Here is a 72,089-nt window from a genome sequence, read left to right on the forward strand (position 1 = left end):
CGATACTTTTGTGGTTCTAATGTGCCAGGCCATCGAATCCACACAGTCCAATAAATCCGGTTATCCCTCTCCTCCTCCTGGCTAGAGGCAGGGCCCCTCTAATTAAAGATTGGATTCGTGCTGCTCACGGGGATTGGACCTTCATTTCCTCTATTCACTCTTGGAAAAAAAGGATTTGAGGCCCATCTACCCTGACTGGAGTCCTGCTCATTGGTAACTGGAGCAGCCATCCTCCTAGAAAAATTCTCTCTGGTATTTCTGTTAGCTTGCAACTCACGTACTCGTGCCTGTAGGGTACTGGTAGGTTGTCCATGCCATCTGTTCATGTCCTCCCCATAATCACGCAGGGTAAACCACAGGATACCTCGTGACGTGTTCCGTTTCCTTTGAGCCGGTCCAGTAGGAGGGCGTTGCCTCCTAAAGGCTGCAACGCGCGCCTGTGTAGGTAGAGAGTCAAGTTTATTCTCGATCCTGGACAGTTTGTCTGACAGTTGTGTCAATGTGTCTTTGTTTTCCTTAGTCAGTTTTTCCACAGCCGAGACACGGGCCTGCAGTGGGGAAGAAATACTATCTTCATACTGTCGCATATAGTTAGCCATTTCGCCCACACTAGGTCGTGCCATAGCATCTTCTCCCCAGACTAATATTGACAATGTAGGGGCATGTGTTGGTGGAGCACTCTTCACAACCTTCCGGAACATGGATCGGTTGCATTCCACTTCATCAGGATTTACAGGATCTACAATGTCCTGAGGGTGTTTATAAATGATCTCTTGCACAGCTAGTTCTCTAAGGTAGTTAATACCTTTTTCTATAGTGGTCCATTTGCTTAGGTGGCTCATAACATCATCTTTATAGGGATACCTGCTCTTTACAGCTGACAAGAGTCGCCTCCAGAGACTGATACTGTTCGACCTTCTTGGAAGCATCTTATCAATACCACCATCTCTGGACAGGGATCCCAACTGTCTGGCTTCTCTGCCATCCAATTCTATGCTATCTGCCCCATTATCCCAGCATCGGAGCAACCAGGTAATTATTGGCTCACCGTCATAACGACTAAAATCTTTTCTTATATTTCGCAGTTCTTTCAGGGATAAGGAGTGGTAGGTTATCTCTACTTCCGAGTCCGAGTCCTCCTGTGATTGTTCTGCTTTAGAAGGACCTTTCTTGTCCTTCTTGTGTAATGGGCCTTCTTTAAAAAGACGATCAAGGAAACCCCCCTCTGTGTCAGGCCCTGACTCTGACTGAGAAGGGCCCTCACCTGGGTCCTGTGCTGGCTCTGCCTTAGAAGCCTCTGAATCATCATCCTTCACTTTACTAGTTGATTTCTTTCGGTGTTTTCTCCTGGTTACAGGGGCAGCATGATACCTCCCGCTGTTGCTGCACCGACATCTAATCACATAGCACACCAGTAACACATACAGGACACCCAAAAATAACAACATGCCCTGTTCGAATTTTGCAGGAATCAGCTTGGCAAAAAAGGAGCAGATACTATCAAAATCAGTTAAAAGACGCCCGGTGTGCGCAGCTACCGATTCGCGATTAAAGCTGCCCATCATTGTATCATAGAGATAAGAGATCGGAATAATGACTGCCCAGTTTATCACGACATAAATCAGTATCACAACCCATACCGAAACGACACATTTTGACCAGCACGCCCTGTTAAACCACACGTAAGCACTAACACACAGCGCATACGGCAAGTAAGGTATCATTACACATAACTGTAAAACAAGCTTTATAAAGAGAAGAGGTAACACAAGGCTCACAAATGACATTACCATCTTAGCTATCTGTTTTAATTTCCAACCCCTCGTAAATCTCAAAGGAAGAAATCTGATACTCTCTTGGCTGAGCTCTCCGGGTCTCCTCCCACTGGAGCTGGGATTCGACTTATCAGAGCAACCTGTCGGAGCTTCTCTCGAGCCCCACGTTGGGCGCCAATAAATCTGTCACGGTTTAAAGCTGGGCTGGCGATTAAACCTGCGGCAGATGCCCTCTGTTATCCCCCCCCCTCCCCCCAGAGGGAAAGGGAAAGGGAAAAGGGAGAGAGACTTCTGGGTTGGAAAATTAAAACAGTTTTAATAAACTATAATAATGAAAAAAAAAAAGTATAATAATAATAATAGAAATAATCAAATATATACAAATATATATACAAAACCAAGATTGAGCTCCCCTGAAGTCAGCCACGTCACCACCGGCACTGCAGGGCAGGCTCCGGGAAGGCCCAGCCTGGGCCTAGCGATGGTCGAGAGCTGGATTCAGGAACGCACGGATCGGGATCGGGGGCAGCAGGAAAACAGACGGAGTCCTCCTTGGACACCGGCCATAGCAGAAAAAGAGCGAGACCCTCGTGATCCCCCCACTTTATACCGAGAATGACGTGTATGGGATGGAATACCCTCGTTGGTCAATTTTGGGTCACCTGCCCTGTCTGCTTCCCACTGCAGCTGCGACCCCCCTTCGGCTCTTCACTCGTAAGCAATGAGGAATTCAGCAGTGACCTTGGTTTCTCTCAAGAATAAGTACAGCAAGAGCCTTTCTGCACAACATCCCTACCGGTGCCTCAGTGATAACTACAAACTTCGAGCGTTATCAGTCCTGGAAGCAGACACTGTCTGCAAAAACATGCAGTTAGTTAGAGGAGACTTAGCTGAAAGTAAAAATCACTGAAAGGAAAATCGGCCTGGTTTAGGCCAAACCAGGACAGGGTGGCAAGTTTCAGAAGCAACCACCATGCAAATAGTTCCCTGGCTTGTCTCCTGTATTCTCCTGCCATAATGCAAATCCCTTACGAGACAGAAAGGTGTAAACACAGCTGCGAGATGCTCCTGCTGGTGGGGAGCGGCAGGAAGGAAAGCGTTAAATGCCGAGGGTAAACAGCACCCGATTTGTTACCTAGTCAGCAGGGCAGAGAGGATCCCACAGATAAACCCAGCCTCCAAGCTTCTCCCCAGCTCAACTGGTTATTGCTCAGCAGCAGCTCTTACTCATCTGAATCTAGGTGGAGCTCCCTCCCTCCATCCCTCCCTCCCTCCCTGCTGTGTGCCTCCGGATTAAAAGCTTTTCTCAAACATCTGCACACACGCTCGCAGGTACGGGCACTCACTTTCCAGCTTTGCAGAATCATCCTTTGCTTTGCATCGTTGAGTCCGTGGCAGAGACAGCCACCCTTGTCCCACCAGCCTCCCCGCGCCCTGGAAGATGGTGAAGTACGGCCTCGACTACACGCGGTGCAGATGGATCCTACCCCTGCTCCTGGGCATAGGCGTCATCTTTGGTATCATTGCGCTGGCGGGCAGGGGCTGGCTGGAGTCGCAGACCTTGCCCTATGTGCACCAAGCGTCGTTATGGGAGAGCTGCAGGAGGCCTGAGCAGGGTGGGGAATGGACCTGCGAGTCCCTCATGGGTTACGGTAAGCACCTGCGAGGGTGGCGGGATGCAGGCTCTGAAGCAGTGAGTTACATCTCCAAGCTCATCTTCCCTCAGCTCTCCTAACCGTATCATCTAATACCTGGCATTTATAGATGAAGATATGGGCAATAGGGACTGTCACTGAAATACATCAAGGCTTTTGAGTAATAGAATGAAGAAGAAAAATGCCCTCACCTCTGTGCAGAAAGAAACCTGGTTGCTTTAGATGGTGAGTTGCATAGTACAAAAAAACACACATGGTGATGTACCAGTGCAGACAATATTACAGCATTTAAGGTTTTCTTCCTCTCTTATAAGAAGCTAGTAACCTCTTCTCACTAATCACTGCTTTCCAAAACTGAACAGCTACTGCTGATCAGATGTCCAAACAGCAAACTGTGTAGGTAAGCCTGGCATTAGTGTGATAAGCCAGTCCTGAGTGCCAGGAAGAAATGGGGAGGTAAAAATGTAAGATGGTAGGAAGATATTCCCAGGGAGTGTCAGGCTGCAGAATGCTGCCCTGAAACTGCTCCAGTAGGTGGGTCGTGTGAAAGACTCTCCTTGTGATTATGAAAGAAAGCTTTAAAAGATGAAAGGATTTCTTGTTTGTACTGAGTTTTGGTTAAGTATGCTATTAAACGTTTTGACCCAGGTGCAACCTTCAGCTTGAAAAGATGAAAGCCACTGAGTCTGGGAGAATAGGCCAAGAGAAGGATCACTCTAGATGTGCCCTGTTTCTTTTTTTTTCTTTTTTTTTTTTTTCTATGTAGCTGCTATAGGCCACAGTCTGAAACAAGTTATTGTGAGTGACGGGGTGTTAGCCTGAGCCAGGAGGAAAGTTCAAGCGTTCTTATAATTTATGCTAATTCAAATTAAAAGGAAGAACATTTTCTCTAAGCCTCAGAATCTCAGCTGCTCTAGTTGAAAATGAATGTAAAAACACTTGCAGAAGCAGTCTCAGGGATCATTTATTAAAGCTTTTCAAAATTATTCCTGAAAGTTTATAATCTATGGTCAAACTATTACCTTCTACACACAAAATTCAGATGTAACGAGTTAATTGTAGCAGGCCTCTGTGAGTTTAGGGCTCCAGGACAAGACTGGCTCCATTCAGCATCATGCCCAGTCCTGCCCCTCAGAGCTCCTGCATCAGCTGTGTGGCTGGGCATAGATCAAGCCAGTTGCTGCCTCTGGTACATGGCACTGGAGAGCAGGAGAGAGACCACGATGCTTAGCAAAGGGCTTCTCAGTCCTGAGTTTCCATGAAAAGTGAGCCCTCCTCCTGATCTCCAGGTTGGGCACTATCTCTGTCATGAATGCCAGCTTTAACTGGACAGAAAATATTTAAAAGCTTCATCTTGCTTCTTTTGATAATACAAGAGAAGTTTCACTTTGCTTTCAGGTCCTACATGGTTGTTTGGCATTTCACTTCCTTCCTTACCCTGCCTCACTCTTACATGCTTAAATTTCACAGTTGTATGCACAGTTTCCCACTGGACAGCATCTGCAGACAAACCAGGGAGGTCATCCTCTACGTCGACTGTCCTGCAACGTCTGGGATTACCATGAATCACATCCACAAAAAGTCCAGCACTTCTAACATGTTAGAAATGTTGGACTTAGTACACATATGCAGAATATTCTCCAGTGCATACACTGGAGAGTCAACTGATGCTTCTGAAAGCCTTAGAAACGCTGTTCATGTGCTGCATGACTGCATTATGCTCTCAATGGGCACACATCTATCGTTTGACCTCTTAAAGCTTACTAAATACCCAGAAAACCTAAGCAGACCCTCAGAATCCTCCTGGACAAAAATTTCCAGATGGAAAAGGAAGATATGCCTGGGACAATGGAGTCATATAACCAACAGGAGAATGTGCAAAGCCTGTATGTAAAAAACGTGTGCATAGGCCAAGTGACAGGGGATTACGCTGTCAGGCTTCTGCCTCTGCAAGATTATGCCATGACAATGTAGATCTCGGCCATGGCAGGGGTGGGTTACCCCTGACCCATAAGAGTGCTGTAGATCTGACCATTAAGGATGCAAACTCATGTCACTGTCCTGATCCTTTCCAGCCCCTTCCTTCAGACACCTTCTCTCCAGAGACGGGATGTGTTCAGATCCAATCCTGTCCTCCGGTTTTCCTATCATTTTCTCCTTGCTCAGTTGGTGCAGGGTTGGGATTTTTCTTCTGGGGGTCCTGCCTTTCCTCACGCAGGGTGCAGGTGCCTGATGCTGGTCTTGGATTCCACACAAAAAAAAAGGCCATGAGACAGCATCTCACTTGTGAGCATCCAGGCCTTGTGTTGAGCCTGATTCTGCCGGCCTCAGTGCTGAAACATAGGGTTTTAATAATAATGGGATTACATTTATCCACACTGCTCCAGAAAGGTCATAGAAAACAAGCATTCAGCATCATGTTCTGTGGGATGTTTAACTTTGCCTTGTGCCAAGCTAAACACAGTGCTCAATAAACAAAGTGTAATTACACGCCTTCCCGAGCACAGAGACAAAAGATGTGATATAAACAGAAAGGACAGAAGTGATGTACATCTTTCCTGAGATGAACTCTTTCTCTCCCTCCTCTGTTCCACAGTTCCCATCTCCTTTCCTCTGGGCTTTACTCTCAGCTTCCCTGCCTAATCTGCCACAGGCTGGGTAGGTTCTGAAATTCAGTCTTCCTGCAGGGATGGTTTCACTAACATACGTGATAACACGTGTGTACCCCAGCAGCTGCCAGCAAATATTTCCAGAGTGACAATGTAGCTGTCTTAATCCACTACAGACATCTTCATCCTATCATAATTAGATATACCTGTAATGTTCTTGCAAGTTGTCTGATATAATGTACAAATTCAAATCAAATTCTCCAATTGCAATGTTACAATGTTTGTAATTCCCCTTGAATCTCTGCTGTTTGGTTTAACATGTGTATGTACACAGACAGTACACAGAAGACAAAAAGACAACATTGTTGAGGGCAGTCAGTTTGGAAGGGAAGAAGGCTGAAATGTTTCATTGGTTGCACCAGTGGAGTTTGGGGTCTCTGAATAGTTGCTTAAGCTGACAGAATTCAAAGCCTCACAGGGAAGGCAAGATGCCTGTATAATTTTTTTTTGGAAAGCCAGGACAATAACTCCACCAGTGCAGTTATCTTCTGTGAAAGCATCTACACACTCTAGGCCTTCTGCAAAGTTTATGAACTCTGTGGAAAGTGAGAATATGAAGAGTTTATACACCCTATAATCTTCTTCAAGGGTTCAGATCTTCTGCTTTAACCATATGACACTGATCTAGACTTTATCAGAAGTCTTTTGCTTTTCAAGCATATTTAGCTCAAATAAATAGAGTTTTCTAGGAAAAAAATATCTCATGCATTAGGACACTTACTAGAAATGAATGGAGTTTACAATGAGGGATTAAGAGATGCAAACTGTGGCTCTGCAATGTTCTGGCACTTGGAACAAATAAAGGTCTCAAGCTTATAACATGCTTGAACCTTTACAAAGACAGAGACAAAAAGGCTTTTTGGATAGATAATGAGCACAATATGAAGTGTATCTGGCTGGGACATGGCTGAGCTTGCAAAGAAAATGCAGAGGTTAAATCTCTTCATGAAGCTAGCACAGCACTCCTTTGTTTTTCTTGATTTTTGGCTGTACAGCCTCTCCTGAACAAGGCGTGTCTTGCAGACCTGAGACACTTTTTCAGTGTGTAATTTATTCCACTGCAGGCTTTGAAGTTGTTTAAACGTGTGTGAATTTGGTTGGGGGAAAATAACTGATTTGATTTTATTAGTCCCAATGTGATGCACAGTCGGATGAAAAACTCATGGCTACACTTGTCCCATCTTATGTTCCACCCAGCCCTGCAGCTCTACCACATGCAGATGCTGGCATCAAAATAACTGCAAGCTTAAAGCTCTAAATTTATGTTGAAGTGGTCGGCTCTTTTGTATGGTGCAAACAGAGATCTTAGGGGAAAAAATCAGGAAAAGGCATTTCCACATGACAAATGGAATCCAGATCTCCAGTTATTTTCACATCGTAGTATTCAATTACAGTCTTTCCTAGGATATGTGGAGGGTTTAGTGGCTGTGGAGATTAGTGGAGGGATGAATGATTTTGCCATCTGGAAAGGATACCTTCCTACATCTTGTCTTCCAGGCAAATAATGGATAGCTATGTTCTAGCTCATTCCAGTTTTATTTTGGTTCATGAATATTAACGCAATACTAAAAGATAGGATGGCTAGTATAGTATGATTATAATGAACAAAAATTACTTCAAATATGGCAGCAGATGAGTATGTCTACAGGATAAGTGAAAGAAAGGAATGTTGCAAAAGATAATATCCTCTTGAGGAAAGAAATATTCTGCTTTAGTATCATAAGAATCCCATTGATGAGCAGATTATCTTCCCTGTTTTGCCTATATCAGGCTCTTGGGTCCGGGGAATCTTTTGCTACAATGAAGAATCATTTATTATTCTGGGGAAATAATAATAGAAATCACTTGCCGAAAATCCCCCGCTAGTGATACAAGAGCAAGGTACACGGTGTGTTCGGGATCAGTCTCTGAGCAGCAAAGGATCTCTCTTGGTACTACACCTACCACTGGCCTTGAACTGCTGGCCCCACAGCTCTCCCTCTGGAAAACTAACTTCTCCAGCAGACCAGTGCCTTATCACACCTGGGGTACAGGACAGACTAGACACCAATCTTCCCGTTGCCATGCTGCCTACGTGAAACTCTTTTGCCTTCCCCCGTGTTCCTATCACGTCTGACAGCCAGCACCTCACTTGCCACAAGCTGAAGCAAGTGCCCTGAGCAGAGTGACATGGGAACATTTCCAGAGGGATGGGCTGGGAGACAGCCCCCTCAGCAGGGCCTGGGAGGAGAAGCAGGCTGTCCCAGTGGCTCTTTGGCATCCCAGGGTGTCTGCACGTAGGAATAGAAATGAAGCAAGCAAGTAACTGCTTTTGAAGCAGGGACCAGCTCAAACCAACCTTTATTGCAGACTTTCCCTGAAGTCAAGGTTCTGCACCTAAAGGCTCTCAGAATTCGATAACATTCAAGTACATTTGGAAAAGTGTCCTTGCAGCTGGGAAACAAAGGCTGGGGAGGTTTCTGACCAGTCCAAGGAAGCCTGTGGGAGAGCCCAGGACAGAGCCCAGCTCAATGCTCTGTGCATTGCCTGGATTACAGGGCAAACCTTGACTGCTTTGGCACAGGGTGAACAAAAAGAAAAACTTGTTGCTGTTCCTGCTGCATCGTAACATGAAACAGTTATATTTATATACGGTGATTGCTGGTAGTTTTAATGACAATGTATAGAGAAGTACATAATTTCCTAAGTCATCAGTCTCCTAAAAGTGTAATGTTACCTGGGACTAACCAGTGATAAATGAGATTACAAGATTAGTTACTAATAACATAGGATATTCAATCATTATTCAAAACTTAGAATGCTAGAAAATACAGGCTCAAATAAATATATATCGTAATGAAAATATCACAACAGTATGTTTAAGAAACTCTGGTGCAAGAAAGAAAGAACAAAGTTGATTTTTCCCCAGCTTGTAGGAGTCATTCCGTTGTTACTAAAGAGGTATAAGAGAAGGGAATCAAGCCCAGAGCATTTAATCACCATGGCAATTTTCATTCCTCATCTGCAATCGCTAACATGCTTTCCCTTGTAATTTTAGGGTTTGTCCTTTATATGTTTAGTGGCAGATTCATTTAATCAGGCTCTTTTCTAAATAATGGTTATGCTCTTCAGCAATTAACTCTACAGAGAGCAATTGCAGATGACATCCCACTGTTTATTATCCAACCTCTCTTTAATAATTACAGTTAAATTGGGTGGAAAAATAGCAGTTGTGTGGAGGGTTCTCATCTCCCCATCAGAAGATATGATCTGCTGGTGTTGAGGACTTTGTGAAGATCCTCAACACTTTGCATCGTCAGGACCTTAAGTCCTTGAGAGGATACCATTCACTCACACATACAGAGGAGGCATCTCTGCTGAAAATGTATGGAAACTTGTGGTTAAACTCTCATTTCTCTTCACCTCATCTCTTCCTCTAGCATATTGAGATAATCTGATACAGCAGGGTTATAATAACCTCCCCATAGTCTGAATGGTGATAAGGACTGCAAGACAGATTTTGAATTCCACTGTAGGGTTAAACAGGTTACTTAAGCAGGAACACAGTTACGCAGGAAAAGAAACAAAACTCTCAAAACACTGCTTTTTTACATTTCCATATCACTTCTCACTGACAGCCTGCATTGTTCTGAGCAACCTTGAACATGTTGAGTCAGTGAGTGTTGTAATGCCATGTTTCTTCTTTGTCAAGCACCATTACAAGATCTCTCATCAGTCAAAAATTCCCAGGAACTCAAGTTGGTTGTGGAGTGAGGATGGTAGCCTACGTTCCAGAGGTTTCTGGCTTCCTTCTACTGGTACCAAATAACACTTCATATCACACACAGTCCTGCTGAAGTGCTAATCTGCAATTGAATACATCTAATGTCACCTATTATGTTGAATGTACACACTGTGCCCAAATCAGGCCCCAAATGTAGGAGGCCTCTGGGCAGTTCATTAATGACTCCATCAGCAATAAGCAGCAAGTGATAAAGACTTTTAAGATGCATTGTAAAAGCTATTTCATTCACAAGAAGAGTAAATAGAGCTTATGACAAATTTTATGAACACAAAGTACCATTTCTGCTTATATGTTGGTGATTGGGGTTTTTTGCAAATGGTAAAATGTTGCTTCTAACAGAAAATTAGATCCAGATTCACAGCTGCTCTCTATCAGAAAGAAATTCCCTAGTGCAAAAAGTGACTTTCAGCAAGGTTTCAGAACAAAATTTGCTCGCAGCATGAGAACTGCGGATCAAGAGTGAGAACAATACTTGGTGCATATGGAAATGAGATGTAAATTCTTTGTTCTTCAGTCTCAAATGGCCCCGGGAATATAAAACTTAAAAGAGCTTCTTGGAAAGATTCCACTCTGCTGTTTTGATCAAAAGTTCTACTTCATAACCTATGTTATCATGGAAGTTGATTCTGTTTAATTCACATCAAATATTTTAACCCATCTTTAACTCAGGGGTAGTTAGGGAGCAGGTACATCTTGTTAGTCTGATTAACTGAGCTTATGTATATGTACTGATTAATCAATACCTTATACCTGTTTTATTTACCTGACCCTCCCAACCCCCATATACATGTCCAAGTGTAAGTAATCCTGATTTAATTTAAAATAAATCAGAAAAAATAGGAGGAAAAAATGTTATAGAATTAAAGTGTATAAAACTGAGCTTTAATCCCAAGATGTTCACAATGTATGCAACTGCTTCTGAAGATAGTATGAGATAGGGGTACTTCCTGACTCTCTCATGAGCAAACCTTTAATTTTGAGGCACTGTGTGCACATTATTTTAATAGCTAACTTACTCCCTTGGTGCTCCCTTTGATGATGGCTCTACGCCCTCTGCCACTTCTGCCTCCCTAGCGCTAAGTAAGCATCAGGGAGCAGCCCTCATTAATACGAGATTTGCAGAAGCCAGCTTCTAAGTCAAGTTTGGACATGCCTGGGCTTATGATGAGATGATTTTGAACCACTCCCTCAAGATGTAACTGCTCCTCCCCTCAAATTCAAGTTGGAATAGTTTCTAAGTTGAATTGCTTACCTCAGTAAGAGAAGAGGTTTGCAGAAGTACGTAAAGCCTTGGAGGCAGGCTTTGTCTGTGTATGTTTGTGAGTGAAGTCAGTGGTGGGGAATTAATAGGGTTTTTGCTTTAAAGGAGTCGAAGCCCACCAAGCCAAAGTAAGTTATCACCTTAGCCCTAAGCTATGGTCAAGACCATATGCTTGTCAAGACCAGACTGCTTTCTGCTAATATGTACTGTATTTTACTGATAGATGGTCTTTGCATAAGGTTCTTTCCCTTACTGTTGTCATCTAAAATCATTATTATGGGGTAATTGGAAGTCCTAATTCTTTCTCATTTATGTGGGACCTGCTACTAATCACCGAGAAAATTTGCAATCACATTATCTGACTGTGAACCTAAATAGGTCATTCTCTGCTTCCATGGTTGTCTCTTAAGTAGTGGCAAGCTAAAAGCTGGTTCCTGCTTGCATAAAAACAGCTTGCATGTTATGAGATAATACTCTGTTATTAAATGAGAAATCCATATTAACTGGCAATTAATTCTAAAGAAGTAATGCTAGGGGAAAAAGAATGGAGTTACGAAAAAGGATGTCCAACAGAAGGACCAAAAATTTTGTCCATTCCAAATGATATAAACTCACACAAAAAAACCTGAAAGAAAAACATTCAGCATTGACTTCCGAAGGGAAAGATGTTAAGAGAATGCAGTTGTTTTAAGAATGTAGAAGCTCAGAGAATGATACACACCCAATCAGGCCCTTGATTTTTTTTCTCATTTTATTCTGTTCATAAATTATCCATGACTAACATGTGATTTTCTTCATCTGTATAGCCTTCCTTTGAAATTATTTTCAGTCAATAGCTTTCAGTCTGCACATACAGTTTATTCATAAGAAGCTGCTTTTAATAGTTTGTGATTTATCTTGACTGTGTACAAACACATGCACACTGGTATTTCAATGTCAGCTCATGTGATCAGGTTTCATTGTTCACTTGTTTTCAAAAAAAAAGCACAGAACTTTCCCATAGTTGACATGTTACAGAATTGTGATTTCCAGAAGACAGGACTTTGCACTGTCCAGTGTTGCACAAGTAAGACTAGGAATTCAGAGTCCTGGATGACAGTGGCTTGCATATACACCAACAGCTCACAACCCTTCAGCTGATAAATTGAGATATGGATTAATGAGTTTGATGGGCCATCTTAAGATTCAAGCTAAGGAGAACACATGTTCTTTTGCAGACATGCTCACTTTCACATGGAAACTTTCTCAAGGAGAACAAACAAAAATGAAATGGAACAGCCAAAGCAGTTCCTTTTCAAAGTAAAGAGTGTGTTCTGCAGAATTCACCACACCCTGATGAAGGACATCAGGTTGAGAAACCTAAGTGAGTTCAGCTTTGTTTCCAAAATAATGCTCTTTCCTTTTAATCAGAGAGATGTAAAACAGGTTGAGCTCTGCAAACTCAGCCTGGAAACATTCTCATTACGTACAACACAGGGATGAATCACCACCACAGCAGATTTCAGTTCTTGTAAGAACTGCTTTGTAAGACTGGAGTTAGAACTGCAGGGTTTATGTTTCTTTCCCTTGGTGGTATGAAGGATAACAGAGTAAAATATTAGTCTGTTACACTTCTTGCCCTCCCCCCCTATCCTTGTTTCTTTTGAATTAAAACTATCCTTCCTAAAATTGCTGCACAATTCACTGCAGTGGCTGATGTGTTAAAATGATCAGTCAGCAAGAACCTGTAGATAATTGTTGGTGTCTGCGAGCTGGCAATAAACATTTGTTTTTCTTTCCAGTGCTAGTTGTGTATTTAGCTTCAAGCCAGGAGGAAAATTTGGAGAAGCATGTTCTTATTGATTTGACCAGGAGAAGTACTTCTGAACTCTCCGGGGCTGCTTTCAGAAAATGTCACCCAAAGAGAGAGACTCAGTAGTTCGTGTGGTTTGAGGGTACCAGATCAAGAAAGACATGAGAATGTCATTGTGAATGTTTTCCCATGTTTTGAACTATATACACCAGAAACACAAAAATTTGTATTTATGATGGGGGAAGTAGACTTCACATGTTATTTTCAAGACATGTCAGTTCTTTTTTAAAGGAACTGTTTGGAGCACGAAACATGGCATGCTAAGGAAAGACTAGATCTTGGCTCAACTTACTGTTAAGCAAGGAATTTTATTTCCTTATGTGTGAAGCACAGTGTTTACACTTTTACAAACTGGAAAACACGTGAAGGATTAAAATCAGGAAGGCAGGAAACTGGAGACACTCTTGGTACCGGATCTCTGATGAAGTCCATCAGCTTCCCTAAGGCTGCAGGTAGCAATAGGATATTCAGAATGTGTTTATATGGTGCAATACAAGAGGTAGTCATGCTGCCTCTAAACTGTATAAGCTTTAATAGCAGAGTAATAAAGCTGCGTTGTTATTGCACACTGTCACAGCTAATTATCTTGCTCATATGCTACAGTGAGCTCTGTACTGGCATGGGTGGACTCTTTCTGGTCTCTAAATCAGCTCAGGGGTTTCCTCACGCAGTAGGGAGTTTTAGAAGACAGGCACTTATTTTCTTTTTCCAGTAGTCACATATCATGGCATTCACTGTGGGTAGTCTGGGCTCTCACAAATTGATGTACAAAACACCGTAACCAGAAGCACTGTCCTTGTTCTGCTTGAGTTAGGCATGAAAACGTGGGTTCCTTTTGCCTGTTTGGGGTAGCAAGGTCTTGTTTTAAGACAAAATTGCTCAGAAAATTGCCAGCTAGAAGGAGTTTTCAAGAGCAGGTGGTGTGTAGCTTCCTACAAACCCTTTCATAGTGTTCATTGGTATTCTTTCAGTTGGTAGAGGAGGTGAAAAGGGGAGAAATAGGACCAACATACAAGCATTACAGAATCCTGCTTGTATTCAACATGTTTTTCAACATACATGTTGTGGTTTTTTTCTAATAAGCACATTTTAACTCTTAAACAGCCAAAACATCACTGCCATTTTAGGGGCTGAGAAAATAGGCCTCACAAATTGCTGAGTGTTTTCACAGACTCAGCCTGATGTCCTACAACCTGCTGCTCCCTCTGTTTCTGTTTTGGATTTTTTGACAGGTGGGCTAGATACTTTCAGCTTTCAACTGCCTTCTCTCTAGAGTCAAGTGTACTTTGAGTTGGTGTTGCACCTATGATCATTCTTCAGCCTGGATTCATATTTTTAGGAAAAAGCTTTGCAGTTAGAACAATTTATTTATGTTTTCGTTTATGTTAAAGCAAAAAACACCCCACTAACCAATATTGTCAGATAAGGAAAGATTTGGGATCAGTTTAGCCACTCAAGCGCTTGTCAGTGTTTTCTGACAAGCATAATCCTTCTAATTCTAGCATTTTTAAGGAACTGTAAGTATTAGTTATATTGGTAAAGACACTAAGCTACTCTAGTGATCCTGGCTAGCACGAGGAAAAATAAGTATCTCAAACATGGAAAGAGTTGCAATTATTCCTACACACAGCTTTTGCTAGCTTTTACCCTGGAACAGTAAGGTGTTTGCACGCTGTGGTCTTAGGCTAGTGATAACTGCTGCTTTTTGTAAAAGACAGATGAAGTCAGGGTACTCTTCCTCAAAAAAAACCCACAGTGACTCTTCCATGCAATCCTATTGCCTTACCTGGAGTTGCGTATTGGTTTTCTTACAACGTTGAGTTAATTTTTTTTCTCTTTTGTAGAAGTGAGGGTCACAAAATTGGCTGTTTGTTAGTTGATTAAGCAATGCCTCCTGAAGTTGTAAGCATGCTGCAACAAGCATGTCTCTTCTTGCCATATAGCCAGTGCCCCGTGGGCTGGGTGTGCACCCAATCAGCTTTCATGCAGTCACAGCATTTATAACACTACTTCAGGAAAAACACCTGGGCGAGCCTGGGAAATGGTGGCATGGGCAAGTGCCACCACACATGGCTGTGGCCACCAGGCACAGCCCCCTGAACCCCCAGCCCAGGCAATGCCCCCACCTCGGGAGACAGTGCTCTGCCATCAGCCTCTCCTCGGAAGCTAGGCTGGGCTTTGGCAGACCGTCTGCTGCCCGCAGCAGTGGCAGTGGGTGAGATGAAACCCCCAGGTCTTGTGGTGCCTCAGCACTCCCCAGGAGGGCAGCTGTGCTCTGAGTCTGCTCTGGGAAAGGACATCACTTTGCCCAGGAGTTTTACACCTAACCACAAGCAGCTCTGCACCTAATAAAAACTGTCACCTCTAGATGTCCTTGTCATTTCACTCTTGTGCCAGAAGTTAGAACACTCTTATCTGAGAGCAGTGAGGTCACTGCTGCTGAGCAACTTCTCTTATGGCCAAGTGCCCTTTTTTCTTGCTCTTTTAGAGGGGTGGCAGAGAGGCTGGAGCAGGAGCATCCTCAACAGAGTAAACTGAGCTGTGGCAGTATGAGAAATTCCTCTTCCTGGCTCTTTCCTTTGATACTCTGCCTGAGGTGCTGCCCTCCCACCTGCACCTTCACATTGTATGCTCTACCTCCAAGCCTCCTGTAAACTCTCCAAGAGAAGAGTTTGGGCTAAAATGCTAGTATAGAAGCTAAGGCGTAGGCACATCTTTGCTGTCCCTTTGAGCCTTCTCAGACAGCTGCCTGTTTATAGGAAAAATAATACAGTTGAAAAGCCCTATAAGAAGACAGAAACTTATGCTGAAGCATAAGGAAGAAAAAGGACATGACATAAACCTGAGAATGTAGTGCAATAGCTAGAATAGAGCAGGGATCATAAAGCAAGGGGAGGAGGTGAAAAGCAAACAAAAAGGGAAATTGATTTTGGTGGGCTGATAGGAAGGAAAGTAGAGCTGGAAAATCTTGATCAATATTTCTAGTCTAATAGCAGAGGTGGTGTGGGCCCTGGGGAAAGAGAGGTTGAGCACCAAGGTGTCACTCACCAGGGAGAGGATGGTGGCTTTCGTGCCTACCTGACACTGGCCAGGGGGAGGGTAGGACACTTTGCATTTTATAACTTGCATGCTCAAAGCAAACAAACTGGCAGGTTACTGGATATCAAAAATCTTAACTTACTCAGTTCCGTTGGGAACTTTTACTGAACAGCGTGCACTGCATTTAAGTTGAGTTATAATTATTGTCAAGGTTGTTTGGGCTGTGATAATTTTTTGGCACTGCTACTGTATATATTTGGTTAGAAGCTGACACCTTACAAACACATAGTGTAGGCGAGGGGGTGAAGTCTGTAGATGCCCAGCAGACTTTAACTGCCTACTCCATCTATGTAAACAATTTTAAAAGTGTCAAAGTGGGCTTTTTACATTCAGAAGAGGAGACATTTTGATCTCTTTGAGCAGCAGTTGCCCCTCAAGTCTTAAAATGTTGAATAAATAATACCTTTTTTTCAGTTGTTATGCCAACACAATATGCTTAAATCTGACATGTTATAACATAAAGTTATATAATTTGTAAATGAAAGTATTAATGTCCTGAACAAGCTTTTTAAAATTAAATGGTTCTGTCTTTGGTTCAAAAGCAGAGGTCAAATTTCCCTACAAAACAGATTCCAAATCTTTAGCTCCATTTAGGACACAGAGCTAAACAAAGGCTTAAAAGGCAGAAACCACTGAATTTTGACATTTATGGACTATTGCCATACCTTTAAATTTGCATGCCAGAGTGGTCATGCTTGTATAAACACTTTTTTTTTAAAGGAAGAATTTAATTAGTTTCAGGGACAGTCTAATCTTCCTTGTCCATGAAAAATGCTGCTGGTTTTATGACATCTGCTATAACATTTGTTATTGAAGGAGAGTGTCCATTCTTTACATTCCATCCTTACAGTCATTTTGATCTCAATTCTTAATTGTTAAATCTAAAGAGGAAGCTTGCATGCAAGCCCCATTGCATTTTCTATGAGAGGTCAAAGCTGGCATTTTTATGTGTTCTGCACTTAGTGAATTATTTCTTATGGGACTAAAATGTTCACCTATGAGAGGAGAGAAAGCTCCTGTGCTTTCCTTCTCGGGAGCTGACCCTCTTTTCACATTTGTTTAAAATTAGCCTTTCATTATAAACCAGAGAAAAATACTGCAAGGGATTTTTTTTGTTCCTTTCTAATGTATCTTCCTTCTGATTTCAGCTTGGGGAAGAGCTGCTGCTGCCACATACCTGGTCGGCTTTATACTTCTAGTCATCTGTTTTGCTCTGGCCATCATAGCGTTTGCCATTGACACGCTTCGGTTCAACTTCATACGAGGGATTGGAGGCTTGCTTTTTGTTGCTGGTAAGGCAGTACACGAAGTCAAGTTTAGCTTGTGCAGGTATATCCATGCTAGAACTGGTATTTCCCTCCGCTGATTCTATACCCAGGTCTTTGCCTGTGTGCACTTGAACTCTCAATGAAAAATAACGTAAAGTCTGTCACAGCAGTGGATCGATTTTCAAATCATCCTAAACATGGGTGGGTTTAGCTACAGGTATTATGGAGGCAGGCAGCGTGATGGGTATTAGCTTAAACGGTTTTTGTTTTCTCCTGTTTCTTCAGCTGTGTTCTCCGTCATGGGCCTGGTCATTTATCCAGTAAAGTTCTCGACTGAAATTGAAATGACAGGAATCAATATGTTCAGCTGGGCTTATGGCTTTGGCTGGACCACCGCCATTATGGAAATATGCTTGGGATTCTTCTTCTGCTGCCTTCCCAACTATGAAGATCAGATCTTGGGGAATGTGAAGCCCACATATTTTTACTCTTCCCCATAAGCACCAGGAAAAATGCATTCATATTCCAGAGATATCTGACAGACCAGATAAGTTTTCCAGAATATTGTCATCGGATGTTAGTAGAAAAGGCTGGAAACTTTTCAAATATGTGTAGAAAAAAGGTACTGGCATTCTGCAATAAAGTTATGTACTCTATTTTGGATCTTTATATCTGATGTGGGTTGGTTAGATAAAGTCTAAATATTAAAAAACCTTGTGTTTCCTCATTCATTCCCATGAGTGGGGTGTATGTGGATTGCATCGCAAGTTAAATGCATTCATATTTCTAATTAAATTCAGAAAAGCTTTTTAAACTGCCAGTAAACAAAACAACATATATCATCTTCCTGAAGGAAAGCAGCTCACAAAAATCCCATTTTGTATGTATCATTTTTAACCTGAAGATTTTGCACATTTTTCAAGAAGCCAAATACCTTTATCCCATGACTGTCAAAGTAGTAAATTAGTCAGCCAGCACTTCATAGCTTTGCTTCCATTTTTCATTCATTCACTTAAGCCATAGGGACAGGGTAAAAAAAGGACAAGAGAAGGCCCCCTACTAAAGCCAGCATCTTGACTTTTACCCATCCATGTGGAATGTATTTATTTCTGAATATTTGTAAGAGTAAGCAAGGACCATCAGTAAACTCTTAAAAACCCTGGCATGCCATTGCTGGGCCAGCACAGAGCAGGCAGAAGGGATTTCAAGCCACCCCTGCAACATATAGTCCTGGTTTGAAGAGGCTCCTGGTGTGGCTTTCTTCATGGGCATCTGCCTCTTTTATCTGCTGTATCAAAATCTATGGCTTTAAAAAGCTCTGCTATACTGGTCCAGCTCTTTTATCTGGCGTAAAAGGTCAGCAAGGACTTTAGCAGAGGTATGATTCCCCTACACATCAGGAATGAACCTGGAGCAGTGTGAATGTAGGTATCAAACATTTGTTAAAAGGCCCTTTTTTCATTGGTTTGCTGTTCGTAAGTGTATACTGTCATATGTAAGTGTAAAATGCATAAATAGCCCTTACCATCTCATACTTAGGTTCTCACAGACAAAATCACATCATAAAACACCTTTCAGTGTCTTATACTCCACAGTGCTGCAAGCCTGGATATACTGCAAGCAACGAAGTATGCTCAAGACTCTGCTGGTTTCTGCCTTGTTAATCCTAACTGTATAACACTCCATTTCTTCTCTTAAGTGAAAAAATGGATACTTCTGCTATGTGGAAAAAGAAATCTCATGAAATCCTTAGCTACAGAGGATTATTAGCTTGTAACACATCTGCTATTTTTTAACTATCTGTAGTTTATGTAAAGTGCCCTGCCAAATGTTCTTTACTGCAAAGAATGATAGAAAAATTTTTTAGTAAAACCTCGGGTAGCTAAAATTAAGGAAGGCATAGGACTTAACTTTTTTTTTGAAACGATTAACTCCATTCACTTTTATGGAGTGACTTTCAACTTTGATCAATAAACATGAGGGGAAAGTATATGCAACAGGGAGTAGTTAGACAAGAACTTGCAAATGTATTAAGATGTTTCCTAGTTGGACAGAAATTAAAATGAAATAGAGTCGAGAAAGCAGTTTGTATAAAATGACTTACAATTCTTTACATAATGTTATCTGTTCAGGAAAAAAAATTATCATAAATCTTTTCATTATGCTTATTACACCTAATAAATGATGGTATCCATGTATTGTTTCAAAAGTGAATTTTTGCTTTTGTTCTCTACTAAGAGTGGGGAAGTGTGGAAAGACCCCAAAGCCTCCTCTTCTCAGGCACCCCCTTGGAGCACCTGGCTATGCTGGCTGGATTTTGAGAGGGGAGAGTAACTTACAAATCTAACATCACAACAGCTTGGATGATTCTTGGCTGTCTCCTGAGGCCTTGTTCACCTGTGCATGGAGGGCAACACACTCCTCTTCACTGAATAGGAAGCCAGTGAGGCCCCGCTCAATGTTTTTCCTCCAGTTGTTGTGGCAATCCCTTGAGGAAGCAAAAGGGAACTTGAGCAACCACTGGTTGTATTTACAGTTTCTTTGAAATGAGCTGGACACTGACCCGACATCTGGAGGTGAAGAAAGGTGCACAAAATAAGGTTTAGGAGTGTGACTCCAACCTTGATGAGAGAGCAGAACATAATTAAAAGGCAAAGAAAATCTCCAGTGGCAGATCATCCCCCCTCTTCTCCCTTGCTGCTCTCAGCAGCTTCACCACCGCCTCCTCCTCCGCCCCTTTCTCCTTCTCCTCTTCCTCCTCCTCCTCCCTGAGGGTGACAGACCAGTGTCAGGGCTGGTGGCTGTGTCTCTGCAGGACACAGCCCCAGTCCCCGTTCCCCACTGTCACTTGGAGAGAGGAGGAGTGAAGCAGCTTTACTGACCCCAGCACAGCAGCAGGGACCTTAGCCTGGCTCCCTGCCTCAGGCCCCCACAGGGACAGACTTTCTCTAAAAAAAGCAGGGGGTCAGGTGGGTATTCAACAAGCAGAAGTGTCACAGGGACTAGAGCTCAAGTGCCTGCCTTTAGGGTAGTTTGCTTCCAGTCATGCCAAACCAGTTCACCACAGATCCGTAGAAAAACACATCCTAAGCCCTGCGGCAGAAAAACAGTGACAAAAAGTATAACACTGTTGTACAGATCCCAGTGCTGTTTCCTGTGACTTCTGCGAAAAGGGAGTATGGCAAAAGTAGCATGCAAAATGCAATCGGTTCTGACAGAAAAGGAAGCTGAACCCAGAAGCCAAGGATGTGCCTCAATTAGATTATTAACTAACTCAGTTATCAACTAGCTAGGTTACCAACTAAACTGTTAAATTAGTCTACAGTCAGGTCAAGTAGATTATTAACTAACCAAATTGTTATGTTAATTTGAGCTAAGTCAGCACCAGAAAGTTTGGATTTTCAAGCAAAGGAGAAATTAGAGGAATAGAAGACATCCCTTTAGTTCTGCATCTCCATTGGGCAGGATTCTTGCTCCAAGTCTTGCCTATGAGAGAAAAGGTCACTTAACCACTAAGAGCAGCACAATGAAAGACTTAAAGTTTCATTGTGCCCAATGGCAATGCTAAAGAGAGATCAGGAAAGAACAGATGTCTGCAAGATTTGGCTTTCAAGAACATTAGGTCTGCTACAACAACAGAAGGAAAGACTGGACTGCCAAAGGCATTGCTGCTGTTCTTGTCAAATTAAGAATTAGGGAAACATCCTCCAACACAGTTTATCTTATTCAACTATACTACTGAAAAGCGAAGGAAAAATTGTGCTGAAAACAAGTGGAATGTCAAGCAGCTCTACAGGTATAAACTGAAGCAAAAGAAATAATGAAAACTTTCTACTAATAAGTTAATATGTTCAATTTAATTTCTGGTGTTTCTGCCAGAGCTTCTATAACATGTGGACATTTTGGTCTTTTCAACTTTCTCTGCAAATAGGTCCATATTTCACTATACATTTTTCAGACACCTGCCATTTTGTCTTAAAACACAGCCTGCTTAATCAATAATCCAAATGTCATCTAGTTTGCAACTATATTAAAGTTTGCATATTTTGTTGTATGAACTAATGCTATGAGTGAAGTTTTGACCCCATTGACATCACTTGCAAAACATTTATTGATTTTCTTGAGGCTGACATCTCATCCTTGAAGTGCAAACCCTTTTTTAACATGTGCTCAGAATCAATAGTATCTCTGTGGGATTCTCCATTGATTTCAGCAGTTCTGTTTGCTTCTGGAGTAGGACACTGGTCCATCAAGGCAAGGAACAAGAGTTACAGCTGACAGGATCGTTCCCAGAATAAAGGACCATTTGATGTTTGTAAGATTAGCAGAATCTGGGTCATAATTAAATCACATTTTCTTAGATACACAACATGGTCACAGGAAAAAGATTCGTCTCTCCTTTTGACACATCTCGATTGTGCAACAGTTATTACTTCGTATAATTTAATTTCTTGGAACACTTCCTTGCACATTTCTATATGCAGTGGATTTGTGTGCTCTGAAGATGAGTGGATTTAAGAAAAGAATGAAACAATCAACTTTGTGATAAGGGAGAACAGAATTGGCTCATTTGTACACTCTGTTGGGAAGTGGGAATCAAACCACTTTCCTAGAAGGACAGTGAACTGAACAACTAAAGAGTTACTTCTGAGTCATATCGGAAATTCAAAACTGAGAACTGCGAGACTTCTATGTAGTTAATAATGGGGAAAGAGAGACAAAGTCATGTGGATCTTCCTTCATCTTTTTACTCACTGCCAAAATATTGCTTTTGCTAGAAATCTTGGTTTCAAGAAAAAATTGTTACTCTGGTGCAGCTGCATAATAATGTCAAGGCATAAATCTTATCTGCAAAGTTCTTCAGTGCTAAGTGCCAAAATCTAGAAAAGCACCTGGGTAACCTTAAGGTTGCAGATGGTTCTGATGGGGTCATCAGAGCTGTTTACATAGATTATTCCTTACATGACTGAATATATTAGGGCTCATATGCCCATCTACACACACTAGTTAGTTCCACAGATTTCCTGCGTATGAAGTGATGTAGTAGCTGTCTTCAATTTTGCTTTTCGTTTTTTATGATCAGAGTGAAAATGTGGATACATCATAGAATTTTGCTTGTGACTGCTGGGCATGAGGAGAATTTGCAGGAACAACTTTCAAAATGGTTTTACTGTTTATGATAAATGTGGTGAGTAGATCAAACTGCCCTCTCTTGGATAGCTTTTATGATACATCCTTTTACTTGTGCCACTGTTTGCCTAAGCCATCTGTTTTTCTGTAGAAACAGTTTTGTGAAAACCTACTCTAATGATCGTATCATACTGAAAAGAAATTCTATTAGGTATCCATGGAGAACCCATCATAAAGCACTTTAAATAGCCCTTGATTGTTCAAATGCAGTTCAAACAGAGAGAGAGATGTTGCCTGTGGGATTTTTCCGCAGAATAGTGCAAACCCAAGAGAAGCAGATTCACTCAACTATTGACTGTAGGCCTGGGTTACATGCCCAGCTTCTCATTTCTTACAAAGGAACTAGTGCCCTATAGCCTTGTCCTTAGCAAAATATCAAACAAATAAGTACAATGCAAGCCAGGAAAACAGTTAAGGAATAATGTTACATAAAGGCATATACATATATACCTACTTTGTATTACCAATTAGTCTACAATTGACCTCAATGTGAGTGAGGATGGGCCAAAGTTATGTAAAACACGCCTGGGTTTTCACTGCTACTTCCAGATTTTCATTCTTTTTTTCCCCCCCATATGGAAATTTTCTCACCTCAATTCTGTAAAGCATTACTGCTTCTTGGTAAGCTGTCCCAATTTTACCACACCCTGTCCTGACATGCACACTCATGCTTGCCACACTCATATCTGAAGCTTATAAGGAGTATTAATACAACTAGGCTTTTATCTCCCTCTTTTCTTCTTAAATAAAAAGGGTTTGAAGTAATAAAATCTTGCTGACATTAGGCAAATTAGAAGAATGGAAGATTTTCTCAGGCTGCTTTAGAATTAACCCGCAAAAGAAGAAAGAAACAAGAACTGTGATTCAAGAGGAAAACTCAGTGTAGTGTGAAAAGGGTATCCCAAAGTCTACTTGCAGTCCTGATGGTAAAATGGTTTGGGGTGATTAGCAGCCAAATTACCTTTGCAGCTCCCCCCTACATATGAGTGTGTACTCTCTGCTGCCTTGCAGTTGCTCACTAACATCACCAAATCTTCTGGGCACCGGTTTTCGAGTCCTCCATTACGCAGAAGGAGGAGCTGCCCCTTGCCTCTGCCTCCTACAGTGCCCAGGGAAGGGACTTCGCGGAAAGCCCAAAGGACTCATTTGAATCTTATGTGATGTGACTGGTGCCTTCATGGCAGGACGGGATGGTTACCCACCTGAGTGGAGAGGTTCCCTCAGTTTTAGCCTACAGTCTTAAACAAGTTACTAGCAAGTTGGAACTGCCATTTTATTCAGCTGAGAGGGTTGTGTGTGTGGGCAGATGGAGGTTAGAGACTTGGCGACTCCTGGTTAGCCCAAGACAGAAAAATTTTCTTGTAAAATAAAAAATTCACTGTGTCAAGATTTACAGCCTTCCTTAAGATACTCCCATGTATAATACACAGAAAAAGGGAGGGAACAGACGCACCTATTTATCTTCATAATTGTTAGGCCTGGTGCTTTGACATGAAGAAGTACTCTTTGGATTAGTAACAGGAGGATGAGTACAAAGAGCTGAAAGTTTACACTTTGCCCTGAGTCACAGCATAGGTAAGGACCTCCCAAGTCACCGAGTGCTGTCCCTGGCTATCAGAGAAAATTTTACAGAATCACAGAATCACAGAATTGTCTTGCTTGGAAAGGACCTTTAAGATCATCGAGTCCAACCATTAACCTAACACTACCTAGTCAACCACTAAACAATATCCCTAAGCACTACATTTACTCGTCTTTTAAATTTCTTATCATCTCATTCATTATCTGGTCCCAGCTCTGCTTTGCCATCCATCTTCCATAGGAGACTGATCTGAAATAACATCTGAGAGTTGACCTCTGATTTCCATCCAACACGTATCACTAGCCGGACGACAAGAGTACCTCTCTCTCTTGCGCTGCCTATGATGATACTCAGGCCTTGCCCTGGGGCAGCATCACTGTCTCTGAGCTTTCCTCCAGCACAACTTCTTGTTTCAACTGCAGGCACTTGCATTTTGTCTGCTCCATTCCCTTCAACACATCCTTCCCCAAGCAGCACACTGCCTTCCAAATCTGAGCTCCTGTCCCGACTGCTGCCTCACTTCCCACAGCTGCCACTCCAGGTAATTATTGTCATCCCCAGTAGTGCCTTGGGCATCCTTCACGTCCCTCCTTTCCCTTGCCCAGTCTAGAGCACAATTATTCTTAGCTGGCCATGCAGAACACAGATGAGGAACACTCCTCACCACATCTGTGTGAGCAGGCTGGAGGGGAGCCTTGCTCATCTCTGTGGCAGTGCATGCTTAAACAGCATCTAGGCCAGCATGAGGGACCATTCAAAAAAAAAAAAGTGAAGAACGAGGTAAAAGCAAACTTCTTCAGTTCTCCAGCTGCGTAGTTAAGACAAATAAGGACACAAGAACTGTTTGCTAAAACACTTTTTGCAGTGGTGGACTTGAAATGACATGTTCTGCCCCTCACCTCCCAAGATCCTGAGGGCACTTGGGAACCATGGTGCTCACAGGAATGAGTCCTCTAAAGGTTCAAAGAAAGTGGAAGGGTTTCTTCTCCACATACATTTTCACCTCCTCCTAGTGATACAACTCAAAGATCACTCTGGAACCTGCAACAAGAGTGTAACTAACACGAAGCAATCAAACCAAAATAACTCTGAGGAGGAAAGATGGTTTCAGGCATCATAGTGGGTTATCACCTCCTATATATAATATTAGCTTACATAGAATATTACACAGATCATATACACTGCATGTTTTGGGAAAGGATGCTTTGTTCTAATGTATTAAACATTGCTACAAGTCGGGTAATAGCTTGGATTAATATTGGAAATGGGGATTAATATTTAGCAACCTCGTGTCATCAAAGTAGCTCCAGTCTGAACTGTGTTTGTTTGTAGCTTACCGTGTAAAAAAATCCAGAAGTTTGGTATTAAGTTTGCCTAAATGATTGATCCTTTAGGGCATTTTTTATTTCTTTTTATTTGGCTACTTTCATGAACTTCAGCCCAAAACAAAATAGTTTTTCAGCTTCCTTTTCCCAGTATATTTTTTCCAGATTTTAGAATAATAACATTTTTAAATGAAATATTTAAACTTTATTTCAAAAGTATGCAGGTATGACATTTTAGTTGTTTAATTTTTATTTTATAGTGCATGAAAATAATCACAAATGACAAATCTGAGAATTTAAAGTCAAGCTGAGATCTGATTTGCTTTTTAGTGAATAATCTATTTGCCTCAGAACTGGTCTGGTTCTGCTGTTGTAAATACAGTAGCTATTTTGCTACTAAAACCAGTAGTATAGCTAATGTAAAGCTAATGGAATCTGAAGAGATTGTTAAGTCGCAAGTGATAACGTACAAACAGCGAAATGCAGAGAAAGGCAGGGCTTTGCGGGTTATCAGATGAGAGATCGCAGAAGACTAAGCCAAGTTACAGATGACTGGGCTTGTACATGGGCTCCTCCTCATTTACTCACCCGGTTTTGAGAGTCCCTGCCAAGTCAAACACAAACATAAAGACGTGTTGACAGCCTGTGAAAGGCATTTGGAAGGCAAGGAGGCACTGCAGACAAATGCCAAATAATTACAGTCCTGCTCCCGTACGCTCTTGCCACTAAAAATGTGATCTCTGCCTCACTACAGCTCTACAGATGTTTTAGTTTCCTCACATTAGGAAGCTTCATTTAGTCTGTGTTAGTGCAGTGAAGATGTAGGCTGACCTAGCGATAAAAAAAATGGACTAATGTGGAGAGGCTCTTTGAAAAGGGAGTGATGTGTCCTTCTTACAAAGCTTTACCATTGTGCTTCTTTCTTCCCTCATGGCTATGGTAAGTGGTGCTATAATCCACCTTCTGTAAGCAAAAAAATATGAATCGATACCCCTCAAATACCAAGTTCCACCAGGCTTTGGGAATGCCAAAATACTGTATAGATGCAAATACTAGGGATCTAGAATATCTACTCATATGAAAATTAAGCTCAGCATGAAACAGTTCATCTGGGCAAGAAAAAGCAAGCCCCTGTTCCAGCTTTGGGGCAGCTAGCCTATTTCTACTGTCACAACAGATTAAGAAGTAGACTGCGCAGTCCTGGGGAGCTGAATCAGCAGAAAACCCTGGGCTGAGGCGCTGGTGATGAGACATTCAGTATCAGTTCTTGAGCAGAAAATGCCCCTTGGGCTAGGGCTGGGCAGGAGGCACAGGTGGTGCAGTCAGCTCACCCTTGGTGCTGGGGAGCAGCTCCTCTGCAATCGCTCAAGGGCAGTGAGACAGTTGGCAGAGAAGCCATCACAGCACTGAAATTAAAGTTACAAGCTGCTTTCCCATGGCAGTGCTGGGACATAGCATGGTGCTTTATAATTATGTTTTAGGAGCCTCCGCCCTCTTGCCCCAATATCCAGTTAAGAGTTGTACCCTTCCCAATAGCGATTGCAAACATCCTGCAAACAGGGGGAGGAGGCCAAGAAGGACCATTCTGCGTAGGTCAGTAGCAGGCTGCAATCTGGAGAAATGACTTTATGTCATCACCACCAGCTTCTCAGCCCTGTCGCCTAATTAATTTTCTCTTGTAGACTCAGTGACAGTGTATTTAAAGCCACAGGGAAAAATGGCTAGTGAGTGGAATGGAAATGTGGTGGGAGTGGAAGGAGAGGGAAAACCGAGATGAGACAGCAAGGCAGCGGACACAAACTCTGCAATGCTTCAGCCTGGACATTATTTCTATTGTCAACAACTGTGACGTGTTTAGAGTGAAATGCTAGGCTAAACGTGTCAGCAAGGAATGTCCTTTTTTCTAATTTGTTTTCCTAACCAATCTTGATGTTAGACTGTGTCTTCTCCAGTAGGGCTCCTCTGTTTACCCCTGTCTCATCCTAGGTGACACAGAAATTGCACTGAGAAAGGAATGCTGTTCAGTAATCTCATGATCTTTTGAAAGGTGGAACATTAGAACTGTACAACTAATAGTATTTTAAAATATTTTCTTGTTTAACTTTTGTGAACTGTTTCATAGGCTTCATAAGCCACTGCAGGCTTATGTACAGATTTTTAGGATGCAACTCCTGATTCAAACTTAAAATGTGTAAGACCTACGTTTTCACCTCCAAAAGTTTGTCAATTGAAATTTCCTAGTGGCTTTAAACAGCTGGCAAACCACTCTGAATGCCAAATGGCACAGACAAAATCAGGGTATTTGATTTGTGATGGATGCCAGCAGCATCTACTTTAATGAGGAAGAAATGTGTAGGTAACTGCTGAAAATGCTCTGGTCTACCACATTTGAGTAGGTAGTCCTTCCCTGCTGGGTTATGTTACTTGTCAGTAGGTTGCAATTGTGAAGGAAACATCACTTGCCCGTCACGCAGATCCTCCTCTGACGCTCTTTCCTCCTCCTCGTTCACTGGTGGAAGGAGAAGTGTTTCACAACTCTGCAGCCGTCCACTCTTTTCATGTGGGTATAAATTAAGGAAAGACCATAACCTTATGAGGGTAATTTAAAACAACTACTTTGCCCATCGTAATCACAATAATTGAATATCTCCAACAGGATATTAAAAGGATGTTTCTCCCTTCATCTGTGTAATAAAGAGTTTCCTTTTAACTTTAATAGTTCTTGTTGTATCATCCGTGACTAGCAGAATGTACTATTAGCAGCAAATATCATTTATATAATTAGAGATTTATGGGCTTATATTGAACACTTTACCAGCCTGTTTCTGTTTCTGTACACCTTAGTTTTCTCATTTGTTTTTGCAGCTAGTAAGGGCCTGGGTGGCCATTAAAATGGAAATTGTGAAAAATTTTCATATAGAAAGCTTTCCCATCAGAAAAAGCAGATTTGGATAAAAAAATCAAAGCAGCTTTTATGAACCAGTTTAGTTTAATAAAGACTTACACCTAGAAATGATTAGAACAGACTGTAACACTTCAGTTGCAGACTTAGGCACTTTATTTTGATATTATTTTTATGCATGTGAAACAACAAAACCAGTGTTGTTGGGGATGAGTTTTATGGAAGTTTTGATTCTGGTGAAATAATTGGGACTGGTGGTATCAACTAGGAGTTATTTTTCATTAAGGAAGTTCTTTACAGGAAAAAAGAAATGTGAATAGATGTGGAAAAGAGAAATATTCTTGAAGTCAGATGTAATGAAATGAAAAGCTAGAAGAAATGTCCATTCTTGTGGGAATGGTGAATGTCTTGTCAATTTGAAGAATGAGTACAAAACCTCAAGCTCTGTAACTGGGGCTTCAGCCTATTTGGCACGATCAGATGCTGCCTTAAAGTGAAGCCATGTACAAGCTGATACCCCAGCACTGGCTGCACTGCTCACCTCGAGCCATTGAGTACCGAGGACATCGATCTCCTTAGACCTACCTGAGAAAAAATCTTGGGACAAGGCTGCAGGGGAAGCACAGCCAGACCCAGAGACAAAGCTGAATAACAGCTTGCCTCTTTCTTCAGAATGGGAGAAGTTGCAACACGACCAGTTTATGACCAATGCAGTTGCTATTGCTGAGGATAATGTGTTGTAAAGTATTGGCTTCTGCTTCAATCCAAGGTGGCATCCACAACATTTCCTTTGCTCCCTGTGTAGTACAAGATGGATTACAAGCAAAGGGAAGAGTATTAATTGTATAATTAGCAAATGATTTAACCTGAAATGTTAGTATTTTATTAAGAGCTTTTATTGCAGCACAAACAAGTAGCCACTTCTCACGTAAAAGACACAAAGATTTTTGCTCATAGCTCTTCAGGAGTTATTAGTGTTAAAGCTTTTTCAAGCTAGCCTGGACTAGAAGGTTGACTGAGTGATCAGCAGCTGCACTAATTGGAAATCTTTGAGTCATCAATCAAGGAGGAGGTGGGGGCAAAGGACAAGTGCACATGTTCAGGACAAGAGTCTGCATTCCAGTTAATATTAACCTACATTTTTATCCACCCTTGTCTGATTACACTTGAAGTCTTCTGATTGATAGTAGAAATTCAGGACAGCTCATCTTTCCATAGCCCAAAGAAGGCTTTCCCTGAGTATCCTACGGAAAAAAAACCCTGAATCCACACAGAAATGATATCAGGGGTTACCGTTTTTTTTTTCTTTTTTTCCTGGGAAATGCAGAGTGACCGTGACTGGTCGGGTCAGTAAGTGAACTACAGATGGATCGAATGGTGTGGAGGGAGAGGAGGAGGGGGCCGTACTGAGAACCTTTCCTAGGGAAGATGTGACAGTGAGTAAGCGGCTCAAGGAGAGCTTGAAATGGCTGTTCATCCTGATGTGAAACGCCAGTATTTTGAGTACCGCAGTGGATTGCTCTCAATGTTATTTTTCATTTACGTCTTATTACTGTTGCAGCAAGTGATCCACGTGGGAGTACTGTGGGGACAGATTTTAGTGAGCTGCATGTACAAACTGGGCTTTCAGTGTTATAATTTGCTTCAGGAAAGTCGTCATCTTTCAGCAGTTTGTTGTGTGTGAGGGTTTGGGAGGAAAGGGAACCCACAGGGGACTGAGCTTAGCTGTGATTTATTGAGTGGAAACCTCAGTTTTGCCTACATGTGTGGATGTGAGAGATGAAAAGAAAAGCATGGCCAATAATGCAGTGAGTGCAGGAACAGGACACTGTAATCCTCCAGTGCCACTTAGCTCCTCCGAGCATCTGTTTCCATGTAAAATAGGCATAACAGTATCTTGTAGTTGTTGGGAGGATGCATATTTGAAAGGTACACTGAAACTGTGGATTTAGCTGTAACTGATTGCTAAAGCTGGCAAACAATCTGAGCCTGTTGTTCCTCAGGATGCCAACATAGCCACTCCTCAAAGACAACACCCAAGGCAACACCACCACCACCTTGATCTGAAAAGAAATGAAGAAGCTGCTTTCCTTCCTCTTACTCCCCTGTGTCCCAAAATCTCAATTTGCTCACGTCAGACACCGTGGTGATTGAAGCAGGTGAAGCAATACTGGCTTTTGTGTCCTTTCCCATGTTTTGGAGAAAGGGCAACTGTGACAGCACAAAATAACTTCATTAGAAACAGAAGCACGTTAAAAATACTCAAAATATTTTCAGTAACCTTTGTTGCTGATTCAGAGCAGCCTGCAAACTGGGTGCTGTATATGCTCTAGCAGAAATCAGCATTGCTTTTTCTTTGCAGGCCTGGTTGAAAGTTCAAGCTTTGTACATTAGAGAGGTTAAAGCCCACTCCCCTGTGATCTACAGTAGTGGTGCTGGTACTGGGGTTACTGCATTGCACCAAGGACACCAGGATGACTATCGTTGTCACATTGGCAGTGCTAGCGTTGTCATTCTCCTCCCAGTTTATGGCACCACAGAGGTTTATGGCACCTCAGTGATTACCTCAGGTGTCTTGGAAGTTGCCGCGTGGCAGAAGTTGTTTTGTTCTTGCAACTGAGCGACACGTTGCTGTTGCATGGGAGGATGATGAATCACGAAGGTGTTGGTTCAGGCTCGGCAGGGTTTGGCTCCGAGAAAGCACTAAACAAAGGAGCCTAACAAATCTTGTACAAAGCCAGGAAAACACTAACATTGTCATTGTCCAGGACAGGGACTGGCCCATGCAACAGATAGCAGGGTATGCACAGGAAAAATCCCTGGCTTCGCAGCCAGAGGTGCAGGGTAGCAGAGGCAGCCTCATCAAGTGACCAGGAAACAAACTATATTTACTCTGATTTTTTTTTCCCCTCAGGGATTACTCTGTATTTAACAAAAGCAAGACTCCAATGTTTGTGTGTGTGTGAGGGTGAACACAGAGACTAACAGCATCCAGACAACAGCTTTTGGAAGAACAGTGGCTTTAATGGATTTTAGGGCTTCTGGAAGAATTAGAAGCTTTGAAATTTGGTACCAGTTTTAGAAACATATGCAGACTTAAGGAATTAATTCTTTTAATCAATTTTTCTTTTAAGGTTGAACAGATTTATGAGAGTTTAATACCCATAGCGAGGGTTGAGCAGGTTTTCCTATTTCCTGCTAATAAAACAGGAAATAATGAATGGTGGGGCTGTATCAGTTACACGGTTTGATAAGACTGGTAAATAAACAAGCAAGTTAACCTATGAAACACAGTTCTTAAGTGAGTATGTGTGTAAATCTATAATTTCTCTAATGAGAGGCTGGGCAAGTAGTGATACATTTGGTTTAGGTTGTATGTGGCACAGATTAGTCTTTACCTCGGAAGGCAAACCTCCTTATCAGGGAGACTCCAGGTGGGAATATAAAGGTAACCAGCTGAAAGCTTGTCCTTTACCCCAGGTATCATGGGGCTATATCTCGAACCACTAATTTTCTCTTGCTTATTTTTAAACATAAATCAATCTCGACTGAATTTCAGCCCAGACGTTTAGAAATCCCTGTTCTAGATTGAGCTTGTCTGAGCCATAAGGATTTTTGTCCATATCAGAAGCTGTCTGATTCTCAAGTCTTCTCATTTGTCAATATTGGAAAGATCAATTTTGTCTCATAAAAATGAGACGTAACTAGAGCTCTTGCTTTCCCAAAAGCTGGCAATGACAGTGACAGTCTTTCAAAGCTGCAGAGAATGATCCTCTTCCATTTTAATTTCTTACTACTCCGTTAGTTGCACAGCCTCCTGCCATAGGTTATACCTCACTGATCTGCCTGCAAAGTGACTTGTGTTAATGCTCCCTAACTTGTTTCAGACACAGTCAGTTGGATTATTTCAAACCTTTTTTCCACCAAGTCTCTACTTTCCTCTGATTTGCGTTATTTAGCCTTGTTGATTAACAGTGACATGAATTAGAAAATGCTTCTGCAATCGTGGTGTCAACAGAAGAGCTGTGGAAGAAAAAAGCATCTGGGAATCACTTTTGCTGCTGTCACCAGACCCAGAAAAGGGCCCTTGTCCTTGCAATATGAAGAGCATCTCTGAGAGTTTCTCTAGCTGGGCCCAACCATGTTTTCATCAAGGTCTTTGGCAAGCCCTTCTTTAGGAGTATGTGGATATCATTTACTTTTTCAAAATACATTTAATTCTCTGCCTGCTTCCTTCAAAATCCCACAGACCTCCTTTAGAATCATACACATAAAGTGACAATATAAAGCACTCTGTGTAGCCCAAATGTACAGCCAGTTCTCCATTAATGCTTTCTCTGGTTTCAAAGGAAAAATCCATTGCACCCTGGGGAAAAAATAAAGATACAATGGTATATAAAAGTTTAAGATATTTTCAAGTGGACATGTGAAATATCTACAGGAGCTCAAGATCTTCTGGCTTTCTCAGTACAGACAACAGATAACCCAAACTAATTGAGCAAAACCAAGACCATTTGCCTATATTAATATTCCAAGTCATGCCTTGAGTACAACAGTTCTGTATTTGGTTTTGGGATTCTATCATTTTAAGAAACATTCTCCTTTGAAGCAGACAGCCAAAATTAAAATTATTTTCTACTAGTCTCAAAAAACAAATGGAGTTAGATGATTGGCACCACCAGCAGGAAGGATTGATTGAACTGAACTACCCTTTCTCCTTTCTTAAATCAAGAGTAGAAATACATTAATAAGGCAGCATTGGGGAGGCTTGCATGGTTGCTTCTTACACCATACCTGTTGGTAAACGAAGGCAGGATTGCACCTTTCACTGCAACTGACAGTTGGGTGCATTTCGTGTGAAATAAGTGTGCAGGAAACATGAAAATAAGGAAATTTAGAGAACAGAACTTTGAAATGGATCTGAGGCAGAAATTCAGACAGCTGCAGTGCAACCTCCTTTGACAGTCAATACTTTTATAGTCATCAGAATCTATGAGGAAAATAATGTCATGTGCTTCTCCGCTGAGGAGAAAGTGAGCCCAACCTGAGCAACTTCGGTGTAGACATCTAAGAGAGGTTAACCTATCTATATGTCTGTCTCACTTTCTCCTGATTTGTGTATCAATTTCAATAATCTCAGACTTTAAGGCTGTAAGGGACTTGCCACTACAGTCTTGCCTCTTGCATGATGCAACCATAAGTGTTATTTTTTTAATGAATAAAATGTCAATACTGCCAAACTCAGCCTTTGTAGTTTATCTGTCAGAAGAGTGAGATCACCTTTCCAATTTTTTAAATGCTTACTCTTTTGAAGGATTAATAGAAAAAAATTTAAAAAAAATCCAAGCAAACCCCCTTTGCCTGTTCTAATCCCTGGATCATCTTAAGGTGGGAAGAAAATGCTGCTCAGAATTTAGAGGTTTTGTGCATATTTTCCATACTGCTGAGTTGTGGTCAGCATGAGACTAAGCTCTCATACAGATCTGGGCATGTATGACCCACTGCTTTGTTGTTGTGACTGGGCACCTGTGAGACACCTCCTGACACAGGGAAGCCTGCATGGGCCAAGGATCTCCTCCCTGGAACAAGCTGGGGGTGACCCTCTGGGTACTGGGGACTACCAGGAAGGAGGGATGACTCTACACTCACGCTGCAGGGAAGGGGCCAGAGGCCTCTGTTGTCAGCCTCTGGCAGATCTCAGGCACCGAAAGTCTGTAAAATAAAGCAAGAACTGAAAAGATTTGGTTTTAGTGGCCTGGTTGGGAAAATTTTAACAAGTCACAGACCTGTCCTGGATTACTCAAAGTCATGAGTGCTTCATGAGTCAAAATGTGAGGCTTTACTGATACTGACACTGGTAGTATTGACATTTTCTATTGTAATATGAGTATACAGTTAATACTCATTTTGCTTTTTGTCAACTGAGGACACCAGGCATAAAGCAAGGACGAATCAGGCTCTAGACTTGGAGAAACCCTTTTGATCTCTTCTTTTCCCAGATAATGTTTTCTGGAATTATTGAGTAAAGACTTAATATAAAAAATCTCGTAACTGGCTTAATTTAAAAAAAAAAAAAAAGTTGTTAGAAAATAAATAAATCAAATTATATTGAGAAGCTACTAACTTTAATTACACCCTAGTTACCTATGGTCCTTGCATTTCGCACCCTGCCCACTACAGCTGAGTGAGACTAGTCTCTCTGAGTCCCTCAGAGCTGGTGACATTGCTGGATGCCAGCAGAGACATCTCTACAGTGCTCCCCATCAGCTGGCCTGAGGAAACCTACTTCAACCAGGCTGCCAGGAAGCACAGTAGTGCTAACTACTGTGTGTTAGTATGCAAATTTTTCTATATTTGTGGCTCCTGCAGCTTCTTGTAAGCCTGCTCCATGTGAAAGTGAATGGCAAAATCCCCTCTGACTGCATTTTATGGAAGGCAGTTCAATGATGGGTTTGTATCTGCTTTTCTAGCCCCATGAACCTGTAAAGAGGTTCATTAACATCTCCGCCTCCAGAGGTGACATGATCCTGCCTTCTGCAGTCAAAGCCCTATAATTTAACTGAAGTTAAACCTACCGCCACAGTCTCGGCTCAGGCTGGAGCATAGGAGCTTTTACTTCAGTTCTTTGCTTTACACCCCACTGAGCTTGACCTTTACCATGTAGATTTCTTAGAAAAAAGACTCAATCTAGTCATATGGCTGGAGTTTTCCACCCACCCCCCCAAAAAAAGACAAAACCCCTCAGTCCAATCTGCCATGCGTATTGCAATAAGAAGGGGACAGTGCACATAAGAGGAAGAATTAACCACAGCGTTCAGAAAAGCTACCACTACGTATTGGCACTGTTACCACCTGATATCTGTACAAACAACCTTCATGCGCAAATTTGTCATTAAACAGGCTTACAAGTGAACCTTCTGCAGCTCTAATAGAGTACATGCCTATTCTACGTTGAGCAGATTTTCCTTTTATGCACAAAATAGTCAAAAGAGAGTCTGTAGGAGCAATGCCTTTTCAGCAGGAAGACTGTCACAAGTTCAGCTGCAGCTTATCATGACCTGGAGTTCTTTGAAGTTTATCCTAAACAAATCCAAGTAAACAATAATTAGCTGTGGATGGGTGTGGGTCTCAATCAGAAGGCACAAAAGATTCATATTTATTAATATTCTTGTACCAGGCAAGTTTATCTCCCAGGTAGAAAAGTGTTAGGACCTTCAATGGCTCTCTTAAAAATATCTCACAAGAATCTCAAGGACGTTACCCCTTTTCAAACTTCTCTAGAAGAGGCTGTCTGCTTTCTCAGATTGAATACAACAGCCAAGGATAGTAGCTTCTAAAGTAAACCTTGAGGTATTGATGATCTGCTTTGGGCATTTCACTGAGGTTTTTTACATCATGATTTGCTTGTTCAAGCCGTGAGAGCAGCTCGAGCCTTTCTGCGTCTGTGGTGAGGAGGGAGGACTTCACTCTTTTAATAACATTTTGCAACTAAGAAGTTATTTATCATGTAGGAAAAATAATAATTTGTTATGTAAGGCTATAATAACTTTAAAAATTGATCAGTGAGTCCTCCCATGTAAAATCTAGTTGCTGACCACAACTTAGTTTTTGATGTGGTGGCTGGTTACTTTTTGAAGTTATGCTTTTCTCAGTTGTTTGTCTTAGAAAGCAATCTTAGCTTTCTGTATTATTTGTAGCTACATTGACATCTCTTTATTTCATTTCTAGAGACGTAGTTTTTGGAGTAAGAAGGTTTTAATCCCTGCTAGGGGTCATCTGGTAAACTATAAGCACATGTCCTTGGTTAGTTTCCTCTGGGCAGAGCTGGTTGAACCTTGTGGCTATAAAGGTGTGCTGTTTTTCAGAAGGAAGAGCTGTGAACATTAGTGCAGATGGTCTGATGGCCTTAGAGAGCCTTTTAACACTCCCCTGCCCCAATGATTGCTAAATTTAGTTGCAAATCTGGAAAATTTCTTAGAAGTTTCCAGTAGCCAGTCATTATCGAACTGTCTCAGGTCCCTTTTGGCATTAAATCAAAGCATTGTTGGCTCAAGAATTTGAAATGAGGACACAGCATTTCACATGGATAAGGCTGACACTCAGTCTCGGATATTTGTATGTCTCTTATTCACTTGTTTATTTTGGAACTGATCTAATTTACTGCTTGACATAAGTATTATTTATTTGAAAATAAGAAAGAAAATTATTTTTAAGCAGGTATTTGTAAGGATCTCCATTCTTATTAATTTTTACAGCAACTGAGCACCCAGATCCCTTCAGATCGTTTGAGAAACCCAGCTCCATTGATACAATTTATGTAGACCATGTGTACATAAAATAAGGGCCACCTGCACTTCAACTCTCTTGGAAGATCTGCGTATTACATTCATCTACTCTAACAGAAAGTTTTGCCCATTTCACATGGACATATGCCCAAAACAGCTTACACCGAGATTTTAAATAAGGGACCTAGAAGACTCAATGGTACGATGAGTTTGAACTTAAGGAGTAATTTTCTTAAGTACATCAGATTTCATAGCTCTGTAAGACAGAAGCGATTCCTCATGCATAGACCAAATCACTTCTACTCCTAGAACAAGAAAACGTTGTAGTGACAGTATTGGCTCCTCTGCCTCCCACGGTAGCAGGTGGTTTTTGCTGTCCATGCCCAGGTTGCAGGTCCCATGACTTGAGGGTTTTTTGAATGTGAACATGGTGAGAAGGCTAAAAGTTCCCGGAGGGCTAAAAACTGCAAATAGAGCTACTGTGAGTAATATGTCTAAACTGAGTCTCACGTTGTCCACACTCAAACCCACGGCAAAACCTCAGCCGATTCAGATAGAAGCAGACCACACATACAGAGCTTTGATACATAGGCTAACTGTTTAGGCAGAGAAACGTATAGAAATCCCCTCTTCCATATATTCTCTGACACATTTTCCAGTGTGGGATCCTGCACAAAAGTGCTAGGCCCTCAGATTGAAACCAAAGCTCAATTTCTCAGTTCTGGTTTCAAGTTGTTGACAGTGAATCATTTAATGGACTGGCCAAGTCCTGTCATCATATGCCACTTGGTGGGCATGTGTCTGCATTGCTTATGAGGTTTCCACATGTCTGCAACAGGTGAGAGCATTGTTTCCCTCTTCCGTGTCACATTGCAATGACACTGTCTGCACATTTAGAGCTATTAAGATCTTGGGGGTAGGGGAAGCTATGGAGCCATTCAACAACCCACTTATACTCAGCAGATTAGAGCAGGGAAGGTTCAATTTTCCAAACTTGCTGATGCAGAACATGCTGCATGTGAGTGTGTTGGAGAGAGTGACCTGTATGGGAGCAAACACACAAATAGTGATGTGGCCAGACTGGTGCTGCTAATGAGCAGGGTGGCATTAGATGCTGGCAGGGTGTTGTGCTCAATAGGAGTGCTAGGTTGCACTAATTACCAGAGGAAGAAAAGTGGCTTATGTAATTCAGTGTCACTAACGTGAAATAACAAAAGTAAAAAATCAAAATACTTAGTCTAGAAGAGAGCACAATCCAAAGAGAATAAGCTTCCCAGCGCAGCCGAGCTCCTTGCTGGGCACGTGGATGACGAGGTGCTCCCTGTGCTTGCTCCTCAGTGCCTGATGCTTCCTGACTGCAGTGCAGCACCATCCCAAACCTGCAGCAACGCCCTGAGCAAGAAGTCTCCTGGTCTTGAAATATATATTGTCTAAGAGGCATTTGGACAATGCCCTTAATAATATCCTTTAACTTTTGGTCAGCTCTGAACTGGTCAGAGAGTTGGACTAGCTGATCATTGTAGGTCCCTTGCAACTGAACTATTCTATTCTATTCTATTCTATTCTATTCTATTCTATTCTATTCTATTCTATTCTATTCTATTCTATTCTATATTGTTCTGTCCTCAGAACATTATGAGAAGAGAGATGTAGTCAGCCAGGCAGCCTAGGCCTCAGGAGACCTAGACAAAGAAAAGTTCATTGTTTTCCCTGCCATTCATACCCTGTATCACCTTGTGAGGATGCAAGATAGGAAACGTTTGAAGGCAAGAGCAGTTCTTAAAAACTAGCTTAGCTGGAGTGTTAGATACTCTTCAGGGCTGAGAAATGTATTTTTCTCCATGTGGGACCTATAATTTAGCATCTCCATTGACAAAGACACCAAGAGCTTCCTAAACTTAGTAGTGGCCATTCTGACATTGAGGGAGCTCTAACTCCCTTACATTTGTTGATTCATCAGGGAGAAGTGCTGCTAGCTCCCAAGGTGGGAAGCCACATCCAATTGCCCCTGCTGCCTGGGGCTGCTCAAATCCACTTCTCCCCTCTGCCAGGTGGCACTCATGCTCCCTCTGAGGTGGGGACATTGCAGAGGAAAAAATAAATAAAAGAGCAAAGCAAGAAATGCTCAGGGATCACCGCTTTGAGTTCAGAGATTAGATCTAAGATTCTTCCTTTTCTCAAAGTACTAGTTATACATTTAATAACTGTTATACAGTCATGAATATGTATTGTTTATGCTCATGGACAGAGGTGGCTATAATCCAGTTCCCCATGTCTTCTCCCTTCTCTGCCAAATGAGCATCTTCATTACTGTGCTGCAGAACTGTGCTACCTCTGTAACCTGGTGGGATGTGAAGCCATGAGTCTCAACATGAGAGAAGGGGCTATAGCCATGTTTTTATGGGAACCAGCTGAACCAAGGGCTCCCATGGCATTGTGACTACTCTACCTGCGTGTGTCTGTCCAAAAGCCAGGCACTTGTGGTATTTAGGAAACTTCAGGAATAGACAGCAGCCAGTTGGGAGTTTGCTGCTCTGAATCTGTGCACTTCATTCTGACAGTGCACCATTTCACTACCTATGTCTTTTCAAGATCTCCAGCTTTCTGCCCAATATTGAAGAGTGAGAGGAGAATACTTATGAATAAACTGCAGGCGTAAATATACTGAAAGGCTGTGAAATTATAGACATTAGAATAATGAGCAAAAATACTTGACATGTCATGCTCTCTGAGTTAGGGATAAACTAGTTACCTAAGTGATTCCTTTCCAACCAATGCAAGACCAACATTAATCATGTCTAACCATACAATTTTAGCTTGTACAGATACATTCTGGCTCCTGTCCAGCTACTGAAAAGCTTAACCATGTTATAACCACATTTTGATTATCCGTTGCTTAGGGAATCAGCTTCAGGTCTCCTGAAAGCACAAAGGAAACGTGAATGAACGCCGTCAGTATCCTGGCAGGCACCGTCTTCTAAAAGCACTTAAAGAACCATGGCAGAGATCTCCATCTCTCTTGGATGCGTCCTTCCCCCTGGAGCAGGCGTCTTCTCCAGCTGATGCCTCTGCCCTGGCCAGCTCTGCGCTAGTCCTGGGGTGAGGAGATGGTGCCATTTCTGCCCAGTCCACAACAAAAGCTGACAATTTGGGAAGAAGAGTCACTGCTCGCGTGCTTGCAGGAGGGGCAGTAAACTGCTAGAGATCCATGTTCACAGCTGAGTAACAAATTGTTCAGTAGGCAGTGTGGCATTAAGGAGTTAATCAGCAGCGAGGCAGAGATTAATGTCTAATTGTAGCAACTCCAGGCAGTTTAATTTGCTTCCCTTGGCCTAGTGACAGAATGAAACCATCAGTTGGAGCTGTGTGAAGCCCGCTCCACCCAAATCGGGGTGTTTTCAACCAGAAAGCGCCTGCCAATCTGCCTGTCTTGCCTTCCTGCATGCACAGAGAAGCAGAAATCATGTACAACTCTCCAGCTCCTAATCTCCAATTCCTAAGCTCCTCTGCAATGAGGGAATTACCCGTGATTATATCCTTGACAGAAGCTGCCCTCTCCTCAAATTAGTTAGGCATGTTCATGTGCTGAAGAAAAGAGAAAGAGGCTGAACAATTTGAGATTAGTTTCTGCCTCCTTTTGTTGGAGCCATATTCACAGAGAACAGCCGGCCCTCGTGGAGGACGGAGAACAGGATCAAAGGGATTATTACAAAAAAGTTGCAACTCTGCACTGAAATTCTGTTTCCTTATCTCACTTTTCTGTCAGTCACAGTCTGCTCTGGAGTTAGACCAGATTCAAGAGAAGGAGCAGGGTGGCCTGCATTTGGCACTGGGGTTTAATTTTGTACCTGCACATCTCTTGGAAAAAGACTTGCAAAAATGTGTCCACTGTAGCAGCTTTCTTTCAAAAAGAACCCATTATCACCACTCGGTACAGTAATTTATTTCTCACCTCTCTACACTGGCGAGGTCCTAGTAAAGGAGCTGATTTACAGCATACCACAGCAGTGGACAACTACTGTGAAAGTACCTTTATGTCGCATTAGCAGGAACAGCAGCAGCGGTTGAACCTGCAGGGGAACTTCCAGTAGGCTGGATGAAGATACTCAGATTGGAATTTGGCAAAAAATCTGGGTTATTTCCTTTACCTTAAGAAACATGTGATGGAGACCCTAAGGGCTTACACTGCATGAAAAACCATGGTCTCCCTAATACGGTAAAAGCAGTCATTCACCAAAGTAATTTGAATTACTTTTCCCCATGTAAGGCCTTGTCTGCTTTACAAGAGTGTCTTTGCCAGCCTTAATTCTGATGGTTATGTTCGCTAGAGAAATAATTGCTTTGGGCTCCCAGCTCAGAGTCCTTGATGTTAGTCCTCATGCAAAAGCGCAGAGAATACAAGCAAACTGCAGGCATAAATAGACTGAAAGGGTATGAATATACTGAAAGGGTGCGAACTTGTGTGCTCGCTGGCATGTATGCGGTGACCCCAAACCAGCACAGGGAGGCACTTAGGTGGTGAGCTGCTCTGTAAAGGTGTCACAGGCTGCAGTACATGCCGCTTCCATCCTTTGCTGAAATAATTACTGAATTCTGAGTGATACCATGCAAAATGACACGCTTTTTTTGATGGGAGATAATTACTCTCATTTTGTGTCTGTTTCTTTTTAGGTGATAAAGACAGGGTGCTTCTTTTGAAAGCACTGAGACCCCAGGGACTAAAAAAATCAGGAGCAACTACACACAAAAATCAGAAAATGCCTGAGCTGACCAGATGTCTTTGATACAAAACAGCACCTGAGCAGAGAGATGGCAAATTTTTTCCTGTCTCAAGACCTCAGATTTGACTGCTCACTCTGGCCAGTGCTGTGACAGCAAACCTCTACTTCCAGACACAAGAAAGCTACACCAGAAAGGAGGGCTGGGCTGGGCAGGGCCTGGGAGAAAATGTTTCAGTGACCCAGGGGAAAGAGGGAGGCATGATCCTGACTTCATCGCTCCTGGTATGCAGGAGCCTGGTGCTGTCAGCTCTCCGGAGAGAGGAGTTGATGGATCCCCGGAGATGCTGGCAGGCCCGGAGCTCATCCTCGCTCTTGGCACCCACCTGGAACTGGGAGCTCCACCTCGTGCTCTGTGAGTAATAAAATAGCTAAACGTTGACTTTCCCAATGGGACTCCATCCGAAGCGAATCGTTACCACTCCCCAGAAACTGCTGGCTGTCATCTCCCTGCTTCCGTCGCCACTGTCCTCCGAGCCAGGGGCTTTTGCTGGTGAGAAGAGAAGAGCGTCTGCCTGTCCCTGCAGAGAGGACGGAGCGGTGTTTTCCTACCGGTACTCAGTGCAGAGTGAAACGGCTCCTCGGGCTGCTGCTACCCCCCACGCCGGGATTGCCCCCCGCCCCCGTCCGGACTGCACCCCCTCCCCCGAAATGCCCCCCCCTCCGCGGCCGGGACTGTCCCCGCCCGCCCTCGCCGCGGCGGCGCTACCCGCGCCCGCCCCCTGGCGGCGTCCGGCGGCGCTGCCGGGCGGCAGGAGCCGGGCAGGCGGAGGGGAGGTGGTGCCGGGCCGGGCCGGGCCGGGCCGGGCGCTCCCCGGGGGCGGGCGGGGCAGGGCAGGGCCTCGGCAGCCGGGCCCGTCTCAGGAGCAAGGCAAACACAGAACAAGCGCTGACAGACACCTTTTCGCTTTGGGCAATCAGTCGTTTAAGGACTCGTCCCAGGCTGGGGATTTCTCATGGCCGTGAGAAAGTCAGCAGAGCTTTAAATTTTTCCATGAAGTGTTAAACCGCACGTGGGGACAGGCCAGGAAACTCCTGTTGCAGAGCCCTGTGGTACCTGGGGCGTCTGGTAGCTGTCCCTGGCCCGGCAGTGTTCAGCCCCCGTGTGCCCGGGGCAGAAGCAGCTCTCGTGCCTGCAGTCCAACGTGCGTGGGTGCAGCGGTCCTCCTCCATGGCACCCACAGTGCTCTTGAATGACTGCCAGCAAGCCCAGCTTCACACTCCTCATCTTCCTAAGAGAAGGAATTGGCAACAGCTTAGGCCACCTTCTTGCTTCATGCAGCTTAGAAACTGCCTTCTCCAACTGCAACATGCCAAGGAGCTAAAAAATCTCATGTGAAATCTGGGACAGGCTCCCAGAAGTGCCTTGGATTTAAAGCTAGGTCTTCCCCATATGGGGAGAGATGGATCAGTGATGTCTGTCCAAGAGGAGGAAGGTGCCACACACTGGCTGCATGGGAAGAGGTCGGCCTGATCAGTGGAAACCCAGCAAGACCACTCCAGCTGAACCTTGTCCCCAGAGAAGCTGTGGGCTGTGACCCTGTCAGCTGCTTTCAGGCATAGCTTTTTTTTGGGTGCTGAGCACACATACACACAGAGCTACATGGGATCAGCTCCTAGCCAGCCCTGTAACACTCCAAAGCTCAGTGACACTGAATAGCACTAAAATAAAAGAACTTGCAGCAGGAGGGCCCTAAACCCTTTCTTCTCCATGGAAATCCTGATGCTAACATCACGTTGTATCAGTATTACTTTCTTTGTAGGATGGTAAGATGTTCTTAGCGCAGTACGATTCATAACCATCCCTTCACTGGTTTGCTTTTGCTTAGGCATCTCTTGTTGTGTGTGAAGGTTGTGCAAGAAGGATACGCACAACTTTATGAGTATACAGCAATGATCTATTGACTAAAATGCACAGAAGATAGCTGGGGCTCATGTGCAACATGCGATGTGTCCCTCCTGGCCTGGCAGCTCTCAGTGCCCAGGGGAAGCGACAGCCTCCATCGGTCCTGGGAACAGGCTGATGCTTGGTCTTGTTGAGCCTTTTTGATTCTCTGCTTTATTTCTTAGGGGTTTATATTGTTTCACATTGGCATTTGTTGCTTGAGTCCTCTTGTTAGGAACTGATCCTGCCTGAACAACTTTATTCCTGTGTTTGCTTTTACTTCTCTTACTTTGTACGACTTTAGCTTAAGTACTCCCCCACAGCTTATCATGGTGTCCTCACTAAAGCTGCACCAAGGTCATGCAACCGTGCCTTGCAAACTTGGGCCTTGGCTTGCAGGCACCCAAATCCCTGGGCTATGAGGGTACAGGTGGCAGAAACATGCTTGACTGGTGAGTATGTGAGCTCAAAGGGGGAGCTCAGCAGGACCAGCCCATTGCCTTCCTGCAAGGCAGAATAATATTCACACTCAAATTCAATCAAAGCAAAGGCTACCAGTGAATTATATTGTTTATGTGACACAGGAGGTTAAACAAGGGAACTGGAATGCTTCCTCTGGCCCTAGATTTCTACATTTTTCTCACAAACCTGTATAAATTCAAATGTTCTCCTATGTTAATAATGTGCGCCTGAAAGGGCTTGTCTTCATGATGTGGCTGTAACCTGCTTAAAATAGGATTTCGCTCATTTGTATGCATTTCATATTAAAATGATGGTTTGCTTCTGTAGGCAGGTTGCCATACAAGGTAGAGCAACCTCATATCTCATTGATATGAGAGTACAAACATAGACACTGAGGGTTATACTGTTTCATTTTATTTTTGACAATTTAAGGGCTAGGCTGCGATGCGTATCCCTGGTTAAAGCAAGCACCATTAAGAGATGGAGGGGGAAGTCCTGCCTCCTTTCATGCATTGCTCTGAGGTGGTACAGCTACGTGGGGCCCCTAAATAGCTCACACAGCACATAGGCAGCGTAGCACTGGGGGACCTACAGCTGGGTCTAAATGACCAAACCTGTTTTTTCTTTCCTCCTGCTGCAATAAACCCATCCCTCACGCTGCCACCCTCTGCATGGTCCATGGGCAACTGCTTCCTGAGTGCAGGGGAGAGAGGGTGGTGTGTGTGGTGGTACTCGGCCCAGACCGGGGATTGTCTGGTGTTCTCTGGGAAGGTGAAAGGAGAAGATACAACAGAAATGGGAAACTAGTTGAATTCTGTTACCTTGTGATAGAAATTTAGCAGGAAATAAAAGATGCTACTCAGGCCTACCAGCAAGCTTTTGTAGTATTCAGCTGGTGATATGAATTAGACCAATCGTTAGACATTTCTGCAGTTTCTTCTGCAATTCCTTTTTATTATTTTATTATTTGACTATTAGATAAATAGCAAGTATTCCCACACAATCTGTTTAGGATATGCGAACCAATTTATACGAAATAAAACTGTTGCATACTTGTGCTCTTCTTTTTTATTTCAGTTTTCATGCATTTCTTTAAGACTCTTGAATCAGCATTTCTCTGACCCAAAGTGGAAATGCTAAAATAGCCTAGGATTTTTTTTAGAAAATAAGTAACAAAATATTTTATTTAGGAAATGAACCTGTTATTTGTAAAGGAAGAGGACCAAAAGTACACCAGGAAGTGTTTGGGTGTGGGATTTTTATAGATATGTAATCACACAAACACTGAATTAACACAAGGAGCAATAGAACTGTTGCCATTTCTGTCAGGAATTACCCATCTGGTACCGGTGGGGATTCAGTGCCCAGACCTTACCGTGGCTCCTTTTTAGAAAGTCTGCCCATAGCCACAAGTTGAGATGGACAAGTGGCCTCTTCAAGTCAGACCTCAAGGGCAACCCTTATGTGCTGTACAAGGAGGAAGGAAATTTTCTTGCTTGTGCACCCTTGTTCTCTTGGTCTCTCTTTACCTGTCAGCACCGTTCTGTTTTGAAAACTGTAGGGACTAAACAAGAATTAACCACTAGATGGCTGTATTCAGTAACAAAAGGCCACACATACATTCTTATACTGCTATAATCCATTCCAAAGATGTGTTATTACTTTTATAAGCTCAAACAGTCTTTTTATGGACATATTCATGTGGACCGGCCAAAGAGGGAGGACAACCCACCCTAACAAGGTTATTGGCTATGTAAGCAATCTTGGTTGTTCTGTGTAATGGTAGTTGAGCTACCCCAGATAAGGAGGGCTGCGGGGTGCAGTGCAGTTTTGTGCAATAGCTCTTCACAAAACCAGCCTGAACAGGACAGCTTAGTCAGCACTGAGGCTGAGCATGTGGGTCCTGAGCTCTCCTCTAGTGCTAGACCCAGCCTAATTCTAATGGAGGCCAAGGATGACATTTCCTGCTAGGACTATGGGGAGGTGCTCCTGCCTCAGTTTGAGATGTTGCTAGAAGTCCCAGAGGTGGAGTACAGGTCAGTCTATGGCTGTGCCAGCCATGCTTTTGGGTGGCAGAGGAAGGGTAAGGCAAAAGTAGCATATTTCTGCTCCTTCCCACGAAGGAGTCCACACATGCCAAAAGGAGACTGTGGTGGGTTAATCTTGGCTAACAGCCAAATGCCCATCCAGCTGCTCACTCCTTTATCCCTCCCCTCCTCCTCCAGCAGGACAGAGGGAGAAAATAGGCTGAGAAAGGTCATGGGCCAAGATAAAGACAGGGACATCGCTTGCCAATTACTGTTGCGGGCAAAACAGACTTAACAGAGGGAAATCAGTGTAATTTATTACCAATTAAAATAGATTTGTGTAGTGAGAAACAAAAAGAAGAGCATTAATACAACACCCTTCTTCCCTCCCTTTCCCAGGTTCAACTTCACGCCTTCAATCCAGACTCTTCTACCTGCCCCAAGTGGTACAAGGTGGCAGGGGTGGGTACGGTCAGTACGTAGTAGTTTCTCTCTGCTACTCCTTCCTCCTCACACTTTTCCTCTGCTCCAATGTGAATTACCCATGGGCTGCCATTCCTGTCAGGAAAAATCTGCTCTGGCATGGGCTCTCTAAAAGCTGCAGTCCTTCAGGAATATCCTTCTGCTCCAATGTGGGTCCTCCATGTGCTGCAGGGGATATCTGCTCCCCTATGGAACACCTCTTCCTCTTCCTTTCTCTGACCTTGGTGTTCCCTCTGCTGCTTCTCACTCTTTTTTTCCTTCTCCTTAGTCGCAGAGGACCCTCTAGAAATCTCAGAAAAGAAATACCTGGTGTGTCTACTTGGCTTTGAGCCTTCTTTCAATGATGAACTGTGATGGGCCTGCCTTTGGGTGCCCTGGGAGGGGCTCCCAGCATTTCTGCTACCATGGGAGCAGCCTGGGCACATCTGGACTTTCTTCAGTGTCTCTGAGAGGATGTGCAGAAGTGGTGAACTGCCAGCCCCAGGATCTTGTGAAAGCCTGGCAAAGCCATGGCACACAGAGCAGGAGCTCCCAGCATCATGCCATCAGGAGCTAGCTGAAGATCTTATGGGAGGCACAGTCTGGGCCAGTGGCAAGGCTCCCAGCAATATGGTTGACCATACTTGCTGGTGATAATCCTGAGTTGGTGGGGTATCTATCCATCATTGCCAACAGGGCAAGGGAGCTGTTGGTCATGGCACCTGTTAGTGAGGCTCCACTGATCATCTGATGGCTATGAAGTGCCTTTTTTTTGTCTCTCATGGGATCCCCTGTGTGTATGCTTTAGCAGACAGTGACCAAGGATACTTTTTAATGCATGGCTTTACAATGCAAAAGCTAGGCTTGTGTCCTGAAACACAGGTCAAAGAGGCCTAGTTGTCCATGTTTGTTTATTGCACTTCTGTGGACATGAGTAAACCAAAAAGGTATCTTTGTTGTATTTTATCTCAGTAATCCTGTGTTGACTGTTGTCACCTTTAACAATCTGCCATGTATCAAGGGGTGGCTGACTTGCATTTTTGCTATCTCTAGTCGTAGATTCACAGCCCTAGTGACAAAATGGCAGGCCAGCCTTGTGAAGGTCTCTCTACCTGTACAGAGAGCTTTGTAGATCTGGCTGTTTCTTTGCTCCCCGTTCCTCAGTTTTGTACACCACCATGACAGAAAAGGCAGCCGTGGGTAAGGCCATTTGTCTGAGCGGGACTTCAGGAGCCACAGGATACATCTGATGAGGACATTATGGGGTTAGTTAGTGTGATGGAGGGGTCTTGTCAACGGTGCCAAAAAGGTTTGTGCACTGGGTATTATTTCAGACAGGACCTCAAGGGCACACTTAAGGCAAAGAAGGTAAGGGCTTGCAATGTGGATGTAGTTGGTGCATCTGTACTATCTCCTGTGAAATCTGGGAATGTAGTAGTATTTGACTCACTGCATCTGCAATTGCTGTTGAAACATTTCTTCCCCAAGACTGACCATGGCTGGGTCTCACTATTGCCAAATCAAGGTAAAGATAGCTTAGGGGTTCTTCCAAAATTTTCAGTGGTGTATTATCTCTTCTCCACAGAGTGTCTAGTGACTCATGCTTAGAGAATCACAGCAAACTTTATTTCTTGAGAAAAGAAAAAATTAGTTCTGTCAACAGCAAAGGTGTTGCTGTGGTGTCCAGTTCTGGCTGGAATAAAGTTAATTTTCTTCCTAGTAGCTGGTATAGTGCTGTGTTTTGGATTTAGGATGAGAATAATGTTGATGACACACTGATGTTTTAGTTGTTGCTAAGCAGTGTTTATAGTAACTCAAGGACTTTTCAGCTTCTCATATTGCCCTGCCAGCAGAGGCTGGGAGTGCACAAGAAGCTGGGAGGGGACACAGCAAGGACAGCTGACCCAAATGAGCCAAAGGGGTATTCCATACCATATGGCGTCATGCCTAGTATATAACCTGGGGGGAGTTGGCCGAGAGACACAGCAGCTTGGGGATTTGCTGAGCATCGGTCAGCGGGTGGTAAGCAATTGCATTGTGCATCACTTGGTTTGTATATATATTTTTTTTTATTATTATTATTATTATCATCATCATCATCATTATCGTCATTATTGTTATTATTATTTTCACTTCCTTTTCCATCCTATTAAACTGTCTTTATCTCAACCCACAAGTCTTACTTTTTTTTCCGATTCTCTTCCCCCATCCCACTGAGGAGGGGGGAGTGAGCGAGTGGCTGTGTGGTGCTTAATTGCTGTCTGGGATTAAACAACAACATGTGGTCAGTTAGGCTTATAGCAAAAGTCAGCAACAGGACTTCTCTGATCACTGAAACTTAGAAAGTAAAACTTTAATCCAGTTATGTTGTCTGTACTTATCAAGACTTTGAAATGCTTTTGAACGCTAATTATACTGTAACAATCCTGCCAGGCCCTGGGTTCTAGATGGCATCTAAATTAGGACCTTAATAAACCTAAAACATCTGCAATGAAACTTGAAATGATGCAATCAATTTAGTGGATCAGGCAGATAGAAAGTTAAGACCAATGAAGATGAAGTCATGTGACTACTACGTAGGCAAGTTACCTGCAGGTGAGTTATTTCAATGGCTCCCAATGACTTGGCAGCTTGTCCACACTGCTTTGAGCTGACCCCAAGCACGGCATGAGGCACAGCACCCCAGGGCAGAGGAGGTGATGGTCAGGTAGGGATCACACCTCACAGGCAAGTCATAAATTACAACAGTCCCGTTCAGCTGTAACACAGTCCAGGCAGAACAGTAACGCAATGGTGCTGGACAACAGGGTGAGGATAAAAACCCCAATATGCTACTTGACTGCAGTGAGGTGCTGCCATCTAGCATCCTCTGGAAGTTTTTTCCTCTGCCATTTAATTTGTCAGGAATTAACAGAAAATGTACACATAGAATCATAGAATCATAGAATCATAGAATCACAGAAACACAGAATCATAGGAAGTTTGGGTTGGGAGGGACCTTAAAGATCATCTAGTTCCAACCCCCCTGCCATGGGCAGGGATACCTTTCCACTAGATCAGGTTGCTCAAAGCCCCATCCAGCCTGGCCTTGAATACATCCAGGGAGGGGGCATCCACAACTTCTTTGGGCAATCTGTTCCAGTGTCTCACCACCCTCAATTTGTTCCTAATATCTAATCTAAATCTACTCTCTACTCCTCTCTTTAAAGGCATTTCTGGCTCCTGTTACCTACTGGGGCTGTGTGAAAGCAGAGGTGCCCCTGTCTTAGCCAGTGTGGATTTCTGTGCCCTGTAATGTCCACTTCTACCCTTTCACATAAATGCAGTCATCTTCCTTGAGGGAAATAAATGCTAATTTTGCATTTTCAGAGGTGGTGTATGCATAGATGTAGGTATTTAGCTTTAGTCTGCCGTATTTGAAAATGTTGATCCAATCCGTAAAGGGAATATAACACTTGTGGAGTAAGATACATTGTATATTAAACATTGTTTTGTTTCTTTTACCATTTAGAAATCATATTGTTGTGTTAAAAATCTTTAAGAAAGCAAATTAAAAATCATTAAATTGGGCTGAATATTTTCTTTCGTAAAGGATTTTAAAATTTTTGAAACCTGAATGTTGAACGTGTCACCAAAGAACGCTAGACAAGCGACAACAAGTCAGCAAAAGAATTCTGGACCTGAAATTAGTCTAACTTGGACTCGCACAGGAATTTCACTTTAACAAAAACTTGTAGTTTCAGAGTTAGTTGGGGTTTTTTTTTTAATGAGAAATTTAAGCAGATCATCTGATTATGTCAGGATTTTCTCGTTTCCTCTGAAATAGTATTTTGGCAGAACTGACACAATATTGTGAAATATCGCTTTGATAGCACTGCTTTTTTTTTAATTCAGAATTGTTCCGTCAAGTTTTTTTCAACCACTTTGGATGTGGCTAACTTTTATAATGCATTTTCTTCCTGACTACCTGCTTTTTATAATCATTACGATACTCAGGCTGATTTCATAGGCAGAATATGGAAACCTGGCCTCACAGACAGGCAAGAGGAAAACTGGTCACTGTTTTCAGTATGGCAAGTTTTTTCCACCTATGGTTCCTGGAGCTATCTCATTCTTGGCCAGATAATTTAATTACTTGTTTTAAGGATTTTTTTTCCCTGTAAAGCAGTTTTGTTTCTAGAGAGATTAGAAAGAGAAGAGTAATTTTTAAAAATAGAAATGTTTTAACAGTTTCTTGTACATTTAAAATGTGCAAATTGTGGGTTCATCTTAAAGAGAGGAGCAGAAGTTCAAGGCAGTTCTGCCTGATCTAAAGCGATGCTGCATCCCAGTTACCAAGCATTATGATGAGTGCCCAGTGACAGGAAATCTTTGCTTCTGTATCTATATCTGGTAAAATCTTTTAAATAGATTCTTATTTCTTGACATAAAACAGTGAAATGTAAGCACTCGATAAAGCACTCGGTTAATCACTGGGGTAACTTGGAAGAGTACTGTGGCACCAAAAAACTTCTCTGCCCAACAAGGCTGAGCTCCTGGTTGCTGTCACTCATAGAGAGTCTGATATGCACTGCAGAGGGTTAAAAAGAAACAATGATGGAGAATGGCAGGCAGGTCAGGCAATAGCTACCGAAATAACTGGCCCACAAGGAGGGACTGGTGTATATTGTTGACCATGACAGCTGTCTTCAAAATCTTGTAGCAAATTCCCAGGCAAAGAGTATAGGTGTTTTTTCTACACACCTTTTCACTGCTCCAGCAATGAGATTTGAATTTAGATTATTAGCTCCTATAGTCAAAATGAAACTACTGGGGTCTGCTGAGAGTGTCTGAGATGAGATTTAGCAGAGGATGAAGCAGTTTAATGAAATTTTTACCTTCATCTTAGTCTTTCGGTAAAAGGAAGGCTCTTTCTCCAGAGTAGATCACGTGAAAGTGGTGACTGCAAATTTGTTTACACAACTGCATGAAAATTGTGCAGCCCTTTTTTTTAAAAAAACTTCTGATTAATATCATGGCAACAGAAATCAGTATAAATTTCAGATGATGCAAATAAGGAGTTACACAATCATACTCTAGAGACTATTCTTATGCTGAGTGGTGATATATTTATTACTTTTTTGTCCATTTATGTCAATTGCCAGTAAGTCTCCAGAGTTCTCTCTGTTGTTTCTAGTAACAGGACCAGGACTCATGCAAATGTGGAGAAAATACATGGTTGCAGCTTTCTAAAATGGGGAAATGAGGGATTTCTTAACAGACCACCAAGCTAATCTTGCATCCCTGTTTAGTCAGTCCTTGACGAAACTGCCCATTGTGATGCCAAACAGAAAGTGAGTTGTGATTATGAACCTCTCCTTAGAGCTTGCGGGCTATGAGCCTAGCTTTGACCATCATCTTCTCTTACAGAAACATCGTACCTTCAAGAGATGATGGTGCCTTTTGTGTGCTGCACCAGCACTAGGAGGCAGGATTAGGTATGTATATATAACATATTTTTATAGAATATATCAAGCACCTGACCTAGTATATAAAAATGTTATGCAGGCAGTGTTACTAGGAATGCTATTAAAAAACCTCAACAACTGAAGCATTGATAGGTTAAATGATTTGTCTAGGTTATATAGGAAAATTGTGTGAGACTCAAGAACTATCTCGAATCCCCCCAAACCCACAAAATTATCTTATTCACAGAGAGGCCTCTAGAAAGTATTCATCTAAATGCTAGGTAGTGGAAATTGAACTCCAATGCTCTTGTTTCCTCTCTCCACATAATGAATACTTTGTTCACCTTTTCCTTTTTCTACGTGGCTGAAAGTAGTACATGTTAAATGTGCTGCAGCAGCTGTACCTTGCTCCTCACGAGTATGTACTGTTTGTTCTGCATACACTTAGCAGCTGTCATGAATGCCCATCAGCAAATGCTTATATGAAGTTATTATTATTTAGTTAAAGATGTGACACATCACGTCAAGGATGAATACTGATGAAAAAGCGAGCTGTCACATACTGATTCAACAGGCTCAGGACTGCTCATCTGGAACCCAGGGCACCACGAGGTCAAGTACTTCCCCTTATTCAACCACACACAATACCCCTGGCTGCTCTGTATTTTTAGTTTCAAGTGTTTTCTATCTTTGGTATTGGATTATCCCACCAACAATCAAGGTCTAAGAGAAGTTTTGAAGTGGAGAGCTGCCGGCAAGCTTTGTTGGAAAGCTTGCGGTGTTAACCCAAGTGCTGGCGTACTTCTCACACTCAGATTTAAAGGGATGGCAATGGAAGATTTCAAGCCATAGGCAAAGCCATGTCAGTTCTGTATGGCTTTCACTAAGCAGGTGGAGGTGAAACCTTCCTCAGGAAAAGGATGTTGAGTAGTAAAAACACAGGCAGAGAGGCAGCATGTAGCAGTGGGATTTTCTAGGGCCTTCTTTATGGGAGAACTGAAGTGTGTTGATGAGCAGCATCTTGCTTGGCTGGTGGTGCCCCTTGGGATGGTAAGAATACTAATGGTTGTTCGGGTTATTTTCAGTCTCAACATTGAAATTTGCATGAAGTTTAAGAAGACAAGAGATTCTTCTCTGATCTTCTCCTTTTGCAGTTTTAATCAATGAATGAGTATGCTTAGGTAGACAAGTCTTCCTGTGCTGTGCTGGTAACTCACCTTCAGAGTGATGGGTTTGAACCTGAGAACCTCCAAGCGACACCAGCCGCTGGGAAAGCTGTCACTGACTGTCTGCCTCCTTCAAGCTGACAACAATGTAGTCCATAAATAAAGTGCTCAGGCAAGTACGGCTTTTTTACCTGATTCATCTAAAGTGCATCATCTCTCTTTTTTTGCTTTTAGAAAGAAATGTGGGCCACATTTCTCATGAAGCTCTAAAGAGTGAGCTATAGCCCACATAGCTATATCTTGCTCATTGCTGTGGTATTTGAATATTTTATTGGACTCTGCAATGGATGAAATTCAGCTACTGAAGTTTGTGGTTTTTTCTCTACCTTTGTGCTGGTTTTGGCTGGGATAGAGTTAATTTTGTTCATGTGTTTTGGATTTGTGCTGAAAACAGTGTTGATATCACGGGGATGTTTTCATTATTGCTGAGCAGTGCTGACACAGCGCCAAGGCATTTTCTGCTTCTCACACCGCCCCACCAGTGAGGAGGCTGGGGGTGCGCAAGAAGCTGGGAGGGGACACAGCTGGGACAGCTGACCCCAACTGACCAAAGGGATATCCCACACCATATGACATCATGCTCAGCATACAAAGCTGGGGGGGAAAGAAGGAAGGGGGGGACATTTGGAGTGATGGCATTTGTCTTCCCAAGTAACCATTACACATGATGGAGCCCTGCTTTCCTGGAGATGGCTGAACACCTGCCTGCCCATGGGAAGGAGTGAATGAATTCCTTGTTTTTCTCTGCTTGTGTGCGTGGCTTTTGCTTTACCTGTTAAACTGTCTTTATCTCAACCCATGAGTTTTCTCACTTTTACCCTTCCGATTCTCTCCCCCATCCCACTAGGGCAGGGAGAGCGAGAGGCTGCGTGGGGCTTAGTTGCCGGCTGGGGTTAAACCATGACAACCTTCAACAGACGCTAGAAAGATCAGGAGGCATCTGGATTCCCTTTTATAAAATGGAGGGAACACTGAGAAAATTATTGACAAGGGAGGAAACATTTACAAATAGTAGCTACGTGACTTCCCAAGCCAAAAAAGAAAACCAACGGAAAAAAAAAAGCAAGCATAGTTTAATGGCAGGAAGTAGTTCTCAGGGAACAATTCTCCCAAGCTCTTGCACCATTATAAGCCTCGATCACCTAAGGAGAGCATAGTAGCTCTCGAAGGACCTGTGCTGGCTGCTGGCTCCACAGGACACATGCGAGCACGCTGCCAGTTGGCATGAGTGAGGAGGGAGAGGGGGCACAGGCTTGCCTCTGGAGAGGTGATGCCTCAGAAAAGGTAGGTACAAGAGACATCTGTAGAGGACTACAGATGACTAGATTGTTTCTCTGGGAGGTCTAGAGAATATTTTTTCTTTCATTGCTGTTAGGTAGCATTGTCATGTCCTTTTGTTATGGTTAGAAATAAAACCTAGTCTTGCGCCAGAGTGGCTGCAGCCCTGGCTGTTGTGGCTAGCAAGAGGCAAGGTGAGGTTGCACACTCACATCGTGTTCTCTGAAACACAGAAGGTGCAGTCAGATGGTGCGAGAGCCAGCCCTGCCTTACCCACCGGCGGCATGGGGCCCCTTCAGTCTGTCCCACATGGGGCGAGGGTACGCCAGCTGTTCCTGAGGGCTTCCCACAGCCCTCCCCAGAAGATGAGCACTTCTTCAGCCCTTTCCACTGAAAAAACCCACAGCAAAAAAGTGCAAATAGCTCAGCACAAAGCTCAAAGCCTGGGTGTGCTCCCAAGCACAGGGTGAATGAAAGATGCTCACAGCTGGGTAGGCTGCTAATCACTTGGTGGGAACATTTCTTAATTATGCAACAGGCAGCCTTAAATAACCTCCTAGAAAAAGACCAAACACTTCTTCCCTCTTTGTGCAATACCTTCTTAAAGAGGCAGAGAAGCACTAAGCGGCAGCAGAGACAGGCAGCCACCGTGAAGTTCTGTGGGCTTCACAGAGCAGCTGTGGTGAGAGAGGTGGGCCAACAAGAATCATGTGCTGGGAAGCCAGGCATTTGGTGCAGGCTGGGATGGTTGCTGGTTATGGAGCAACGTGCTTGTTTGCAGAGGGGAAGACAAAGTGCAGCAGGCAGGCCACTGGCCAAGCAGGCAGGAGGAGGCTGTGACAAGCAAAGGGGAGGCAAAAATGGCTAAAAGAGGAACTGGGAAGGAGAATCTACCCACAAGGAAACTTTTCTCAGCCAGCAGTGTGACAGCACTCTCACTGCACAACGGCGGCTGTGCCAACCATGGGCGCTGCCCTGGTGCCCTGGCTGGCTCAGGGTCCTCAGCACACCCAGCCCCATCCCAGCATGGGCAGGCAGCAATGAGCCTCTGCAACTGGAAAGCACAGAGGTGGAGACATTGCGACTCCAGAGCAAATGGGATACCATGCACACAGCAAAGCTGTGGAGATCCACCATCCCTTGGAAGACGGTGGAGTAGTGGGAATTGGAGGCATCGCTTGAGGACATCAGACAAGTGTGCATGTTGTGCTGCTCCAGCTAAAGGTCGGCTTCCCATCTGACAACTTCTGGCAGCAATCATTTTTGAAATGGATGGAAGTACCTGTGACATTTTGGAAAAATATGGCAATATTTTCATGTTGCTTGGAGAGATGTAGCTGGAGATAAGAGCTGTGTCTAAAACAACTCATTCTGAACTGAAATAAAGGAACACTGAGACTTATGTACAGGCATTTGCACCTAAGGTACATAGATAAGTGTGAAAATCAGCTAGATAAAGTGTCTGAGGAACAAGAACTACTTTCATGTGGAAAAGGAAGAGGTTACATGAATCACAATGTACTTCCAACTTAGATTTTACAGTAGTGAGGTTTTAGGGAAGAGAGATACCATCTAAAAGTTGGCAGAATTTGTTTTTAAAATACAAATCTGTGGAAATCCTATACTTTGAACAAAAAAAAAATTGACAGAAGTCAGAATAAACCACTTTGTTTAGCAAAGTAGCTGCACAATCTGCCAAACCCTGCTTTGTGATGAATGTCACATGAAATCTGTGCAATAAGTCATCAACAGTGGCTAGTTTTCCCTGTGTCTCACTGACAAGGGGTGGGGAGGAGTATGCGTAATTAATACCCAAGGGAAAAGTAGAGGACATCTGTTGAAGTAATCCCTCATTACTCTCAAGTGGGTATTGATCAAATGAAACCAAATATGCTTTTGCACTCATAGTCCTCTGGATAGCAGAATCTGGAGATGGTCCAAGCAGAAGTAGTAGAGGAGCTGCTGGGTGGTCTGGTGGTAGAGCATCCCACCCACTGCTGCATGCTTGGAGGGGCAGAGGAGGTGAGACAGGGGGAGACCCTCTGCTGAGATGAGCCCATGCACCACACTGCCAGTGGGCATAGAGGACAGACTCATCCAGTCTGGGTGAGTATTTAAGAGTGAAATTTGTTTATAAGATTTTCACAGGTGATCTTTGATTAAGCTAGATGTAGGAGGACAACAATGAGTATTTGAAGGTTGGAAAAAATCACCTGTCATTTGTTCAGGAAACTCAGTTTATTCTGTGACTGTGCAAGAGAAGTTTCTGGGTGTGGTGTGACTTATCTTTTCCTGTTTCTCAGTGTTATTCAGCGAGATGATGGCTTTTAAATTGCAGTTATTATCTTTATGTGATAAACTTGGTTCTGGTGACAAGATAAATAATGTTGTAAGCAAGACCTCATTTTTCTCTCGTCGGTTTCTTTGGTTAAGTAACTTATGTTAGTTATGGAGGAAAGCAAGGTACAAGGTAAATATACCCTGTCCTTTTTATCCAGCCTTTCAGTAATATTGTGTTGTGCCAGGTAAGGACTTAATGTTAAGGTTTTGACATTATGTACAATGATATTGCAAAAAGCTTATGTTGTTTTGACAGAGATAATTTTACTATGACAAGCTGCAGTGTTACAAAAATAAAAACAAAGCAACAAAACAGTCTGCTTTCTCTTTCTTCACCCTGATCACAATTTTTCGGGAAAAAATAGTTACACAAAATTTTTCCTCTTAAATTTGTAATTACAGTTCCCTTGAAATTTCAAAGCCTAGAAATATTTAGAGCACTGATACCCTGGTTCATTTGCTGTGAGCAAGGCTAAGCACAGTTCTGCATATTGGTCTGTCCTGAGCGACTGCTCCAGTATAAACGTATCTGTCCCCACTTGTGCCTCCAGCTCACTAGAGAATCATTCTGAGAAAAGCTGAGGTGGATGAACCAGAATTTAATAGCAAAAAAAGTTGTGTCCTTGTGGGTGACTGGGGTGGTGTCAGCAGCTGGAAACTCACACCTAGCTCACGCTTCACCTCACAGTTTGGGTAGGGGTGAATGGCCGGGCTGGGCAGGAGACACACCGCTGAGGTGTTCCTTCCTCCTATGCTGGAAACACACTTGTCTGGGGACTTCCTGAGACATTTGCTTTCAAAATTCACAGAAAATGTGACAAAACCTGAAAAAAAAACAGATTCTGCTAGTCCGTGTTTATGGAAGCAGCAGACAAAGAGATTTCAAGGGGTTTTGCCACACATTCTAAAGACCCCAGGCTCTATTTTGTGGTGCAGGGGGAACTGATAGAGGCTGCATTGATCTTGGGCTGCAAACAAGCTGTAATGAGCCAACTTCCCTGACTTTCCACATTGCCTTGGTCATGCTGGAGAGCTCAAGGGGAGGGCTCCAGCTCCTGCACCCGGAGACCACCCAGGATATTGCCAGGTGGGGATGGATGCCCTGACCTGCATGAGTGCCCTGCTGGCAACCGCCTCAATTTACAAACAAACACATGGACCTCAGGGTAAAGCAGCAGTGCTGCTGTTTGTTGGCATACAAAATTCATGGAGAGGAGGAAAGAAATGGAAATACTGACAAAGGTGAGGTGGCCGGGCAGTCGCTGCACAGTGGTGTGCTGCTGCTCTCCCAGCACGACCAAACTGCCCAAGCACCTGGACATTGGTGCGAACCCCTGGCTGGTTCACCTGGACTGCGCCCACCAGCCTGCACCTGAGAGTCAGCTGGTGCAGTTCTTCTTGGTAATGAAGTCTTTTTAAAGAGGCAACACGGTAATCTCCTGTAGTCACAAGTGGGAAACCCCCTCTTTGCAAACGACCTTGTAAAAGCACTGTTTAGTCTCTCCCCAGACAGAGCCTCCAGAGAGAAAAATTCCTCTTCAGACCTACCAGCCTGAGTCTGTTGGAGAAAAATGGTCCTGAGGTGTCCTCAGTCCTGCAAGTTGCAGCCTGGAGTCCTTGGATCTGAGAGGGACAGGAAAAACCAAGATAAAGGGCAAGAAAAGGCCTTAACAGTCTTTCCTTGGGTTATCTACAAAGCCAGCTCCAACACCAGCCCACCACTGAGTGGGGCCAGGACCTCCAGAGAAATCTCTCCTGTACAACAAGAGTTTGTCATTTCTCTTTTGGGTTGGGCTAGCCTGTGCTCTATCCAGGTGAGCTGCCACATATCTCGCCTGCCCTGTGGCAACACCATGCCTGGGATCCTGCTGGGAATGACTGCTGATGGGACACGTGACATTGGAACACAGCCTGAATGCAGGCTGAGCTGGCTTGCAAAGAGGCTTGGAGATGGACAAGAGGGACCCAGCAACCCACCCCAGGAGCTGGCGAGCGTAGACAAGTGTAGGTGTGGTCATGCTGACCTCTAGTCACGATGAAGCAACCCATAGCATAGAGGCTGATGATAGTTGGTCTACCGTAAATTAGTCATTTTTCATTTCTTTTAGTTAGAAAAATAAGAATATCTGAATTCTTCATAAGCTTTTTTTTCCCCCTGAATATAAACTCATCTGAGAGCCATTTAATTCTCACTTACATGACACTTTTTAGACTGATAGCAAATATACTTCTAACTTCTTTTACTTGTGTCCCTATATAAAGCTTGGTACAAATATGTGAATTATGGTTTCTTAAATTAATGCTTTCGTCTTGAAAGTTTTCAGTGACCTGATGAAGGAAACCACTAGCACATTATTTTCTCTTATTTAATATAGGAAAAAATTTTTTTTTTATTCTGTTTGCAGTTTGTTTAGCCCTTGTACAACACAGCAGTTGGGTAGAATTAAAAATAAAGAACATCGCATTTTCCAGACTGAAGGACCAAAGGGTCCTTTCCTCAGCTGTGCTGGAGCAGCTCTGTAGCCAGAGTACAGCAGTGGAGCTAGGTGGATGGTGCAGACACGTAGGAGTAGGGAACTTTTTGCATTGCCACATAATGCCAAAACTTGACAGTTGAACTCTAACCCAGAACCCCGTGTGTCACCCATTTGTTCCTTTGACATCTGACTTGTTTACAGCATGAACACTTCTCTCCCACATACAATGATTGAAACTCCCCAAAGTCTAGCACCAGATGCCAAAAGATAGGGTGGTTTGCATGTTTTGAACAGAGGGTAGGTAAAAAAGTTTACCTGGTATGAAACTTTGTCAGCGGTTTGACTTTGCTTATTTTTCGTGTGGATTAGATGGGTACACAGGGGCTACTAAAGGTTAATGACACTTAAGAGCCTTTGTACTGTTGGTTGTCTCCCTAGGTCAATTTTTGACTCAAGTCAAAAATTTCTTGCAGTTCAGAACTGATAGTCGATAGGCTGTGTAAAATGATTAGATCTTTTCAAAGGAATCCCACTTTATCAAAACAGAACATGAACATTTGTAGAAGGATGAATTTAGGAATATTTTGGACACCTTCTCAAGTCCAAGTTGCATGCACATCAAGGGAAAATCAGAGGTTGGCAAATCTAAAGGCAGTAAAGAATTTTTTTATCATCAAATTAATCTCAGTGGTAGTAAATATCTGCTCTGGAGATAATAAAATTCTAAACACAGAGGGAAAAAACTGTTCAGTAAACATCCTGGTTGTGTATCTAACATTTTCCTTAAATATTAATGTAATGGAAAGTATTGTTCTTATGCGATACAAGTAAATAACATCACTTCTTCCTGAATGCAACTTACACTCACAAATCCTACAACAGTTGCTTGAAGAAAAAGGAAAACAACCAGTGTCATTCTATGTTAATTATTAGAAAACAAAGCTGCTTAAATAAAGCTGATTCTGTGCTTTGCTGATGTCAATTACTAGTGTGGTTGATAAAAGCAATTACGTAGACTTTCGTGAGTTATTTGTTTTGGTATTGTACAATGTTTGGACAGAAAAAATCTAGCAGCTCTTGCTGGCAAAAAAACCATGCCCATTAAATTGAGAACTGATGCCCCAACAGGATTACTAACAGGTTGGCAAAAAGAAATCTTCAGCACATGACTTCTCTAGTTATTTTCTGCAGAGATCAGTGCCAGATTTGATCTCATTCTACATTTTCATCTGTGGCCAGGAAGAAAATATGAAGTCACTACTGATAAAAACCTAAGATGACAGCAAGACTGGGAAAACAGTAAAAATGGAGGAGGCAGAGGAGTCAGACGGTGTAAAATAGATGGATTAGCAAACTAGACCCATTGAAAAAAATGCACTTTAATACAGGCAAATACAAGGTGGGGTATTATATCCTGAGAACAACAAAGAACATAGAGGGCACAGTGGGCAAATAGCTCAATATGAGTTCACAGTTCATTACAGGGGTAAAAAAGAACGATGCAATTCATGGACGTATAAGCAAGCTATCAGAAGAGGTGATTCTTGCCCCTGTATTTCTCATTGCTGAGATTTTTTTCAATGCTAGTAATTCTAAGTCTTTTTACTGGTACTTCCCAGGTCTCACTGAGATCACAATTTTATCTTTATTATGAATATTTTTCTACTGCAAAGAGGGTGTTTATCCCTTGATTATGGCAATAAGTCACAGCAGAAATAGATAAAAGCCAGCTAGATGAACTTCTCACTTGACTTCCTTGTTCATGGCACAGTGGTTTATTCTCATCTCCCTTGACAACCTTGAAAACCTCAGAGTAAACAAGTGGGTCATCTGTTTCCCCCAGTTTATAACTTTAATCATTGTGTAAGATGGATACAAATTCCCTGGTACATCTCAACTGTGTTATGATTCAGAGAAGCTAAACATACTGATCTGCAGCCAACTGCAAGCAGTGTACAGAGAACTGTGGCCCAGTACTTTTCCTTGTTGTTTGACATTTCAGGTCTTTTGCTTTGTTAGAAAGAGAAATCAATAATGGAGCCAGGTAGTTCTTTGATGCAATTCCATTGGTTACAAAGGAAAACCCCGTTTTCTTGGATGCATCATTAATGCAAGTGAAGGATATATTGTCTTTGGCAACAATGCCAAGTACCTTGCCATTAACACTTCCTCCAAACAGCCCTGCCCTGATATAACCACATATGCTCTGATTTTCTACATTGGGAACATATTGGGCCTGAACTGGGAATTATTTGAGAATTCAAATACATTTCTAGAACATTGATAAAATAACCAAGGTAATGGTAATGAAGTGGGCTTAGTATTTAGCTGTTGTTTAGTGCAGAGACATGCATCTGGTTCCACATGCTCCCTTTGGGTAAGTTTCATTTTGATTCCTCTATATCCTGTGGAGTACCGAAAGAAAACAAGACAAAGTGACTTCAGAAAAATGAAAGTGGAGTCTCAAAAGGTGAGACTCAGTTGATCCCAAAGTTATGTTGTTAGTGGGAAGTGAGTGTGTCCTCAATGCAGATAGAAATATTGTTATTTACATATCGCACCTTTCACCTCAGGATGTCAGTGCATGCTGTAATCATCAATGAATTTAATCTCATAACTACTGAGGAGAGTTAGGCGAGTGTTATTTCTCCAATTTCATGCAGAATGAATGTATAAATGCAAGAAGTGAGAGGTTAATTACCCCAGATATGCAAGGCATTTAAATGCCTAACACCCATTGATTTCAGGAGGCACTAGTTGCCATAAGTTTTGTGTGTCTCTGTGGTTTGCCCAGCATCAAACTGATTAGTCAGGAAGCTATGAAGTAAAAGGCAATATGCAATCTGATTTTCTAACTTTCTCCAAGAGGAAAGATCACTTCAGAAAAGGGTTGTGAGATTCATCTCATCAAACATGTCACCTTTACAGTGTAAACATCTACATCTGGGCTAGTCATCTGGACACTCCTGGTAGTCAAGGGAGGGAAAAACAACAGAGATGAATTCCACCTTGGGTGTCTGCACTGCGAAAGCGGAATACCAAAATGCAGCCTACACCAGCTGTGGTCATCCACTTACCCTCGTCTCTCCTATTAGCTATCCTGAGATTCACCAGAAAAAATTACAAAACGTATCCAGGGGATTTCCATGAAGTCCTTGATGCTATCTTTAGAGTGCTCTAATGCAGTTTCAGAATAAAGAACTTGTTTGTACTTTTTCTTGTGTCTACTTGTCTCTGCTTCACCCAGCTCAAAACAAGAGTGTTTATAGATCAAACACTTACTGGCTCCACATGCCTATAAAGTTATCATCTCCTGGTTTTGCTGACCTCTGTGATGTCCTGTGATTATTTTCCATTTATTATAGGCTTTGCTGGGTTAATTTTATCTACTGCTGCTATTTTCATCATTGCAGTATTAAACCAGAGATTTATTCAATCTTTTATACATTAGCAAGTATTTTTAAATAGCTTATAGCATTTTTAATTGGGCGAAAATAAGTCAGGATCGATATGATCTAGCTACACACTCCCTAGAACTGAAAATATTTAGTTACACCCTGAAAGATAACAGAAAGAGCGTGTTAATAAAAAGAGGTTAGGCACAAACACAGCTCCAGCAGCTATACTGCAGATGTTGTTATTACAGGCTGAACCTTCAATGTAGAGAAGAAAAAAAGAGATAAAACCTACCCATGACTGCTGTATTTCCTGCTGGACTTTGATGAGGCCTTAATTTGAAGTTATTTATTTCCAAATAGGAAGCATTGTTAACTCAAAAGAGTAAGTACTGTGAAATTTGGAAGGTCAGCCCTTTGCAGAGCGTGGCCAGACTTCTGCATTTCTACAGATGAAGCCACCTGCAAGATGAAGAAGGCAAGCATAAAGGAGGAGCATTAGGTGCTGGAAATTTTCAGCAAGCCACGCTTGTGACCCCCGCCTTCTCCAAAGCCTTGGGGAGCGGAGGAACATGCCCAACCCAGGAGCCGGCATGAGGGTGGGGGAACAGTGAGGCAGAAGCCTTGTTGCAGTGCAAAATGAAACCACAGGTACCTTGGGGAGTTGGCTGAAGCTGGAAAAGCTGTGCCATCTACAGCACATGTGGACACTTCTATAAGTGAACCTATAGCTGCACAGTGGAAAGTATAACAACGCTCTGCACATTAAAGACCAGCTTGTTCTTGGTCACAGCTGTTGGCAGGTTTCTCTTCTGGGAGAGGAGAGTGAGCCTGGATCAGAGAACAGACGTGTGACAGTGAGGTAAATCAACACTGTAGATGATGTTGTGATCATAGTCAATTTACAATGTGCAGACACATGAAAAACCCAAATCCTCAGAAAAAGTCTTACCACCCTGAGGAGAACTGAGCACATAGCGGAGCCCAGAGTGGAAATGTGATGTAGCCCCAGTGCAGGGGAGATGAGCAAAGCTTAAAGGTCTGATGCAACAGCAAACTGTCTGAACTGAAAGTTGGTTAATTAAATAATGCAGCCCCGGTGATATGAAATTCTGCCTTAATAGGTCTTCCCTGCTGAGTGCCCAGAAGAAAAAGCTAGAGGAAGAAAATTCTGGTGATGAATATGTTAAATTTGACATTAATGTAGGCTCATATTTGGCTGGGCCTGACAGGGCCTGAGCTACACATCTGAGTAATGCATTTTGAACTTTAATGGTGCGCACTACTGATATGACTCAAATGCACAGGAGCGCCGGCAAGCACCGGAGGCTTTCCTGCCTCCAAACACCTGACCTGGCGCCAGCCTTCAAAGAGAACAGCTCTGCCAGGGGTCATCATTCGTTGCTCTATCACCACCACCCAAACTTCCCTTTTTATAAAAAGTCCCTGGAAATTATGACTTTTTTATTTTAGGCAAATGTAGGCTGGCCTAGACATGCACATGATTGTGAAAAAGCCATCATCCTTCTCTGTTAGACTGTGCATTAATAATACGTAAATGAAAAATAATGTGATCTCTTCCCTCCAGCAGAAATAATTCTTGTCCTCATTGCATGTAATAAGTTCCAGGTTAAATAAGCTATAACCTGTCATCATGCTGAAATATAAATTTGGCTACTTTTCTTACCTTTTAAGTGGTTGTGCATTAAGGACTGCAGCAAAGGCTACGACACCTAATTCCCATTAAATTGTAACCAGCAAACAGTGCAAAACATGCGTGTATTTAAATGAGGTCTTAACAACGAGGTATGCTTAGATAGGCATGCCTTTGTGGCACAAGGATTGCAACAGAAGCAATTCAAGGTGCATCTTTTCACTCCAGAACACATAAAAGGAAGTAAGAGACTGTTTTTATAAGATAGCTGGCCAAATCCCCATCCTAGTTGTCCTATAGCACACAAGGAGTAAAGTTGCTGAAGGCAATCGAATTATTAAAGGTTTACACCAATATAAACGTTACCGGAGTTTGCAGTAAGACGTTTACCAGGCGTCACTGCAGTGTGCACTCTTCTGTCACCAGTGTCAGGCAACAGGAAACGAAACGAGTCCTGCAGCAAGTAATGTCAGTAAGCGGGAATTCTGACCGGCTGATCTCACGGTACATAAGACCAAATTCTGCCCCACGGTACTCAGAGGCGTATCCGAGAGTGGTCAGTAAGAAAAGCATTGGTTTCATAGCACAAACCACCCCACAGAGCTGCGTTCCCTGGAGCAGATCCTCAGCTCACCGGCTTTGCTTTACATCGTAAATGAAAAGGGGATTTTGAACCCTTATTGTGATGCGCGACCAAACAGTCGCCTTTTTAAAAAAAACAGTACCAGTTGGAAATTGGTCTAACTCACGATGTGCATTCGTATGAGCTCATACGAATCCCTTGACATAGAGCCACAACCAGAGAACAAAACCTGAGTTTCCCCCCCGGGCCCCACCAGTAATCCACCAGGGGAAATCTGACTTCCTGTCCAACACCACAGATGTGTACTAGAGCTTAACCAAAAAAAAAATAGGGGGGGGGAGAAAAAAAGCCAAATCAATAACAAAAAGAATTATTGCTGTCGGAGATCGGGGTGGTGGGAGGGGGGAGAGGTTGTGTATGTAATATTATTCACTTCAGTGAGGCTGGAGGAGGGGGTAGTCTGGATAACATGCAGTAGGCTGTCTTTCAATATTAGACACAGGGAGTTTTTTGAAAAATAACATTAGTACAAAAAGAAGTCATCATAAAACTCCCGCGTAAAATCACCTGCTCTTATTTTAGGTTTCTGTTTGACAGACATTAAATATGTTTGTTTTTTTTAAAATATATATATATATATACACATACAGGCTTTTTTTCAATAGACATTTATCTTGACAAATGAGGACGCAATCACAGCGGGCTGACTAGGTTTCCAACAGCAGCTGTTTGGTGTGAAAGGGCTGCGAGAGCCCTTTGCAGGGGGTGCTGGGCTGCCCGTGAGGCAGCGGGAGGACAGCCACGGCTGCCAGACCGAGGGGGAACTGACCGAGTTGGCTCGGCTGCAGGCTGAGAAGTGATAATGCTCATACAAGAGCTGTGGCTGTCCTACTAAATATAAGAGCTAGAATGTGTCCTACTAAATACAAGAGCTAGAGGAATAACCCTCGTAAGAGCTACTGGCAGTCTTCTCCAAAATAACCACGGATGGTCAAGGAAAGGGGAGATAACAAAGTAGCAGCTCAATCAAACCACTTCCAAGCATTTTGTTGTTCTTCTCATGCAGCTAGGACAACCCTTCTGAACCAGGCAAGGGCTGGTGCTATCAGTATTTATCACCGATGTGGAGAAAGCACCAGCACAGAAATGACTGAACAAGTTAGCGCATTGAATCTGCTCCCGACGGTGACAGGTTTGCTGCACTGCGTGTTAAAGGCGGGCACCTGAGAAACGGAGCACTCAGATGTAAAGGCACCTGTACTTCTAACTCTGGATTTTAAGGGGCATTGGCAGTTTAAAATAAACTGAAACCGTGACTGTTCAGTGTTGTAGTTTTCTATTTCGGTGCTGTACATGTGACACTATAGTGTCCTACTCAAGCACGCAGGATAAAATTATGCAGTCGCTGCTCCCCTGTGGCTCTCACCTGAACAAACCGTGTGTCATATCACCATGCTGAACCACTTATTTTGCACAGATTGAATGCACAATGCTCATTCGAATGTCATGCACTGTGGCCTCGTGGCCCCAAGTGCACAAAGTTATGCTCAGCATTAATTTTTGGAGATTTATATCCAAAACTCTTATATCCAACATCTAGACACTACTGAAACCTTCACAGGCCCCCTCAGATACTGCCTGAAGTCCTTCAGCTCCTCTGTCAGTAAAATCCCCAGGTACTGAGGATCTCTCTGGTGAGTCTGTGCCCCCATTCCTAAGCTGCAGATGTGCTCAGAGGCCTTGATGGTGCCAAAGTCTCAGCAGGACTCTCAAACAAAGCATTGTCCTGGGCATCTGAACTACCAGGTCTGGCCCTACCAGATATCCCTGCCCACTCATTGCCTCCTAAACACAGCTAGGGATGAGCAGGTTAAGATCTTTTTTTTTTCAGTAGGTGGACTACCTCCTTGACATAGTGGCTCAAAAGTCCCTGCTGTGCCTGTTAGAAGAGGAGCTGAGAATCAAGTACACCAGTCCCAGGTGGGAAAGGCACATTAGCATATCCCAAGAGCTTTGGTCTCATGATGGGGCTCTTTTTTTGGTGTGTATCCTAGTCACTGAAGCGCCTTTTCTCCTATGCCTATCACTGTCAGCGTCAAGGTCATAGCTGCCAGATATGGATGATTTAACTCACTTTAGACACTGCTGAGGAATGGGGTGGTATAGATTAGGAGAGTCTGCAGCATGCGCAGGGACATCAGGATGAAAGACAGCTGGCAAAATGGCTATCAATCACTTGCGATTCAGTCAAGCACATAAAAAGCAGATATGAACCCACTCCTACATTTACACTAATTCCGACAAATATTTTTCATTTCTATTTACTGCATTCCTACTTGCTGTCAGTGGGTCAGCTGGAATCTGTACACCAAGCTGCATGGCAAGCAACTCACGAATGGCTAATCAAATAAGACATCCTTACTTAAATAACCACTACCTGACATCTACCTCAGAGACACGCTTTGTCCGTGAGGTCCGCCTGCAGTCAAGGAGCAGCACTGCAGAGTGCAGGTCCCCTGCATCTGCAGATAACTCTTCTTTTCTGATCTGCTGCGTGAAGGGGAGTCCGGTGCAGCATGGGGACAAACAAGCGCAGGAAGAAAGGACGAGCAGATGGCTCACAGGCTGTAAATAAGGATGCCTTACCTCTGTGTAAATGTAAAGCATCGCAGCCCGCACCTCGGACTGTAACAGCAGGGACTCTCCATTCTTTCTTTCCCTGCAAACCGCCAGCCACGCTGAGTCCTGCCTGGGGCTCCCGGGATACACGCTTAGGTGACTAGCTTGATGTTTTGATCTAACAGAGTACATGCTGCTTGGTGCTCCCAGCCCTGTTAAGTGGCTTAGTACTTCAGATCACACCAAAGGCTTGCTGAGCAGAGCACTGAAGTATCAAAAGACAAAATGACATTCTCTTGACACGAAAAATGTAGTAAGTGCGTTCTTTTCTATATAACAAGTTATCTATTAATATAGTGGTTAGATCCCTGAGAAATGCAGAAACATAGATAATATTCAGCTCATCCATCTTCCCAGACAGGAATTACTGTAATCATCTAAAAGTATCCCTTCCCCAAACAAAATGAATGTGCAAGCACAGCCTGCACAGCAATCCCTTCCTGCACGGTATTATAAGGAATTCCAGTGCAATGCAAGTAGTCATTAAGCCAATTGTTTCATGTTACTTTTGCCTTTCTACTAAGAAAAGAATCTTTAGCTATGAACGATTTGCATCTTAGCAAAGAGACTTCCAGAAGTGGTCACAAAAAGGGAGAATCCAAATAAAAGTTCTCCCTTGCAGAACAGGAAGGAAAAAAAATACATGAACTTGAAGAGGTGTCTGGGCAAAGAGCAGAAAGCATCAGAGGGTCAAAATCCCCTAAGGACATTAGGGAAATACCAGAGTATTTAAAAAAAAAGGCCCAACTAGCTTTAATGTTCCCACACAAGTAAATCACAAGAGACAGGCTGGGCGCTCATTTACATAGGAGCTTCAGAATGAGACAAGCCTCATGTGACTTTAGGATTATGAGTAATGGGCCCATAAAGCAGCAGAGAAAAATCAGTGGGATATGGGGCAGTTCCTGTGACATCCTTCCTCTGCACAGAAGTTGCGGTTAACAGCAACTGGAGTTAACCAACCTCTCAACACTGAAGGTGTCATGATGGAGGCTCTGCCCTTTCAGCACGCAGGGGCTGATGGCTGCCAAGGCTGGATGCTTTGAGTTGCTTCAGTCTCCTGGTGGAGCCATCCTTCCCAGTCTTTGCCTACTCTTTCAGCACCGAGGTGTCCGCCTGGTGCAGAAGTTCAATGAATCGGGCAGGCATGTGAGTTGCATGAGCTGTAAAGAAAGGGGAAGGAGGGCACGGAAAAACATAGTCAGATTTTGAAAAAGAGGAGTATCCTGTATAGATGGGGTTGGTAGATCCAGCAGGCCCTGCTCTGGGGGGAGGCGGCTGGCTTCTAGGTTGTATGCTCTGAGAGGAGGGGTACATGGGTCCAGAGGGAGATGGGCTAAACTGTAAGGAGAGCAGTGGGTGTGAGGAAGGTGGACAGGCACCCAGGAACATGGAGTAGAGAGCTGAGTGAATTACAAGGAGTAGCTAACATCTGGCAAAAGTACTCAGAAACTTAACATCTATGTGGTTTCAGTTGGGACAACACTGAAGCATATGCTGAGGTGTGCTCTTGAACAGCCAGAAGGGATTAAAGAGTTAACCAGGATAGAGAGCAGTTGATCTGGAGAGGTCAGCCTCTTCAGAAAGGGTCCTCTTTCCTGACTGCACAGGGATGTTTGCAGCCCCGACTTATTTTTTTTCCTTCAGGTTAAGAGCAACACCAAGAAGCCACAGTAGTGTACAGTATGGCCTGTCTAGGCACAGGTTTGAAACACCTGAACACTGGTACAGGCATACTCATGCCACACTGAGGGAGCACTACAGTGCAGAAATCCCCTGGTAGTGGGGCTGGGTTAGGCTGAGCTTGGGATGAGAACAAAACACTACTTTCAAGTACTTTGTCAAGAAGCAGCTGGCAACTTGCTTTTCAGGAGCTATCCAGCAACCCAGATGCCAAGACCAAAAGGTGAGGGGCTTCCCTGCCGCCACTGGTGAGGGGAGGCAGCAGGGCTGGCCTGTGCCTTCAGGGCTGCACACCTGGCTGGGCAGAGGTGGGGATCACGTGCTGCCATCACCGCCTCCCAAGGTGGCACTCAAGCAACACTGGTTAGGATCCCTGGCATAACTGATGAATTTCCAACCAAAACGATTCTATGATTCTATGAACAAAGAAAGCAAAGTCAAGTCAGTCTAAGCTTAGCTTCTCTTGCAGCCTGGTCCTGACCATCTTTACTTTCCCACACCATAGTTCTGGGAACTGAAGTTACTCTGCACCCACAGGAGCCAACTCCTTATGGACACTGATTACACAGGTCTCCCCTGGTACCAAGAGCTCTTCCCGAGAGGACGATGATGTAAAAGGTGGGAGTACGCAGAGACTTACAGCAAGCCACCACCTCTTCAAAGTGCTTGGCTACATCATCTGAACCAGGGAGCGCTTAGTAACATGCTGAACGTCCTGAACAACTGTGTCCCATGCTCAACTGTGCTCTCTCTCATCAATATAAAACAGCAAATTCAATCCTTCAATAATTTATTTCTTTATAACAGAATGTTTTTCAATTATACATTTAAGTTTGTAACTTTCAACACAAGAGTAAATATATGTAAAAAAAAATCCTAGCTGTGCAAATTTCAAGTTGCATTGTTTCAAATAATATAAATACTTTAATAAAATGTGTTCACATTAAGGTTCACAAAATATATAAAATTTAACAGAAATAAGTCATGAGTTATTTAATTTTTTTTCTTTTTAAAAACTGTTTTTTAATAACTAGACAAAGATTCTAAACTTGAGAAGCAACTTAGAAGAGGTATCACCTCCAAAATCATAGCAGCAAAACAGATGCTGAAAAATTAAAAGGTGTGAAAGGAGAAGAGAGAAGCAGGTACCAGGCACAATGGTAAAGGCAAGGCCGCTAAAAAGGTATTGCAGATTGAGAAGAGCATGCATGAACTCCAGGAGTAAAATCTCTACTCTAAAGCACTCCGTTACCGAGCTCCAAGCTGTTTGCATGGTAACAGAATCACATTAAGGATAACAGAAAAAAGTGTGACAGAAATGGGGAGGGAGGGTACGAACAGCAGCACACATATTCCCAACAGTTACAATGCAAGAGAAGAGAGTTGCTCTCGTTTCAGAACTGAAGTCAAAGACAAAGGGCTTTGGTTTTTTTTTTTTGTCTGTTGGAGGCAATTCCTTCCATACGAGCAGGGAACGGCAGGATTCAGTTCTCCCATCACATGCATATGCTCATGAAAGTTGTTTCTGTAATCACCTGTCTTTCCAGCTGTCTTGGGATTTGGGAAAGGATCTAAATGCTGGTTAGGTTAAGCATGTTAAAGGAGCAGACCACTGCTGGTCTTGTTTCTGGCTGCGGTTTGCTGAGGGCTCTGCAAACACAGAACCGCTCACCGTTAACACCCTGAATGCCTGCGGGAGCTCTCACCTTGACGAGCTTTGTAAGAACACTAGCAAGGATGCAGGCAACGAAAAGCAAGTTTCTTCAGACATCACCCGCAAGTTGCATCAGTCTGTCATGGGAGATCCCTCTCAGGAAAGACTTGCCTCTGACTGATGTACACAAACACAAAGAGCTCCTGCACCTCCAACAGTAGCTGCAGCTCCTTGCCCGGGAGGAGGAGAGGTATTGATGAAGAGGCAGAACTGGGAAGTTCTTTGGATTCAAATGCTTCATACTTCCTCCTGGGAAGTCCAAGAATTAAATATGGCATTGTAGGAGCTTAGTCACGAACGACAGCTCTGTGCAGAAGGCAACCTGCCCTTCTCAGCAGTCCTTGTACGCAGTGTTTAGAGGAAGTAGACATTTATTCCCATTCTTGGGAATAAACACGAACATGAGCAGACAGCTTATATTTCCCCCCCGCCCTCCCACTTGCAGGACTGTTAAGTGTTTTGGACATAGCACCGTTTCAGTGAAGGAAGTAGCTGGTATCACTTTCCTGTTCTTTACAAACTGCTCCCCTCCGCTAGCCATAGATCTGTTTGAACTGGTAGCATTCATTGCAGTAGCCGTTGCACTTGGCATTGCCATAGTGATCGCAAGCAGGGGCTCGGCAGCGTTGCTTCGGGGGCTCCTCTGCAGCCGGGTCCCTGGCACTCCCCGACGGCGCGAGCTGACCGAAGTGCCGGCACTCAGGGCACAAGTCATCGCTTCTGCAGGCCAGGTTGTTTCTACACGAAGCCACAGCACACTGTCTTCTCTGGCTACTCAATGCTGCTCGCGGCAAATCTCTGTGCTGTCCCGTTCTCTTGAAACACATGAAAACACACTGTCAGTTGCCATGCTGGCAGCACAAGCGGCTTTTCATTTACTTTCAACTCTGCTAATGGTTTGTACAGGTAGCCACTGGGGGCTGTTGCAGACACATGCTGCTTCTGAAAAGTACAATACCAAGAGCCAAGTTGGGCTTTACCAAAGAAAATAACAAATTCTGCCATTTCTTAGAAAAGAATGTTTTTTATCTTTGGTAACTCTCAATTCTAAAAGGGTCAAAACAAACCAAATTTAAAAAAAAGATCTGTAACAAAGAAAATCTGTAATGGGCTCAATGAAAAAGGCAACATGTAGTGGACTAAATCCCTTGATGCAGTTGTATAGCTCTAAGGGTAAAAATTAAAATCTCTCCTTGATCAGCAAACAAACCAACTGTTGGTCCAATTGCTTCCACTGAAATTGCTGGTGAAATCCCAGCTGAGGTAAAACTGAACACAGCCATGATAACCCTAAACTGAGAATGACTTTTAGGAGTGCTGCTCAGTTGCAGCAGTAAAAAATCATAAGATAC

General features: G+C 43.1%; 2 protein-coding genes across 2 annotated transcripts in view; one reads left to right on the top strand and one right to left on the bottom strand.

Annotated features, from left to right (window-relative positions):
- Window positions 1-3,216: 3,216 nt before the first annotated feature.
- On the top strand, window positions 3,217-17,863 carry LOC137669140 (p53 apoptosis effector related to PMP-22-like). The gene is made up of 3 exons (XM_068411048.1): window positions 3,217-3,427; window positions 17,244-17,387; window positions 17,649-17,863. The coding sequence occupies exons 1-3, from the start codon at window positions 3,217-3,219 to the stop codon at window positions 17,861-17,863; spliced, it is 570 nt and encodes a 189-aa protein (XP_068267149.1).
- A 53,324-nt stretch (window positions 17,864-71,187) lies between these two features.
- TNFAIP3 (TNF alpha induced protein 3) overlaps window positions 71,188-72,089 on the bottom strand; it is an 11,371-nt gene continuing 10,469 nt past the window's right edge. The window contains 1 exon segment of the mRNA XM_068405126.1: window positions 71,188-71,552. Coding sequence (XP_068261227.1) covers window positions 71,271-71,552 — 282 coding nt within the window. The 3' untranslated portion in view covers window positions 71,188-71,270.

Source organism: Nyctibius grandis, chromosome 1 (assembly GCF_013368605.1).
Source record: "Nyctibius grandis isolate bNycGra1 chromosome 1, bNycGra1.pri, whole genome shotgun sequence".
Lineage (NCBI taxonomy): Eukaryota > Metazoa > Chordata > Aves > Nyctibiiformes > Nyctibiidae > Nyctibius > Nyctibius grandis.

Excerpts from the sequence above, each read along its gene's own strand:
- LOC137669140 (XM_068411048.1), top strand. The coding sequence starts at position 3,217 with ATGGTGAAGTACGGCCTCGACTACACGCGGTGCAGATGGATCCTACCC. Across the intron at positions 3,428-17,243 it reads CGAGTCCCTCATGGGTTACG|CTTGGGGAAGAGCTGCTGCT; the intron begins GTAAGCACCTGC and ends TTCTGATTTCAG. Across the intron at positions 17,388-17,648 it reads AGGCTTGCTTTTTGTTGCTG|CTGTGTTCTCCGTCATGGGC; the intron begins GTAAGGCAGTAC and ends CTGTTTCTTCAG.